Below are 60948 nucleotides of genomic sequence, written 5' to 3' on the forward strand. Positions count from 1 at the left end.
TTGGGGCATAATACCCTGCATCTTAGAGTACTTAAGTGACCCTAGAAATAGCATATGCATTGGTGATCATTTTCCAGCATTCTATAGACTCTGGAAGACTTCCAAATGATGGAAGGTAGCTAATGTAACCTCACATTTTAAAAAGTAGGGGAGAGACAAAAGTGAGAATTATAGGCCAATTAGCCTGACATCAATGCTGGGGAAAATGTTGCGAGTTAACTAACAAGGACGTAATAACAGAGTATTTGGAAAGCAGTGGCAGAGTCAGTCCAACTCAGCACGGATAACTAAAAGGAAGTCATGCTTGACAAACCTTCTGGAATTTTTTTGAGGATGGGACCTCAAAAAAAGGTAGAGTGGACAATGGTGAATCAAGACTTTCGAAAGGCTTTTGACAAGGTTCCACAAAAAAGATTGTTAAGCAAAATTAAAGTTCATGGTATCAGTGGTAATGTATTGATGTGAATAGAGAACTGGTTGACAGGCAGGAAGCAGACTGTTCGAATAAACGGGTCCTTTTCACAGTGGAAGGCAGAGACGAGTTGGGTACCACAGGGTTAAGTGCTGGAATTTCAGCTGTTCACTACATTAACAATTTGGACAAAAGAATTGAATGCAATAACTCCAAATTCACAGCTGACACTAAGCTGGGTGGCAGTGAGGATGCTAGGAGGCCGCAAGGTGACTTGGACAGGTTGGCTGAGTGGGCAAATACTTGGCAAATGCAACATAATATGGACAAATGCGAAGTTATCCACTTCGGTCACGAAAGCAGGAAGGCAAATTATCTGAAAGGTGGCAGTTTAGGAAAAGATGAGGGGCAACAAGATCTGGGGTTATGGTGGAACAGTTGCTGAAGACTGGCATGCAGTTGCAGCAGGCAGTGAGGAAAGCTAATGGTATGCTCGTCTTCGTAGTGAGAAGATCTTAATACAGGAGTAGGGGTGTTTTGCTGCAGTTATACAAGGCCTTGGTGATGCCACATCTTGAGTACTGTGTGCAGTTTTGGTTTCCTAGTCTGAGGAAGGACATTCTCGCTATTGAGTGAGTCCAGCGAAGGCTCATCAGACTAACTTTCAGAATGGTAAGACAGACATGTGCAGAAAAACTGGCCTGACTGAGCTTATTCTTGCTGGAATTTAGAATGGGGGTAGAGGGGTCAGAATCTCATAGAAATATATGAAATCCTGATGAGACTAGGCAGACTAGTTGCAGAAAGAATGTTCCCGAAGTTGGATAAGTCCAGAACTAGGGGTCACAGTCTAAGAATAAGGGGAAGCCATTCAGAACGGAGATGAGGAAAAATGCCTTGATGCAGAATTGAGAACCTGTTGAATTCTCGACCACAGAAAGCTGTTGGAGCCAGTTTATTAGATATATTTAAGAGCTGGACGTGGCCCTTGCAGCTAAAGGAATCAAGGAGTATGGAGAGAAAACGGATATGAGATACCGAAAATGCATGATTGGCCAAGATCCTATTGAATGACGATGCAAGCTTGAAGGGCCAAATGGCCTACTCCTGCACTATTTTCTATGTTTTGGTGTTAAAGCATGGACTTTTCTGCTGTAATTGTTTCAGCATTTCTGGATTGGGAGCAACATGTGATAGTAAAATTGTTAGAGAAGTCCTTTTTATATAAATGCAATCAGTTGCATTTTCTAGTAACAACTGAAACAGTTCAGGATATGTTCATTAAAACTTTTTCTGGAAAAGAACAAAGACATAGTTAAATTCTTCTCCAAGATTGCAAATTCAGTAGAAGAATCATACCTATTCAACTATGTATTAGCTCTTAGCATAACACATCGTTGGATGCTTTTGCCACAGTTCCAAACTTCGATGTGCCACAATTCCCAAGTCATTTACTTTTCAGCAAAAGGATTAACAAAATTTATGCTTCTAACTACTTAAGATTCTCATACAATGCCAAGAAACTCCTATTAGGATAGCAATAAAAATTGAATTTGGGCCGAAGAAGTTGAAAATCTAAAGGATTAAAAGCTAAGATGTTGTCATCCCACAGACATAATTGAAAGCTGTTTGGATGCACATAGAATTATGGAATTAATCCTTAAAATTTCATTTTTTAGAAATTGAGAAAAATGTTATAACTGCAATAGCATTTCAATAAACATCCTTAAATTTAAGATAAGCAGTCAATCACCCAAAATCTTTGATCTTGCGACCAAATACTACTACGGGTATTATGCAGCGATTCAAGGAGGTAACTCAGTACCTCCTCTTCAAGGTAAATCAAAGATGGACAATAAATACTAGCTTGGCCCAATTACATGACATCCAGAAATCTCAGTACAAGTCAGCAACTTTAAGTTCTGATGCATGTGCAGCCATACAAAAGCTAATTCAAAGATGTCACATGCATAAAGAAATGCATGTATTTCCAAAAATAAACAGAAGGGACTTGCTAGTGATGCTCATTTCCCAATTGAATTAAAAGATGAATCAGAAAAATAACTCTTCACTCATAATTCTTACCTTCTTTTAGTTTTTTTCATCCACATGCTTCTGCTCTCAGCGGTTGGAGAGAAAACATACAAGGTATTACCATCGTATATAAGCTGAAAAGGATACTTGTGGTTGTGTATCATTAGCTATTTCTTCTGAAGTAGATTACATTTGCACAAACCAAAATTCATTAAATTGACCTTAGGCACATCCTCCACCTTGCTGTCCATACCATCAAGTAAATTTGTAGAATTTGTGTATTCTTATTCAGATTTGATAATTGTTCAGAGTATCCGAGCTAGCCATTTTGGTACCAGGTTTATAGCAGATGTCAAAATTGTATACCTGTATTTTCACAACAAGTTGCTGTAATCTAAATGGTTCATTCATCAGCAAGTACATCAAATGATTCCAAGGTTTATGATTGGTTTCCATGGTGAATTGCTTATCACGTGTATGGAGTCTTATGATATTGAATACCAGAGCAGCTGGTTATGTTATATTGGAATAATTGGATTGCACTTAGAATCAATTTTTCAGTCCAAATGCAATTAGTTGTATATCTGTCATGATGGATATTTTCACCGCCGCACCCCACCTCCCACCCAACCTTTCTCAGATGCATGTACTTTGTGGACTGTCCTCTTCCTTCAATTGTAGGCTGTGGGGTATGGGTTTCTGCTGATATTGCTTATAGGAGTGATTCAAACACATGTTGATGGTCCACCTGGCATACATTTAACTAGGTTTCCTTAAAAGCTCCTTTAATGACCACACTTTGTCTGAAAAGTTTGGTATGTACGATGCTAGGAAATTAATAACTAAAGACATCGCTTCTTTGAATTGGAGAGTAGACACATGTCACACATCATTAATCTTGCCTTGGTCTGGATAGATCCTATAGTCGGAATAAACAGCACTGAAAAGTTGATTTATCTATATTCACCTGATAATTATTGTGATTGAAGACCGGTCCTTCATGATGAGCAGCCATCATCACTTAACATAAATTTTAGTTATGCTCTTCTTGGGTTTTGGCCATCACTACAAGATCATCAGCAAAACATACATTCAGGAATACTTGCTGGCATTTTGTCCATGTGCTGTTGGAACAGATCCTGATGCATAGGTAGACTGAAAGCTAGTTTCTGGAAGCAACATTTTCCAAATGGTGTTCTGAAAGTAGTGATTTATTGAGATTCATTTACCAAATGAACCAACCTCTAACCATGTTTGGCACCTATGTGGATAGGAATTTATCTGCTGCAAATTTTATTTAATTCCTGAATGTTGGATTTTGTATGGTCATCTCTTTACAGAAAGATCAAAATGCTTTGGGTCTGAACAAACTGATTATGCCATCTTTCTTCAGTAGGCACATAATAAAACTGCACCAGTCTGCTGGTGCATACACCAAATTACACCCTTATGTTCCATATCATCCCACTTGTTCTTAAATTCTCTTGTATGCAAATTTTGTACTTTCTGGGAAGATTGATTAATAGAATCGCATCTTTTCTGAGGTATCACATTAGTACCTTTGAAGTTTCCTATGGCATCAAGTTATTTTTTAAATTCATTCACAGAATGTGGGCACTACTGGTTGAGCCAACAATCATTACAAGTCCCTGGCTGCCCCTCAAAAGGAGGTGGTGAGCTGTTTTATTGAACCATTACAATCTACATGCTGTAGGTACACTGTTTTTATGGCTGAAAATGTGTTGCTGGTTAAAGCGCAGGTCAGGCAGCATCCAAGGAACAGGAAATTCGACGTTTCGGGCAGAAGCCCTTCAACACTGTTTTTAGGGAGCAAGTTCCAGGATTTTGATCTAATGACCATGAAGGAGTTCCAAGTAAAGGTGGTGTGTGGCTTGAACAGGAACTTGCAGTCATGGTGTTCCCATACATCTGTCGTCTTTTGACCTCCATCAACCATAACCACATTCCTTTGTGCTCAGTATGACTCCAACAAGTGCAGTATTTTCACCCTCATTCTCATCGACTCATTTTTCTCAGGCTCCTTGTGCCATGCTCTGTCAAATGCAGCCATAATTTCAAGTACAGACACCTTCACTTCCCCTCAAGTTCAGCTCTTTTGTCAATGTTCAGACCAAAGCTGTAATGAGGTCAGGAACAGAGTGGGCCTAGCAGAACCCAATCCTGAGTAGGTTAAGTAATTATTTTACCACACAAATGCCAGGCAATAACTATTTCCAAAAAGAGAAAATCTAACCACCACCTCTTGATACTCAGAGTCTTCGGATATAACAGCATGGCAACAGGCCCTTCGACCCAACTCATCTACCCTGACCTGGTTTCCTAAACTGAACTAGTTCCATTTGCCTACATCCCTCTATGCCTTTCCTATCCATGTAACTGTATAAATGTCTTTTAAATGTTATAATTGTACCCGCATCTAACAATTCCTCTGGCATCACCCTTGGTGTGAAAATGTTGTCCCTCGGGTTTTTAAATCTTTCCCCTCTCATCTTAGACCAGCCTCTATTTTTGAAATCCACTACCCTGAGAAGGATCTGGGCTATTCACCTTATTTTGTGCCTAGCATGATTTTGTAAGCTTTTATAAGGTCACCCTTCAGCATCTGATGCTCAAGACAAAAAAGTATTGCTATCCAGCCACTCCTTATAACTCAAATCTTCCAGTCTTAATAACATTCTTGTAAACCTTTTTTGCACCCATTCCAGTTCCTTACTATAGCAGGGCAACAAGAATTCCACCCAGTACTCCTAATGTGCCCTTACCAAGGTCTTCTACTGTTGTAACATGATATCCCAACTGCTGTATTCTATGTTCTAGCCAATGAAGGCAAGCATGCCAAATGCCTTCTTCACCACCCTGTGACACCAGTTTTAAGGATCTATGTACCTGCACCCCTAGGTCTCTGTTTGACAACATTCCCAAGGGCCTTATCATCAACTGCGTATATCCTGACTTCATTTGTCTTACCGATGTGCAAAACCTTGCCTTTATTTACATTAAACTGAACTGCCATTCCTTGGCCCACTGGTCCAATTGATCAAGACCACATTAGACTCTTCGATCATCCTAAACAATTTTGGTATTACCATCATTGGTATTACTGTCACGGAATCTTTGACTATCAATAATGATCAGAAACTGAACTGGACTAGCCATATAAATACAGTGGCAAGAGCAGCAGATCAGAGATTAGGATTAGTGCAGCAACTAACTCACCTCTTAACTCCCCAAAGCGTGTCCACCATCTACAAGGCACAAGTCAGGAAAGTGATGGAATACTCCTGTGGAGTAGTGCCTGGATGAATGCAGCTCCAACAACACTTAAGCAGCTTGATATTATCAAGGACCAAGTAGCCTTCCTGACACCACATGCAAATATATTCACTTCCCACAGTAGCAGCAGTGTGTACCATCTACAAGGTAAACTGCAGAAATTCACCAAAGATACTCAAGAAAGCACTTTTCTAGCCTACGACACCACCATCTCAAAGGACAGAGGCATCAGATATATGGGAACACTATCACCTGCAAGTTCCCCTCCAGGTCGCTCACCATTATGAATTGGAAATATACCACTCTTCCTTCCATGCCTTTGAGCTAAAAGCCTGGGGGAGTTCCTCCCAAATAGCATTGTGGGCCTATTAATATATCAGTTGACCACTATCTTCTCAAAGGTGACTAGGGATGGATAATAAATGCTGGCCCAGCCAACCATGCCTATGTCCCATGAGTGAATGAAAAAACATTAATCTTTTATATAAGGTGGGGTAGAGGCAGAAATCTGTAGAATGTGCTGCACACAGGACTAATGAGCATAGTTAAATGATTTTTAAACACTAAGCTGGATACTTATTTTTCTTGTTGGATGAGGACCAGAATGGGAATGGGAATTCCATGGGACCATGAGATTTTCATGAACGTGCACCTGAGTTTAACTGAGATGAATGCAATGTTCAGTACGGACAGGTTTGTGATTGTGAGCAATGCTGTTTTATAAGCAGTGAAGAATAACTTTTAAGAGTATTTCAAATAAAGATCACCAAAAGCTCTGCTGATACACATTCTGAAAGAAATTCAAGGATAATATTGTTTAACCAAGTTTTGAAGGTCAATTAGCGCATAGGCTTTTGGAAACAAACAACTTTAATTTCTGATGCTATTAATGGGATTATTGCAGTTTTGTAAACATGTTCAACACACCCAAGTTCTGGAAAAAACATCCATTCTATTTGGATGGACAATTGCCTGGAAACACCAGGTACTGTTGAGAATACTAGCAGCTATTGGGAATAAACCATCAGATCCTTTGTGTCCAGAGATTACTATCAGTTTGAAGTGTTCATGCTGTCAATCTATCAATCACTGCTGGTTTGTTGTTAACTTTTGTATTGTGCCCTGCAAGTGAGGGATTTCACTGTGAGGTACAAGAGTATCTGGGATGATTAGAAATAAATCCATGATGGAATTAATATGAACAACGTTGGAACATATTCCTGGGCTAAAACTTCAATTCATTATGAATGAGGCTAGTTACATCTCCAGCCACATCCAACTTTAAAATCATCCAATACATACTTTCATATTTGAATGTCATGTGCTTACCTGTCAAGTAACTATCAATTTCTAAGCACATGATTGGAAAACGTTGACTTAAACTTGTGAATTAAACAGTAATATGAAATAATTTATGTAATTTTATTAATACTCGGTAGTATCTCAGTTATGTACACGTTATTAAAAATAAGGAAACCAATGGCTTGGTAAAGAGTGCCATCTGTACTGAATGAGTCAGGAATGTGAGATACTCGAGAGAGAGAGAGAGGGAGGGAGAGGAGGACAGAGAGAGAGAGAAAGAGGAGAACAGAGGGGGTGGGGGAGAAGAGAGAGAGATAAAGAGAAATACTGCAAACAAGTGGATGAACAAAAGGACACTTTTTCCAGATGATTACATTTCAGCATGTCACTGATATTTGATTATCTTTAGTTGGCTGAAGTTGTTGAATCACATTTGAGAAGGCAGCTGGTGGGATGCAGCTGATAGGCTCCTAACCTTTCAGCCCACAATTCATTCAAGATCAATAGGTTGTTGCAGCAACTATGATTTCACTCTGCCCTGCCTCTTCATTTAGAGCTTGATCCAAATTAGGAGGAATTGAACTATGGCATAGTGGCATATGGCATTGAATTATGGCATAATGTTCTGCTAACCGCCTACATTCGTCATGAACAAACTGAGCATACCCTGGAGTTCAGCTGCATTCTCAGGTGTGATGTGGGAGCAGTGCAATGTCGATACTCATGGACACTGTAATAAAGAGAACAAATCAAATACCCCTAACCCTTTCCAACATATATTAAATAATCTGCAAAACATAAAAATATTAATATCTCAGCTTTGCAGCAACTCACAACATACTCCAAACAGCATGAAGCACGTAAAGACATTCAATCAGGTTTTCTTTAGAGTGCTGTGCTTTACGTAAGCAAGTTATTTGAAACAAAGTGCAAAAATGAATTATTTAGTTAATTTTCTTAAAGGCAATTAGTTAAAATATCAAATTGTTTGACAATACCAGCACACACCCATTATCTTTGTGACCTTGCTCCTCTGACTAGCTGCCGGTTTCCACTGATAGCCTGTTCCAGGTTAACAGCAGTAAAGCAAGGTAACAAAAAGTTCATACACTGAGGTTAAATGAGTCCCACCCTCAAACCATGTACAAGTGCAATGTACTGGTGTTAGTGCTGCTGTGTTTCAAGCTCATTTAGTATAATTTACAAAATATAAGCCCCTTTCTCAGTTACTGACTCAGCACCATCGTCCCCCATTCACAACACAGTCTTGTTTCTTGCTCACCACCACAAAGCCCAGCAGCTCTCCATCTCTTCTCTGTGCCTCTTTAATTTCAATATTTGAAATTATGGCTCCACAGTTTGGCTGGGAGCGGTGTTTGGTCTGGGGCTTGCCAGGGAGAGCTGGCTGACCTGAGGCTCAGCTGGAATGGCTTTTTGCTGGGGGAGCCGCTGTGCTAAGTCCGCATTGCTATTCTGAATTTTAGTGCAGTCTGCAAGTTTGAAATGCTGTCATCAGTTAGACAGTTTTTGTATTGTACAGGGTCTCTGAACATACAGCAATGATTTTCTTTTGATTACGTTTGGAAATATAACACAAACTGAGTCACTTAATTACAACCTGATGTAAAATAGCCCCTGATAACAGCTAGAAAAATAAAGTTCATCTTTGGTTTTGAGTCAAGTATTGAATGAATAAGCTGCCCCTAACTTCTTAATCAGAGCCTGTTTCTCCAAGTGCTGTAGTTTTGTATTCTCTCAAGCTGCAGGACCTGATGGCATTATATATAAAACAGGTAACTACATCTGGACCCAGTACTTCGCAAACACTAGATCCCAGACAGAGATACTGTCATCAGTGTCGCCCAGGCAGTGGAGCCACGACACACAGCAGTGCTAATATCTATTGTGCTTTTGCGAATGAAATTTTTAAAAATCTTAATATCAACAAAATTTCAGATGTCTCACTGTAATTGGTTTTTCCTCTGTGTACCTCACTGTAGCTCAGTACTAATACTATTCTGTGAGACATCAGACCCCAACAGCAAGAATCAAGGGGAAAGTGGTCTTATCCCCAGAAACACACTTCGAGAAACAGGTTGTGGACAGAGTTCGGGGCCATGAATGATGTTGGCAGAAGCTGAAAATTTGCAGCTTCCTCTATCTCATGTGACTTTATGATTGGAAATGGTCATTAGGCTTGTTATCTGGTCCAGGGTCACTCACAAAGCGTTGCATACGCTGATTGGGTGAACCATTTTCATCATTAGGAGGATTTTTTGCAGAGAATACAATTCCTTTGTCCTCTCCAGGTACTGCACCCTTGTTCTGAATCTCAACAGATTCACTGGAGAATGGAGAAGCCAGGTCAATGGTGATGGAAGGCAGGTCACTTGTAGGATCCCTGGGCTCGAAGTATGTGGCATCTGAATGAAAGGAGAGGGATGGTTAGTACCGAGATGTCACATTTCAATGTATTTTTGCATTCAGCTCTAGGAACTTCAGACAATGTAAATGTAATTTATAATTTCTTTTTAAACTGCAATGACGTAGGGCCAACACCCCTATCTATCAACATCCTGGAGTTAACATTGACCGGAAAATGAACCAGTGTAAATTCTGTCACTTCAAGAGCACGTCAGAAGCTAGGGGTCCTACAGTGAGTAACTCAGCTCCTTACTCACCAAAGCCTGTCTACCACCAACAAGGCACAAATCTGGAAAGTGATAGAATACTCACCACTTGCCTGGATGAGTGCAACTCCGACACTCAAGGAGCTTGACACCATCCAGAACAAAGCAGCCTTCCTGATGGACACATCTAAAAATATTCATTCCCAACACCACTGACACTCAATTGCAGCAGGGTGTACCATCCACAAGATGCACTTCAGAAATTCACCAGGGTTCCTTTGGCAGCACTTTCCAAACTCATAACCACTACCATCTTGAAGGACAAAGGCAAAAGATACACAGATCACAACCACCTGCATGCTCTCTTCACCATATGGACTTGGAAATACAGCAGGCTCTCCGTATCCGCGGGGGCTCTGTTTCAAGACCTACCCCGGATAGCAGCAAGCCCATTCATTTAAATGAGAAATTTACCTCCCCGGCAGCTCCCTGGTTCTGGAATGCTCTGTGTAATATTGTCGGGCCGTGGCAAACTGTAGATAACAAACTGCGGAAGCCAATTCTGCAGATACAGTGGTAGTCCTGTATATTGTTTCTTCAGTGTCACTGGGTCAAAACCCTTGAACCTCCTCTCCCCCTAGCATTAGGGGTCTCTCTGCACCAAATGCACAACTATGTAGTTCAAGAAGGGAGCCCACTATCACTTTGTCAAGGGCAACTAGAAATGAGCAATAAAGGCTGGCCCAGATGGCAACACCCATATACCATAAATAAATTAAAAATACAAGTCTATAATGCAGTTTAGGAGCAACCAGTTTCCACAGAAGGCAGGTCTAGATGAGATGTCTCCCACAGTAATCTGGGATACAAGGGAAGTCCAGACCCAAATGTTTAAATCATCTCTGGCCTTTGAGAAGATGCCAGAGGATTGCAGGATAGTTAAAGCAGTTTCACTTTACAAGAAGGATGGGAGATAGACCAGGGAACTATAAGCCAGTGAGTAGGGAAACTATCGGAGAAAATAGTGAACAGAAAATTAATCTCGATTTAGAGAGGCAAGGTCAGGGCTAGTCAGCATGACTTTGTGAGAGGGAAGGCATGTCTAACAAATCTGGTGGAACTTTTTAAAGCAGGTGATCAAGTGTTAGGATGAGGGGAGGGCAGTTGATATATTCAAATGGATTTCAGCAAGGCCATGGACAACGGTCTACATAGGGAACTGACAAAGAAAGAAAAAGCTCATGGGATCCATTGTAACTTGGCAAGTTAGATCCACAATTGGCTTAGTGACAGGAGACAGAGAGTGCTAGTACAAGTCTGTTTGTGTGACTGGAGACAAATGTGCAGTGCATGGGCAGCAGTGCTGGGTCCCTTATTGTTTCTGCTATTTATAGAATTAGGTAGATGAGAATGTTGGGAGTTAGGGGGTGAGGAGTGGAGAGATATTAAGTGATTTTACTGATGACACAAAAATTGGGTGGCTGGTTGACACTAAGGGAGAAGGTGTTAGGTTACAGGAGGATGTCAAGGGGTGGTCAGATGGGCAGGTTCATGGCAAATGGAATCTAACTGCGATAAATGTGAGGTCGTGCACTGTGGAAGAAGGAACAAGACAAAGGAGTACTCAATGAATGGTAGCACAATAGGAAGCTTAGAGGAACGGAAGGATCTTGGGGTGTTTGTCACAACTCCCTGACAATGGCAGGACAGTTTAATAGGGCAGTTAAGATGACATACTGGATATGTGCCTTTATCAGTTGTGGATTAGATTATAAGAGCAGAAATGTCATGCTGGAGCTGTACAGAACTTTGGTAAGGCCACAGCTGAAGTACTGTGTGGAGTTCTGGTCACCATAAAGGAAGGACATGATTGCATTGGAGGTGGTGTAGATTCAGGATGTTGGCTGGGATGGAACATTTCATCTGATGAGAGGCTGGATAAGCTCAGGTTCTTTTATTTGAAGCTTGTATTTTTGGTGGTACAGACTCCATCAGTCAAAGGGCCTCTTCTGTACTGTATGATTCTGAGGCCAGTTGGTCACTATCTATGTAACTTCTGGGGAAAATTTAAGTTGCTTAGATTCTAGCCTTGATTCTGTGGATAGAGACAAATGTGAGTTCATACATCACTCAAGCCCATACCACAAAATCCAGGCCGATATTTCAAAACAGTAATAGGAGTGCTAGGTTTCCACACGGAGGGATTGCTGTGCTGGTGGAAGGGCCCTCTGTTGGATGAGGCATTAAACTAATGCACTGTGTGCCCACTCAGGTGGATGCCAAATATTCCACAGCTCCATGGGAAAAGCAGAGGAAATTGCTCTGGTGTTTTGTTCTATATTTATTCTTTAAACAATATCACTAAACCAGTTTGCAGGAACAAATTACTGCTGTGCTGGTATCTACTGAAAACAACAAACTCAGAGCACAGCAGGTCAAACAGCATCCATGGATAGAGAGCAAGCTTTACAGCTAAAGTGAAGTCTAGAGGGTGACAGTTTTTATGCTATAATTTGGGGGGAGTGCAGTGGATGTCAGGTGCTGATGCAGAAAAGATGTTGATAGTTCAGATTAAGTGATCAGAACTTGAGAATGGCAGAACAATGGAGTCTCTCCTGCCAGATTGAAAGGACAGACAGTCCCCAATGGGATGGGAGGAGAGGAAAATCTCCAGACCGTGTACAAGCAAGACCCCAACCTTCCTGCAGCTGATCATTTTAACACAGCGCCCTGACCACATCTGTCCTCGGCATGCTAGTGTTCCAGTGAATCACCGCATAAACTAGAGGAACAACATTCCATCTTCAGTCTAGGCACTTTACAGCCTTTTGGACTTAATATTGAGTTCAACACTTCTTTTCACTTGTTATCATATCCTCTCTCCCCTCCCCCCAATCCCAGTGAGTAATGTCTGTCCCTTTCAAGCCTGGCAGGAGACACACCATTGTACTGCCATTTTCACATTCTGATCTCTTAATCTGAACTATCAACATCTTTTCTCCATCAGCACCCTCCACCACTGACACCCCATGCCACCAACTATATCATAAATACTGTCGCCTCCACACTTCACTTCAGCTTTGATGAAGAGTCATCTGAACTGGAAATGTTAGCTTGCTCTGTCTCCATGGATGTTGCCTGACCCGCTGTGATCTCCAGCATTTGTTGTTTTCGCTAAGCCAGTTTATTGAGTCACTTAAGTCATTCCTGTTGAAGAATTTTGCTGTGTATTAATGGCAACTTCATTTGCCTAGTAAACCTATTTTAAAAACATTTAATTGACTGTAAAATGACATGTTGAGGACTTGCGAGGCATTATATAAACCTATCCTCTTTCTGAGGTCTCACTGGTGTTCCCTGCTCAATTAGGAAAGCCAGCTACATATGTCAGAACATGCAGCGTACACAGCATGGAAAGACACAAGTTTAAGTAGATCCAGGAAATGCAAACTATGGCTTGGACATTACTCAAAGTTTCCAATCCAACAATGAAGCTGTAGCTTAACAAACCACAGGTCAGAGGAATTTGTTTTGGTATTTGGTGTTGAAATAAAAGTGTGCTGGGAAAAGGGACTGGAACTTGTACATTTTGTGATTTATTTCTTTAACCTGTTTTATTCTTGAACAGAAAGGAATTAAATATCATCAATTAATCTTGAGATCAAGGAGTCAGTAATCCTCATGACTAGATAAAGTGGAGGTCAGTGATCTGCACTGAGGTCAGGAGGTCAGTGAACTAAATTCAACAATGAAATTAACAAGATAATATGGCACGAAGCAGGTTGAACCTTTCATTACCTGACTCAGCTGGTTTTTGCTCAGGTGGGGAGCCACGGCCACCAGTTGGAACAGTCAGGTAAGTAGAACCCTGTAAATTATCCAGAAAGTAATCAATGTGAACATATGGGTATAGGTCACTGTCAAACCATAATAACAAAACCTACTATATATGGTAGACACTACAAACCATCACACGCTTCGCCCAGATAAGTCACGTTTTAGATAGACCGATCATCAACTGCTCTCTGCAGTGAAAGTGGCTCACAAGTTTCACAGATTGGTATAATTTGCTCTTGCTAGGTAAATACTGTCAACATGGCAGCAGTGTCCCCAAAAAGCACAAATTTGCTATGCAAATCCTGGTGTTCAAGATCTCCAACATTAAACAAAGGCAACAAACTAGGTTGGAATTACCAGCTGACTATCCATTGGAGTGTATGATATTCAACCTAGATCCCCAATTGGCATCACCTACCCTTCAAACTGCCTGATATGACCCACTTTCCATCTAGCTCAGTATCATCCATTTTCTACCTGGTTTCCCCAACTTTTACCTAGCTTCAGCCCCATCAACATTCCTCTCAGCTCTGACCATGCCCATATCACCTAGCTCCAGTCATAGCTTTGCCCACCTTCCACAATGTATAACATTGTTATTCCATACTTTTAAGTAAAGCAGGAGGTCGTAATGTGTAACATGAGAGAATGCTCCTCATATCATTTATGAATCTGCTTGAGTCACCCAAAGTATAGGTAAAGAGTTTGTAGATTGTGACTAAGGAAAATTCTGAAAGAGCAAAGCTTAAGCTATGCAAGGAGCTACAATGGTTGATTGACTTTTTTAATCCAGACATTTTTATGTTCTGTTCAGTCACTGATAAAATCCCCTTATGGAGAGATAGGGAATCATGAAATCTTCAAACCCTAAGAGATAGATATGGAGGCTTGTTATTCTGTTCAGCTCTAACCCAACAATATTGGTCTGAGACGGCTATTTGCAGCAGTGGGAAATGACTTGAGTATTGTAGATATATAAAAAAGCTCACAGAAACAAAAGCAAGATTAGTTTCAGTGGCAAGACCACACCTACCCGTGGATCCAAACTGCGCAACCTTTGCCGTTTTAGTAATATTTGATTCCACTGGTCCTCATATGGATCGGCAATCAGTGTATGTCTATTGTAGGATCGAAGCTGGAAGAAAAAGCAGAGATTATTCATTACGACATGCAGCATTAAGAGACACAATTTGCAGACAAGAGTCTGACTCAGCTAGTTAGAGACCAATGCAGAACAGGAAGGCTGGTTATACAGTAAATAACAATTACCTGGCTGATCAATGTAACTAGGTGCAGTGAGTGAGTAAGCTTTAGCAAATGGGAGTTAGGAGTAGAAATGGGCCATTCAGCCACTCTGTCATTCAACATGGTCACGGTTGATCTTCTGTTTTAATGCTGCACGTCTACGTTCTCCCCATATTCCTCAACATCCCTAGCCTTTAGAAATCTATTTCTTTCTTAAACATATTCCATGAATACTGAACAATAACTGCAACTGGGTGGCAGTTAGTAACATTTACTCTGAAAAATTATTACAATTAGTGAGAAACAATGTAGTTAGCAAACTTTATCCCAAACAGCAACTCTACAGTAAAGTGAGTAATATCTACCCTGAGCGGATTTCATACCCGTTGTCTTGTTTTCTGGAGATTCTCACGAAGTATTTTTCGGACTTCCTCTTCTCTCTCTTTTGTAAGCGTAGGCAGTAGGCGTTCCGTAAGTGTATCCTTCCTCTGGACATGCCTATTAAACATTTTTTGAACCACACACTATTCATTTGAGCAACAATGTTCCAAGAACCCAAATGGGCCCTTTCTATTTGCATAATCTACAAAAGCAGTTTTTCGATGCAACACAGAACTCGTGACTGGTCAGAATTATAGACTGGAGGTAAAAGAACATTGCCTGAACCTACTTCTCTGATTCAATAAAACAGCACTTGAATTTCAAACTTTTAGTTCTTTGTATTATGTAACTACTTCTCAACAGCATTACTAAATTAAGTCTTTCATAAAGATTCAGCTTTTCCCTTCTTGCTGACATGTCTCCCCTTCCTTTTGCCAGGGATCCAATTTCTCTCCCTGCTAGGCCCCCACTTCTTCCATTGCCTTCTCTTCACTTCCTGTCTCACCAGCGAGCTCCCCAGTTGCGATCCCGAAATATCCTCTAGTATCCTCACATTTAAGCCCCTCACCTCCCACATACCCTCTGAATTTCTTCTCCATTACAGTCACTTACTGTATAGACACTGATGATGGAAGCTTGGGTAGGCCACCGCTTACAACCATCTCGATCGCATTTTTCATTTCCATTTTGTGGTAAAATGCAATGAGCTGAGGCTCTTTCGATCTTTCCCCACTAATTAAACATTTCTTAATGTATTTTTTATTAAACCGGTTCAGCCTGAAAGAAAATTAATAATTATTTCAAAATTATTGTACACTGTGTGGTGTGTCCATATTTCTGTCCAGCTACCATTTAAATACTATTTTTCAGAGCCTGGAATATCTAAGGATTAAGGATGTAACATAGCATCATTTAAATTACAACAGCTTGTCACCCTGCTCCTTATGGCATGTGCAGCATGAGATTTATAGGAATCTCTGGGCGTGTCAAGCAATCCTCTATGCCCCCAGTTATACAAATGGAACCAAGAAATGGGTAGTCCATTCAGCCTTTGTGCTTAAAAAGGAGGTATGGAGACAGCAATATTATATGTAAATATTACATGACACAGAACTTTACAGCGCAGTACAGGCCCTTCAGCCCTCGATGTTGTGCCGACCTGTGAAACTGATCTCAAGTCCATCTAACCTACACTATTCCATTTTTATCCATATGTTTATCCAATGACCATTTAAGTGCATCTAAAGTTGACAAGTCTACTACTGTTGCAGGCAGGGAATTCTATGCGCTTACTACTTTGAGTGAAGAACCTACCTCTGACATCTGTTGTATATCTATCACCCCTCAATTTAAAGCTAAGTCCTCTCTTGCTAGGAAAAAGGCTCTCACTGTCCACCCTATGTAATCCTCTGATCATCTTGTATGTCTCTATTCAGTCACCTCTTCAACCTTCTACTCTCTAACGAAAATAGCCTTAAGTCCCTCAGCCTTTCCTCATAAGACCTTCCCTCCATACCAGGCAACATATTGGTAAATCTGTCCTGCGGCGTTTCCAAAGCTTCCACATTCTTCCTCTAATGCAGTGACCAGAACTGTACGCAATACTCCAAGTGCGGCCGCACCAGAGTTTTGTACAGCTGCAACATGATGTCGTGGCTCCGAAACTCAATCCCTCTACCAATAAAAGCTAACACACAGTATGCCTTCTTAAAACCTGGATGACAACTTTCAAGCATCTATGCACACGAACACCAAGATCTCTCTGCTCATCCACACCACCAAGAATCTTACCATTAGCCCAATATTCTACATTCCTGTTACTCCTTCCAAAGTGAATCACTTCACACTTTTCCGCATTAAGCTCCATTTGCCACCTCTCAGCCCAGCTCTGCAGCTTATCCCTCTTCCTCTGTAACCTGCAACATCCTTCTGCACTATCCGCAATTTCACCGACGTTAGGATCACCCGCAAATTTACTAACCCATCCTTCTACGCCCTCATCCAGGCCATTTGTAAAAATAACAAACAAAAGTGGACCCAAAACAGATCCTTATGGTACACCACAAGTAACTGAACTCCAGGATGAAAATTTCCCATTAATCACCATCTTCGTCTTCTTACAGCTAGCCAATTTCTAATCCAACCACTAAATCACCCTCAATCCCATGCCTCTGTATTTTCTGCAATAGCCTACCATGGGGAACCTTATCAAATGCTTTACTGAAATCCATAGGCATCACTTCAACTGCTTTATCCTCATCCACCTGTTTGGTCACCTTCTCAAAGAACTTAAGATTTGTGAGGCATTACCTACTCTTCACAAAACCGTGTTGACTATCCCTAATCAAATTATTCTTCTGCAGATGATTATAAATCCTATCTCTTATAATCCTTTCTAACACTTTACCCACAACCGAAGTAAGGCTCACTGGTCTATCATTACCAGGGTTGTCTCTACTGCCCTTATTGAACAAGGGGACAACATTTGCTATCCTCCAGTCTTCTGGCACTATTCCTGTAGACAATGACGACAAAGATCAAAGCTAAAGGCTCTGCAATCTCCTCCCTAACTTCCCAGAGAATCCTAGGATAAATCCCATCCGGCCCAGGGGACTTTTCTACTTTCACACTTTCCAGAATTGCTAACACCTCCTCCTTAGGAATCTCAATCCTGACTAGTCCAATAGTCTGCATCTCTGTATTCTCCTTGACAACATTGTCTTTTTCCTGTATTAATATCGACAAAAAAATACTCATTTAGCACCTCTCATAGCTCTTCAGACTCCATGCACAACTTCCCACTATTGTCATGATGGGCCCTAATCTTACTCTCGTCATTCTTTTACTCCTGACATACCTATAGAAAGCCTCAGGGTTTTCCTTGATCCTACCTGCCAAAGACTTCTCATGTCCCCTCCTGGCTCTTCTTAGCTCTCTCTTTACGTTTTTCCTGGCTAACATGTATCTCTCAAGTGTCCTAGCTGGGCCTTCATGCCTCATCTTTACAATAGCCTCCTTCTTCATCTTGACAAGAGATTCAACTTCTTTAGTAAACCATGGTTCCCTCACTCGAACACTTCCTGCCTGCCAGGACACACATTAGCTGTTCCTTAAACAAGCTCCACATTTCAGTTGTGCCCAACCCCTGCAGTTTCCTTCCCTATCCTATGCATCCTAAATCTTGCCTAATCACCTCATAATTGTCTTTCCTCCAGCTATAACTCTTGCCCTGCAGTATATCCCTTTCTATCACTGAAGTAAATGTAACCAAATTGTGGTCACTATCACCAAAGTACTCACCTACCTCCAAATCTAACACCTGGCCAGGTTCATTACTCAGTACCAAATCCAATGTGGCTTTGCCTCTAGTTGGCCTATCTACATACTGTGTCAGGAAACCCTCCTATCCACATTGGACAAAAGCTGACGCATCCAAACTACTCAAACTATGCATTTCCAGTCAATATTTGGAAAGTTAAAGTCCCCCATAACAATTATCCTGTTACTTTCGCTCCTATTCAGAATCAACTTTGCAATCCTTTCCTTTAATCTCTGGAACTTTTCGGAGGCCATTGTAAGGTTTCCTTTGGCCCAGCTTAGATCCCAGTATAATTTTCCTGAGTGATGAGTGTTTTATTATTAAAGAAAGTATACACAGTGCTTTCTGAGATATCTTAAAATCAGGGCCTGATCAGTCACTAAATTAACTGAACTAGAATAAATCTCTTACAAACCCGCTGGGAACCTCAATGTTAAATGTATTTAAATGGTGTAGCAATGGTCCTATGTCTTGATTACTGATAAATAACTGACTCACTTGTCTTTCCAGTGATGATGTCCATAGTGTCCACATACATCTTCGATACCAGTCAGTAAATGATCCAGGAACTAAGAAAAGAAACATCTTTAATGGTTGGGTACAAACTGTGCTAAGTCAAAAAACTGCTGTGTTTACATTAGATTTATTGAATAGCGTTTCATAGCACAGCACAAGAGGTGCATCATCCCAGTGTCGCCTCAAGCACCTCTCCACTTATTCCTATGTTTTACAATTAGCTGTCCTTTTAAACTGGTTCTGAAAATGCACAATAAAAATGACCCTAATGTTTTAAGCATTTAACAGGAACTGATAATTATGACTTTGATGTTTTTCCTTCTCACTGTCATTGGTAAGACTTCATGCTATCTCAGTAACTATAGACACAGATACAAAAACCAAATACCACAGATGCTGGGAAACTGGAGTAAAAACAAGAAATGCTGTAAACAGTTGGTGGTATTTCCTTCACTATTTCTGCCAGACCCAGCTTGATGTCAACAAACACATCTTCCCCTTCCCTCCCTTTCACAATTCCAAAAGGACCATTCACTCTATGACACCAACCCACAGATTTAAGAACGGATCTTTCCCCACTGTTCTCAGAATTATGAATGGACCTCCTGAATTAGAGTTGATCTTTCTCTGTAACTTCTGTGTAGCAGTAAAACCACATCCTCCGTTCTGTTTTATTACTGATGTACTTACGTAAGATATGATTTGTCTGGTTATCATAATCTATTTAATGATTTAGATTTAGGAATAAATTAATTCAAGACCAAAATGCGCATATGATACTAACTGGGAAACAGATAGTTAACATGCAGCAGAATACAAAAGGGCATCTTAGAAAACTGCAATAAGTCAGAGTCATAGAGATGTATAGTGCGGAACAGACCCTTCAGTCAACCCCATGCTGACCAGATATTCTATTCTATTTTAGTCCCATTTGCCAGCATTTGGCCCATATCCCTATAAACTTCCTATTTATATACCCATCCAGATGCCGCTTAAATGTTGCAATTGTACCAGCCTCCACCACTTCCTCTGGCAGCTCATTCCATGCACATACAACCCGCTGCGTGAAAAAGTTGCCCCTTATGTCCCTTTTATATCTTTCCTCTATCACCCTAAGTCTACACCCCTAGACTTGCCCACCCCAGGGAAAAGACCTTGTCTATCTATCCATTCTCCTAATGATTTCAGAAACCTCTAATAAGGTCACCCCTCAACCTCTAACATTCCAGGAAAAACAGCCTCAGCATATTCCGCCTCTCCCTATAGCTCAAGTCCTCCAACTCTGGCAAAATTCTTGTAAATCTTTTCTAAACACTTTCAAGTTTCACAACATCCTTCCGATAGGTAGGAGACCAGAACTGCAAGCAATATTCCAAAAGTGGGCTAATTAATGTCCTGTACAGCTGCAACATGACTTCCCAACTCCTATACTCAACGCTCTGACCAATAAAGGATAGCTTACCAAACACCTCCTTCACTATCCTATCTACTTGTGATTCTACTTTCAAGGAACTATGAACCTGCACGCCAAGATCTTTATTCAGCAACACTCCCCAGGACCTTACCATTAAGTGTATAAGTCCTGCTCTGATGTGCTCTTCCAAAATGCAGCACCTCTCATTTATCTAAATTAAACACCAACTGCCACTCCTCAGTCCTATTACCCATCTGGTCAAAATCCCGTTGTACTCTATGAGGTAACCTTTTTCGGTGTTCACAATACCTCCAATTTCGGCGTCACCTGCAAACTTACTAAGTATACCTCCTACGTTCACATCCAAATCATTTACATAACTGATTTAAGTGTTAAGGGGCAATTAAATTTAACGTGGAACAATTTGAATTGATACACTTTGCTATTAAAGAAAGAAACAATAACTATGCTGATACTACAGAAAAAAAAACCCGAACAGCAAATAGGAACAAAGGGAACGAAGGATACAGGTGAAAAAAACTCAGATCAGTAAATCAATCAGAGATGGTAATAAAGCACTGGCATTTACTTCTAGATTTACATAAATCAAAAATAGGAAAGTTACATTAAACTTGTATAGAACTCTGTTCAAACCACATATGAAGAAACGTGAACTTGATAAATAGGACATGGAAGCATCTGACAAAATGCAAAAAAAAAGGTTCACAAGGAGAGAATCAGAACTGAAAGATTAAAGCTATTGAGAAACATCGATGAAGTTACAAACTTATTTCTTCCAGAAAAGTTTAAAGGTGTTGCAATGGATCTCTCTAAACTATGAATGGGTTGGTGGTGAATGTAGAAAAAAAATTCTGCTTGAGGGAGAATCCAAGACTAGGTTCAATAAATATAAGACAGGAACTAATAATAGCCAACAGAGAAGGAGAAATGCCTTGGTTGATTAGGGATAGTCAATATGGCTCGGTGAGTGGGAAGTGGCATCGCACGAACTTGATTGAGTTCCTCATTTCCCCTCCCCCCCATCTTGTCTCAGTCAAATCCCTTGAATTCAGCTCTGCCTTCCTAACCTGCAATCTTCTTCCTGACCTCTCCGCCCCCACCCCCACCCCACTCCGGCCTATCACCCTCACCTTGACCTCCTTCCACCTATCGCATTTCCAACGCCCCTCCCCCAACTCCCTCCTCCCTACCTTTTATCTTAGCCTGCTGGACACACTTTCCTCACTCCTGAAGAAGGGCTCATGCCCGAAACGTCGACTCTCCTGCTCCTTGGATGCTGCCTGACCTGCTGCGCTTTTCCAGCAACACATTTTCAGCTCTGATCTCCAGCATCTGCAGTTCTCACTTTCTCCTTTTCTGAATAAGTGACAAGGAAGAGTGACGAAGGCAGAGTGGCAGACAAGGTCTATAGGGACTTTACAATTTCCACATGATAGATCGGTTAACAAGGTTAGAGCACATAGAATCCAGGGGGAAGTAACCATTTGGATGCAAAATTGGAAAAAAGTAGGAGACAGAGGGTGGTGGTAGGGTGTTTTTTTCCATACTGGAAACCTGTGACCAGTGGTGTGCCGCAAGAATCAGTGCTTGATCTACTGATTTTCATAACCTTCTAAATGATTTAGATGTGAATATAGGAGGTATGGTTACCAAGTTTGCAGATGGTACCAAAATAGATGGTGTAGTGGATAGTGAAGAAGATTATCACAGAGCAAAAGGGGACCTTGATCAGGGAGCTGAGGAGTGGCAGATGGAACTTAATTTAGATAAATGTGAGGTGTTGCGCTTTGGTAAGGCAACCCAGGGAATGACTTACACAATTATGGTAGGTCCCTGTGGAGTGTTGCTGTACAAAGAGACCTAGGGGCGCAGGTCCATAGTTCCAAGTTTAGTTGCAGGGTGGTGAAGACAGGGTAGTGAAGGCGGCGTTTGGCACACTTGCATTTATTGGTCAGTGTACTGAGTATAGGGCGACTGCCGTGTCCATGGAGTTGGTTTCCGCAGTTTCAGTTACCCATGATTTACTGTGGCCCGAACATGTTGCAGGGAAGGTTCCAGAACCAGGGACCAGGGGCTGACAGAAGGTAAGTTTCCCATTTAAATGGATGAGTTCGCACCTATCTGTGGTTTTGGAATGTATACCCCGTGGGTATGCGGAGGTGGGGGGGGGCACTACTGTCAAACAGTTGGGATGTCATGTTGCGGCTTGATGTTGATCAATGAAGTGTCTATGCAAAACATTGGCAAGTACAGTTCAATTTAGGCAAATGAAGGGTCGTCAATTTTGGACTACAAAATATGACTAAAATATCCTCTAAATTTTAAGCAAGTTCAGAAGTGTGGGGCAGCAAACATATTTAGGGCTATAAGTGCTGATATCACAAAACAAATCACCAGAAATTACTAACATTCTTAGTACAAGCACTATTTTTTACAACATGGGGGTACAGTGCTGAAGAATGACTGTAAAGTCAAGAAAGAAGGGCCTGAAGGCATTCAGGACCGAGATGAGAAATTTCTTCACACAGAAGGCCGCAAATCTTCTGAATTCTCCACTTTAGAGCAATGTGGATGCTCAGTCATTGAGTATGATCAAGGCTAAGAATGATAGTTTTTCGGATTCTATAAAAATCAAGAGATGAGATGAACTGGCACCAAAGTGGAACATAGGCTGACAGATCAGCATATTTTTAAATATCAAAGGAACAGAGGGACATAGGGGCAGCATGGAAAGGTGCAGTCGAGGTTAAAAAGATTAACTTACACACATACAAGTTCAAAATAAGTAATTTGACCCTTTAAGCCTTCTCCGCCAATCAATAAGATTATGGCTGATCTGTTTATGCTTCAATTCTCCATTCCCATCCTGAAAACTATTCCATGGCCATGCCTTTACTGCCTTCTGAGATGCAAAGTTCCAAATCCTCAGAAGAAAATTCTCCATGCCTCTGTCTAAAACAGTGATTGCCTTATTCTGGCCTCACCCCATAAGAAGAAACTTCTTTTTAACATTCACCTTTTTAAGACCATTCAGCACTTTATACTCTTCAGTCAAGTCACCTCCACTCTTCTAAACTTCAGTGAAACCAAGCCTCGTCTGTCCAACGTTTCCTTGAGGAAAACCTGCTTATTCCAGTTATCAATTTAGTGAATTTTCTCCGAAGACACTATAATTTCACACAGTATCCAATGTGTGATCTCACAATATCCTAATGTGGAGATGCCGGTATTGGACTGGATTGGACAAGGTCAGAAATCACTATAATGTGGTGTTGTGTGATTTTTCACTATATCTTGTATAAGCATAACATCCTTATTTTTATTCAATCTATCTTGTTATAAAGGATAGTATTTTATTCCCTTTAAATACAAAATACAATGACTCAAAGAACTGCACAGGCTGGAAATCAAGAGGGCAAAAATAGAACATGAGATAACTTTGGCAAATAGAATTAAGGAGAATCCAAAGGGTTTTTACAAATACATTAAAGGACAAAAAGGTAACTAGGGAGAAAATAGGGCCCCTCAAAGATCAGCAAGGCGGCCTTTGTGTGGAGCCGCATCAGATGAGGGAGATACTAAACGAGTATCTTGCATCAGTATTTCCTGTGGAAAGGACATGGAAGATATAGAATGTAGGGAAATAGATGGTGACATCTTAAAAAATGTCCATATTACAGAGGAGGAAGTGCTGGATGTCTAGAAATGCATAAGGGTGGATAAATCCTCAGGACATGTTCAGGTCTACCCTAGAACTCTGTGGGAAGCTGGGAAGTAATTGCTGGGCCCCTTGCTGAGAAATGTGTATCATTGATAGTACAGGTGAGGTGCCAGAAGACTGGAGGCTGGCTAGTGTGGTGCCAACTATTTAAGAAAGGTGGTAAGGACAAGCCAGGGAACTACACACCAGTGAGACTGACGTTGTTGGAGGTAATCCTGAGGGAGAGGATGTACATGTATTTGGAAAGGCAAGGACTGATTAGGGACAGTCAACATGGCTTTGTGCGTGGGAAATAATGATTGAGTTTTTTTGAAGAAGTAACAAAGAGGATTGATGAAGGCAGAGTGGTAGATGTAATCGATATGGACTTCAGTAAGATGTTCAGCAAGGTTCCCCATGGGAGACTGGTTAGCAAAGTTGGATCTCATTTGAATACAGGGAGAACTTGCCGTTTGGATACAGAACTAGAAGACAGAGGGTGGTGGTGGAGGGTTGTTTTTTAGATTGGAGGCCTGTGACCAGTGGAGTGCCACAAGGATTGGTGCTGGGTTTACGACTTTTCATCATTTGGATGTGAACACGGGGGTATAGTTAGTAGGTTTGCAGATGACACCAAAATTGGAGGTGTAGTGGCTAGTGAAGAAGGTTACCTCATTTTACAACAGGAACTTGATCAGATGGGCCAATGGACTGAGAAGTGGCAGATAGAGATTAATTTAGATAAGTGAGAGATGCTGAATTTTGGGAAAGTAAATCTTAGCAGGACTTGTACACTTAATGGTAAGGTCCTAGGGACTGTTGCTGAACAAAGAGACCTTGGAGTGCAGGTTTATAGCTCCTTGAAAGTGGAGTTGCAGGTAGATAGGATAGTGAAGAAGGCGTTTAGTATGCTTTCCTTTATTGGTTAGAGTATTGAGTACAGGAGTTGGGAGGTCATGTTACGGCTGTACAGGACATTGGCTAGGCCATTGTTGGAATATTGCATGCAATTCTGGTCTCCTTCCTATCGGAAAGATGTTGCGAAACTTGAAAGGGTTCAGAAAAGATTTACAAGGATGTTGCCAGGGTTGGAGGATGAGAACTATAGGGAGAGGTTAAATAAGCTGGGGCTGTTTTCCTGGAGTGTCGAAGGCCGATGAGTGATCTTATAGATGCTTATAAAATCATGAGGGACTTGGATAGGATAAATAGACAAAGTCTTTCACTGTGGTGGGGGAATCCAGAACTAAAGGGAATAGGTTAGGGTGAGAAGGGAAAGATATAAAAGAGACCGAAGGGGCAACTTTTTCACGCAGAGGGTGGTATGCGCATGGAATGAGTTGCCAGAGGAAGTGGTGGAGGCTGCTACAATTGCAACATTTAAAAGGCATCTGGATGAATAGGAAGGATTTGGAGGGATATGGCCGGGTGCTGGCAGGTGGGGCTAGAGTGGGTTGGAATATCTGGGTGTCGGCCTGACCTGCTGTGCTTTTCCAGTGCCACACTTTCCAACTGATCTCCAGCATCTGCAGTCCTCACTTTCTCCTGATCCAATTTCTAGCCTAATATTCCAGTTCACTTCAGTTACATCAGCTTTCAGGCTCACATAAATGCCCTTATTCAATTTTAAAATCTTATGATAAGTCCTCATCCAGGCTACCATTGCTAATCCAATTTATCCAGTTTATATGAGATTATAGTAACCAGTCGATTCACAAGCAACTGAAGCTCCTTCTTGCACACTTTGCCTTACATTATGTTATTATTAAGGGCATTGCAGACCATTCCCATTGGTTATGTTATTATTAAGGGCATTGCAGACCATTCCCATTGGTTATCTATTTCTTCTTTAAAACTTGGTTTGGCCCCAAACGGAGAACTAAGTTCAGTTCTGGACTCTAGGATGGAGACATTGGCTTCGGAGGAAATGCATCACAGATTCACCACAATAATACAAGGCTAAAGAGAATCTAACCATTAACGGACTGGTTACACTGGTTGGGCTTTGCTTTCCTTGACCACAGAAGATTTAGGGGTGAGCCGATGCAGGGATTTATGATGATGAAATGAATTGATAAGGTAGATTTAGAGAGTCTGTTGGTGACAAAACACAGAATAAGCAGACCTAACCTTAAGATTAAAGCTGGATTGCACAGGCTTAATGGAAGAAAGCTCATCTTAATCAAGAGTGCTGGAAATCTGGAATGCTCTTTTCTCAAGAACTTAGAAATAATTGAAAAGCTGAAAAATGGAGATTGAATACCTTGTTAAGAAATTGAGCAATGTGGACTCATGCAAATCAATAGAATTAAGACATCCAGCATCCATAATCAAATCGAAAGGCTGAACAGTCTTAGAAATAGAAGAATGCTATTTGGCTTATGCTCACAGTGAGTCTGAATGTAAATAATAGAAATGCAGTGCCAAGAATTAAACAGTTTCTCTGTATATGTGAACAGACTTAGTCAATATGGAGGCTTTGAACCACACTGAACTAAGAGGCTTTGAAGTCTTGTCTCGTGATGGTCTGTGGAATTTGTTTTGCCAAATGAAATCATCCATCTCACAACTCAAATAGGATGGTCTACAAATAAAAATCATAAATTCACTGTCTTGGAATGGATGTATGTCTTCTCCCTCCCACAAGAGACAAATTCCTGCATTTGCATAACATTTTCATCTCCTCAACAGGTTTCAACATGTTGTACAGAGAATAAAACATTTTTGAACCGTAGTCACTGTTGTAGTGTAAGAAACCAATTTGCCATTTTGTACATGACAAGTTACCACAAACAGCAGTGAGACAAATGGCTGGACTTTCTATTCCACTTGTACTCGTTGTGGAGTTTGTGACAGCTGATGACCTTGCAGTATTATTGCTAGAGTTTTAATCCAGAGACCTGGGTAATATTTGGATACCTGGGCTTGAATCTTGCAATGGAATTTGAAATCAAACAAAATTTGGAATTAAGAATTTAATAATGATGATGAAACCATTGTTAACTGCCAAGGGGGAAAACCCCAATCTGGTTAACGAATGTCCTTAAGGGAAGGAAACTGTCATTCTTATCTGGGCTGGACTACATTTGACTCAACTGCCTTCTGGGCAATTAGGGATGTTTGATCAGTGGCACCCCACATCCCCTGAATAAAACAAACACTGACCAGGACATTAAGCAAATGCTCCATTGGCCTTCATAATGGTGTCAAAGCATGTATTACGTTCATCTGACAGGGAGCAGGGGATTTGGTTTATAAGGTCTCATGCAAGCTTCAGCAAGTGTGACACTGCAACACTCCCTGAGCAGCAATACTTCAAAGTGGCAAGCTATATATTTTTTCCTAAGTATCTGGGGATGTTGTGACTGGACAGGACATTGGCTAGGCCACTTTGGAATTGTGTGTGCAATTCTGGTCTCCCACCTATCGGAAGAATGTTGTGAAACTTGAAGGAGCTCAAAACAGATTTACACAGATATTGCCAGGGTTGGAGGGTTTGAGTTATAGGGAGAGGTTGAATAGGCCGGGACTGTTTTCCCTGGAGCGTCGGAGGCTGAGGGGGCGACCTTATAGAGGTTTATAAAATCATGAGGGGCATGGATAGGATAAATAAACAAAGTCTTTTCCCCGGTGTAGGGGAGTCCAGAACTAGAGGGCATAGGTTTAAGATGAGAGGGGAATGATTTAAAAGGGACCTAAGGGACAACATTTTCACACAAAGGGTGGTGCATGTATGGAATGAGCTGCCAGAGGAAGTGGTGGAGGTGGGGACAATTACAACATTTAAGAGGCATTTGGATGGGTATGTGAATAGAAAGGGTTTGGGGGATATGGGCCAAATGGGACTCGATTAATTTAGGATATCTGATCAGCGTGGACTGAGATGAACTGAAGAGTCTCATTCCATGCTCTATGACAAGTTGAATTTGAACTTTGAGACTCAGGTTGAATGTGCCACTGAGCTGCTCCTCATATTCAAAAAGTTGTGCACAGATAACATTAAGTACTTTTGCTCCACAAAGTGCTGTTTCAATGTAAGCTGAACATTGTACACAACCAATCAAGTTTGATGACTCCAGTGTTGGAGAATTGCATGTTGGGTTCAAGACTCACATGCAAGAGATGAGAGGGCAGATAGTGCCATCTGCTGGCTGTCATTTTCCTCAATGAAGCACTCCCTGGTCAAATGTGAACTCACACATGCATCTTACAATTACATGTATTGTTAATTGCTGCTTCAAACCTCACCCTCATGCCTAGAATCCTGTCATGTCATGGAGGGACCCCACATACACCCAGAAACAAGAGGGCGCCATTCAACCCCTGTATCCTGCTATTCAATTAGATCATGGTTGATTTAACATACACTTCCTACCACGTAGTACTTAGAACTGAATGTAATGGTTGAAATGAACTTTAGCCAGAATTTCATACAAAACATTTATTACCATTCACCCTTTGTATTCCATGCCCTTTGGTATAAGGGCAAGCTTCCACTAATCTTTTTCATATTTTTGTAATAGCTTTTAAGAATGCAAGAACATTGGAACTAAGAATAGGTGCGATCATTCTGTCCTAGTAGCTTGCTCAGCTCTTCAATAACATTGACTCACTATTCTCATAACTCTTGATTCCCTTAGAATCCAAAAATCGGTCAAAGCCCTCTGTAAGAAGATTCAAAAGATTGTGATCAAAGAAATTTCTAATCTCGATTATCTATGGCTCAGTGGTTAGCACCAGGGACCCAGGGTCGCTTTCAGCCTCGGGCGACTCTTTGTGTGGAGTTTGCACATTCTCCCATGCCTGCCTGGATTTCTTCCGGGTGATCCGGTTTTCTTCCGCAATCCAAAGACGTGTGGGTTAGGTGAATTAGTCAGGGGTAAATATAGGGTAGGGGACTGGGTCTGGGTGGGTTACTCTTCGGAGGGTTGGTGTGGGCTTGTTGGGCTGAAGGACCTATTTCCATACTGTAGGGATTCTAATTCTAATTCTAACTCATGTTCTAATATTATGGTCCCTATTGTCAACCAGGGGGAAGCATCTACCTGTCAAGCCTCCTGAAAATATTAAAAACTACAAATGTTTACCTTTTATTTTTCTAAGTTTGAAGGAAAAATAGGCTTTGTCTATTCAGTATCTACTCATTGTACAAATGTGTCCTTCTAGGAATTCAACTATTGACCTTAGTTATCATCCTTCTATTGAAAAATATATATCTTTAGATAAAGAAACTAAAACTACACACAAACATATTCATTCAAAAAAAGGCAAAACCAATTAGCAATAAGGCTATTCTGTGGAATTAAACTACGCCCTCTTAATTCAAAAAGTACCCAATTACACAACAAAAATAACATTTTGCTGAGATTTTGTTTGGTGTAGGTTTTGTTTTAGAAAAGGCAAATAGGGAAAAAAAACCCTCAGAGATAAAGGACGCAAACTCAAAGGATGACAAATGTGAAGACTTAAGATCCAGGCAATTTTCTGCTGTCAGCAACACAATGAATTGATGAATCTTCCAATCAAACTTCAGGTCAGATGGAAAGTCATTTTAGAGTTTTTATGTGAGTTAACTGTTCAGTTATCAGAGTTTAACAGAAAGTTAAAGATCTGATTTCTGGAACTTTCTCAGGTTCTCAAGAAGATACTTCAAGAGATCTGTCTAACTTTCCTGCTGCAAGGTTTCTGACCCAGTTCTGAGGAAGGGTTACTCAACCTGAAACATTAACTCTGATTTCTCCTCATATATGCTGCCAGACCTGCTGAGCTTTTTCAGCAATTTCTGTTTTTGCTTCTGATTTGTAGCATCCATAGTTTCTTTGTTTTTTTTGCTGCCAGCACCTTGGAGGTTTCTTTTTTTTTACTGAGACAGACTTAGAGGTTAACTGAAACAGTAGATTTAGTTCCAAGCTGTTGCTAGGCAAGCTTCAGCACTGGACCCAATCTTTTGAAGTCAAGTCTGTTCATCAATGAAAGCCATAAAATCCATCTCTTCTCTATCTTAAACCTTTGCATTATTTCTACAAAATCAGTAGTCTCTTTGTAAACACAAGGTGGACCACAACAAAGCAATTTTTGACTGTTCAGTTTCAAACAATCACACGGTAAACCCTCAGCCACCTTGAAGATGTGCAAATTAATCCATCCCTTCCAGCTTCCTTCACCTGGTTACTTTTAAGGACTCCTAACATAACTCCACCCTTGAGAAAAGTTACACAATTTCTAAATCTGCTTCATTATGGTGAAACATATATACCATAAACACACAAAAACTCATTGATTCATCCTTATTCATCAATTGCATAAGATTTACACAATTTATTTCCTTTTTTGTAACCTTCAAACTATTCTAGCATGATTACATTCTTGATAACACTTCTAGCAATATAAACAAGTCTTATAAAGTTGAAATCATAAATTTTACATAAACATGTCTAGCTTTTTGAATTTTAAATTTCTCTATTAAAATCTAAGGGATTATAGTTACATATTTTCATTCACCAAAAGATCCTCGGACAGTACCTTCCAAACCCATGACCATTACTATCTGGAAGGTCAGATACATCCAGAACCTCAACCTCAGCTACAAATCTTCTCAAAATTTGCTAACACCCATGAATATTATGTTCCTAGTCTGGTCACCTTGCAATCATATCTATGAAATAGTTATTGAGACTTACATGTTTACGTTTATTTTTGTCATCTGTTTTGCTTTGCATGTCACGTGGACTCAAATAGAGAGCATGCAATTCTATTTTTTTTTACGAATGTTGATTTTATCTGTGTGCAATAGTGCATAAGCTCTGTCATTTCTGCTACATTCTGGTTATTCATTTCCATGTTGCTATCCTGCTCAACACTTGCACTTTCTCTGTATTCCAGTACATATTCCTTCATGGCCTCAATATTTAGTTTTGAATCCTCTCCACTGCCCTGGCTATTCAAATGCCAGGGAAATGGTTCCAGGTGAAGACACAGCTCCTTCTTTCCGAGGACTAGCGCCTCATGAATCAAACTCTATTTCTTCCACACCAGTTTGAGCCATACATTCGATACTTTCATCTTAACTATCCTATCTTAATTTACTTGTGGCTCAAGTAGCAATCCTGAAACCATTATCTTAGTAATGTCTGTACTTGGGCACACAAATCTTTCTGCATCTCCACTATTCCTAGTGTTCCACCATTTAGAAAATATGTTTAAGCTCCATATGGATGTAACCTCACACATGGACACAGGTACATCCAACCATTTTAGTTTTGCAAACTGGCAATCTATCAATGTCCCTTTGCATCACTGTATATGTACTGCCATACGCACATCTATATCATGGGATCACCCACTATATATTCCATCTCTATACGGTGACACAGGACAGGGTGGAGGCACAGAAGAGCAGACATTCAAAATGACCCAACACTGAATCTAGAGTGCTGCAATGATAGCACTCTATACCTGTGTGTGGATTTCCTCGTTGATGGAACGTTTGGAATCTTGCTTCTTCTTCACAGCGAGCAATTCCACCAATGGTCGAATAGTCATTCCCTACCAGACAGACAGATTTAATCAGCATTGTGCAGAAATAACTTCTATCTACCATCAACCAAAGCTCCACAGGTACCAAGAGTTTACAATCATTCATTTTTGCTAATTTTCTGTTGGCATTTTAAACTACAACTGGTGCTTTCATTTGCAACAAATGAAAACTACCATTCAATGAATACCTTTAATGCCGAAAAATCCCAAAATATTTTACACTTCAGTGGTCCAGAACATTCAGCCTCGGACCTTCAGGTGACCATCCTCCAAGGTGGACTTCAGGACAGGCAGCAGAGAAAAGTGGCCGAGCAGAGGCTGACAGATAAATTCGGTACTCATAGGGAGGGCCTCAACCGGGACCTTGGGTTCATGTCACATTACAGGTGATCACCATTGCACTACACACACACACACTCACACGGACACAGGTACACACAGACACACAACACAGACACCCACACACACCCTTATGGACACACACACTCCCACATGCACCCCCTCACAGACTCTGCACTCACTACACACACACACTTTCTCACACTCACAACCCCCACCCCAGACAGACAGACAGACTGACACACAGACAGACAAAGACCCATATGCACACATATATTTTGTGGGGTGAATTTGTACTTGCAGAGTTACATTGTACTTTGCTCAAAGACCGCATGCATTCATGTGGAACTCTGAGCTCAAAAACTGCATGAATTTATGTAAAACTCTGTTATCTCACTTTTTAAATTAGAATCAATCTAAACATCATGGCATAGACAGAGAACACAGGGGGCCAACACCTTCAACATGTTGTCTAGCTATCACCACTGTTAGCAGCTAACCTGAGAATGCAACTTATTTTAAAAAAAGGTTTTGTGATTTACACATGAAAGAAGTGAAACTATCACTGTATTCTAACAGATGAAAGGCTTAACAGACAACCAATTTTTCAATGTATAATTTCAGTAACATCACACTGTGAATTTTTGCTGTAAATTCTGTGTTATGATTGAGTCCTCCACTATCACCGGATGAAGGAGCGTTGCTCCAAAAGCTAGTGTGCTTCCAATTAAACCTGTTGGACTATAACCTGGTGTTGTGTGATTTTTAACTTTGTACACCCCAGTCCAACACCGGCATCTCCAAATCATTCATTTTTGCTAATTTTCTGTTGGCATTTTAAACTACAACTGGTGCTTTCATTTGCAACTACTACCATTTAATGAAGACCTTTAATACCGAAAAATCCCAAAATATTTTACACTTGCAATTTACTTAACTATCAACTCAAACATCAGTGCAAGAGGAAGATTTTCAGGAGCATCTTAAAAAAAAAAGAGGTATACAAAGTAAGAGAGATTTTAGGAGGAAATTCCAGAGCTTTAGACCGAGGCAGCTGAAGGTACATTCTGGATCAGTGGTGCTGGAAGAGCACAGCAGTTCAGGCAGCATCCAAAGCGCAGCGAAATCGACGTTTCGGGCAAAAGCCCTTCATCAGGAATAAAGCCAGTGAGCCTGAAGCGTGGAGAGATAAGCTAGAGGGGGGTGAGGGTGGGCGTGGGGAGAGAGTAGCATGGAGTAGCATGAAAGTAGCTGAAGATACAGCTGACAATGATCCAAGCATTAAAACTGGGGATGTGCAATGTCAAATTCAACTCCCAAGGCTCCAAAATTGGATGACTAGCTGATCTCCAATTTACAGATTACAGGACATTAAGATTATTATGTATATGCATAAAGCTTGCATTATAAAAAAAAACTTGTATGTTGCAAGGCTAAGGTATAACAGTATCTGCCAGTCCATGGAACAATGTCACAACAATCTCACTTCTTGTATTCAATTTCTCAGATCAGATAAAAAAGGGAACTTCTCCAAAACTGTACCAGAACGAATCATCACAGATATTCATGCTGGCTGGCCCATTGCCAGACCTTTCCTCTTGCCCATCACTAACCCTCTCCATTGCTCCATCTCTGGCCTTCTTCGTGACATGCATACACAGCCTAGAGTAGATTTCAGCTCTCCTAAAATACTGCAGCATTATAAGCTCTCTCAAATCTCCTTCATCCATCACTCATACTTGCAATTGTGTTTTGACAACATATCAGTTTTAAAATTCTCACCCAGATTCAAATTCCTCCAAGTGTTGGCTGTATCTCATCTCTTTACCCTCCTTTTGTCATTTATATAAGGAATTTTTAGATGAGAGTTTAGAAGGTATAATCAATAAGATTTCGGACAACACCAAAATTGGTGGTGCAATGGACAGTGCTAGAAGCTTATTCAAGATTACAAAGATCTTGATCAATTAGGTCAATGGGCTGAGAAGTGGCAGATAGAGTTTAAATTTGGATAAATGAGAGATATTACATTTTGTAAAACAATCAAGGGCAGGGCTCATAAAATTAAAATTCGGCCCATGCTCCTTGGATGCTGCCTGACCTGCTGCGCTTTTCCAGCAACACATTTTTCAGCTGATCTCCAGCATCTGCAGTCCTCACTTTCTCCATGGGTACTGTTGTACAACAGAGAGACCTAGGGGTTCAGGTACATAATTCTTTGAAGTTTGCATCACAGGTAATCAGGATGGTTAAGAAGGAAGTTAGTAGGCTGGCCTTCATTGCTCAGACCTTTGAGTATAGGACTTGGAATGTCATGTTGAGGTTACAGAAGACATTGGTGAGGCCTTTTCTGAAATATTGTTGCCCCGCTAAAGGAGATTATTATTAAGCTGGTGAGGATTCAGAAAAGATTTACCAGGATGTTGCCAAGAATAGTGGGTTTGAGTTATAAGGAGAGGCTGGTTAGCCTCCTTCACTGGAGCATAGGAGATTGAGGGGTGAGGTTCATAAAATCATTAAGGGTATAGATAAAGTGAATGACAGGTCTCTTTCCCTGTGGTGGGGAATTTCAATACTAAGGGGCATAATCTTAAAGTGAGAGGAAAAATATTTTAAAAAGACATGAGGGGCTTTTTTATTTAACAAAGAGTGATTCATGTGTGGGATGAACTTCCAGAGGAAGCGGTGGATGTAGGTCTATGTACCATGTTCAAAAAACATTTGGATAAGTACATGTGAGGGATAATGGGTCAAGTGCAGGTAGTATGGACTAGTTTAGTTTGGGATTATGGTCGGCGTGGACTTTTACTTCACTTAGACCGAAGAGCCTGTTTCCGTGTTATATGACTCTATAAATCCTCCTGCACTACAACTCTTCAAGGTCTATGCAGTTTCATTCTGCCTTCCTGCATGCTCCTGATTTGCATTTCACTACCAATGCCCTTGTTTTCCCCAGTCCCCAGCTTTGAAAAGTCTTCCTTAAAGCTCTCTAAATTGTTGTGCCTATTTGTTTACGGTGTGCTCAAACTATTCAGCCAAACGTTTGGCCAGCTGTACTTGTGGCTCAATAACTGCTCCAGCAATGTGCCTTAAGGTGTTTTACTACACAAATTGTTGTTGATCAGCTGAAGTCTCCAGAACAGAGAAAGAGCAACAAATACTGAATTGCTCTTGGTCCACCAATCCACAGCATGCATACAATGAAACATACATGTCCCAGTGTGCGCAAATGTGCAAGTCCCAGCCTTTAAACACAAAATGTCTAAACCTCAGAAGGTGCACACTTCAACATGCACAGAAATGGCAACATGCTCCACCATGTGCACAGATGCCACATACACATTCTAGCACGCAGCAAGAGAACATACCGGTCATAGTGTAAACATGTAAACGCATAAGCTACACACAAATTCGCAAATAAACAAACCTGAACAAAGACAGTGAAGAATATAACTGTGATAATGGCAGTGAGGAACAAAGTTCGAGGGAAAGAGTCACGCAGCAGATATCCAAGTGAGAAGGCGATTGCTCCTCGCAGTCCCCCATAAGAAATTATAAACTGGTCCTTGGGGGTGAGTTTCACAATGCGAAATCTGTTAAGTATTAAAGTGAGACCCAGGACACCTGAAAGAAAACAACAGGTTTACAGGCACAGAATCTTAGTTCAAAATTCCACCATTGTCTGCCATCTTTGGGATTGCTTTTAAAGCCAATGTTGCCAGTTGGTTTAGTTGTGGCACTTTTACCTCAACCAACACTTTGTGGATTTGAAGCTAAGATACGTATTTTCATTATCTAGAGAGGAGGCATGCACATGAGAGGGTGGTGGGTGGTAGGGGGAATGTGTTGGCAGCAGATGATGCGGTGGCTTAGGTACCTTTGTAAAAGACAACAAAAATATTTTATTGCTGAATTACTTCTTCTCTAATTTAGTGATTATAATGCCCAACAGTAAAGAGACTGGGCTCATTATCAACAATTGCTGCAAGGCCAAGGTATAACAGAATCTGCCAGTCCTTGGAACAATGTTACAACAATCTCACTTCCTGAACTCAATTTCTCAGATCAGATACAATTGTCACGTTTTTTTTTGCAAATGAATGCTCGTTTCTTGAATTGATTGCTTCTTTTCAAGAATTCCACTTCTTTGTGCTCATAGCATCAGGGTTCAAATATGGAAACATCAATTCTCCCTTTACAATCCCTTCAATGCTTCCCCCCACCCCACCTCCATGTCAGATTCAGCACCTCAGGTAAACTCTGTGGTGACCAATAACAAATTAACCCTAATAGCTCATGCTTCTGATTTAAATGTGAATTCTTCTATTACGACAGTCAGTTATTATGATCAATGTGTGTTTGATTGGGTTGTCATGGAAAGCAAGCAAGCCAAAGACCTCAATAAGAAGCACCAGGGTGTGGGGGAGAGAAAGCAATGGAGTCAATCAGAGGTGAGGCTGCATCAACTGTATCACTAGATAGCCATGCACTGTCACCTAAATGTGCAGTACCTTTTAGGTCTTACCTAGGACTCGACCAATCAAGCAGAACATCACTGTGCAGCTTATGAAGATCCAATCCCACTGATGCTGACCAGCAAGCGTTGAAACACCCAAGAAGATAAAGATGAGTGTTTCACTCACGCTGCTCCACATCTTTAGGAAATACTTAATAGTGGTATGAGACTTATGAGAGATGTTTGCCTCCACATAAGGACGCATGATCACTCCACAGGAAATGAGCCTGAAAAAACATAAACCAACATACAAATTAATTACAAAAACTGATTGTGTACATGCTGCCCTCCTCAAACAGTGCTCCCAACCATGTGACAGGAAACAGCAAGAAACATAATGTCATCAGCAAAAAAAATGTATCTTGTGTATCTGGAGGAACATTCTATCTTTCTAATCTTCCAGAACCAACCAACATCAGAACTGCCAGTCTCTCAACCCTCTAAAAGTTCTACCCACCTGCCTTCAAACACACACATTAGTGTGCATTAGTTCCATCTGTCCTTCTCTCTCAACAGCGACACCCCCCCCCACCCCCCCCACCCCAACAAACGTTAACATCCAGCCCCCTGGAACAGTGTGCCCTCTGCCAATTTCACTTGGAACAGTCAGTGCTCCCCCAACACATACAAGTCCACTTTTCAGATGGTTGGCCCATTTGCAATCTGAAACTCCCCCACACAGAGCAGTATGCAATTCCCCCAAATCAAACATTATTCAAAACATTAGCCTGTTCACATCCATCCAAATACACCATCTCTCAACTCCAGATGCGGTTGACCCTTGATGTCTAAAATGTCCTAGTAAGCCATAAAGTTTTATCACATTGGTACAAAAAAAACCCACTATTGATGCAGAGGGGACTCAGCACAATCCTTTCAAGGACAATCAAAAAAGCAATAAATACTTTCATCTCAAGAATAAATGAAAGACAGCAGCCTGCATTGCCTTCAACAGGAATTGTGTGCTTACTGATCCCTGCACTGCTGCAACAATCTGACTACCAGCAGTAAGTGCACATTCCCATCAAAAGCCATTAAGTACTTTAGACAAAGGAATCACACACACAAATCAATGCACAAAATTCAAACAGCTTGTATCTCACACAGGAAAGCATCACTGACCGCTTAATAAGTTTGAGGACACTTACGCCATGATTCCTGACAGATGGAAGATCTCCGAACATAAATACGCCATGTAGCTGTAGAGGAAAACGAAGAGAGGCTCGATAACACGTATACGTGATGTAAAACGAGAGGTGAAGGCAGCGATAAGCCCATAGAAAATTCCAACAAAGATGCCTCCGAGAGCCACCACGAAGAAGGACAGGATTCCTAGGATAATCTCCTTGGCGCCAATTTCTGGATCACTGGCATATTCCTCAAGGAGGTGATAGAGCACCTGCAAAATTAACATTTGGACGTGCAGTCACATGATAAGAAACAAAAATCCATCCTGAGGCAGGAATTGCTTAGGCAGCTTCTGGGGCTCGGGGTTACAGGACAAGTGGTGCTGATACAATAGGGTATGCTTGGGATGCCATGAGGATGGAGGGATGCTTTGAGCACCATGAAGAATGTTGGGTTGGGCAGTGGTTGGGGCACAAGAAAAGAGGACATCTGGAGTGAGAGAAGGTTATGAGGCAATTTGTTGAAATTAAGTTCCAGACATAACTTACTATACTCACCACAGTAACTGCATCATTGAGCAGAGACTCTCCGAATACCAGGATGTGCAACAATTCATTGATGTGAATCTCTTCAAATACAGCTAGCACAGCCACAGGATCCACAGCAGAGATGATGCTGCCAAACAGTAGATTAGGCAGTAAGGTGATGTGTTGCAGTCCAGAGCCCTGGATCTGGCACACCGCGAACAGTAGTAACCCAACAAAGGCAGCATTCCATAGAGTCCCAAGCACGGCAAAGCTTAGGATAGTTCCCAGGTTCTCACTGAAAGGTCGGGTGGGTAAGAAATAGCCGGCATCCAGAATGATGGGTGGAAGGAGATAAAAAAAGAATACATCCGCTTTCAAAATGGGTGGGGTTTCTCCAACGGCCTTCAGGAGACCACCCACTATCAGACCCACACACACCAGCACGCAGCTCTCTGGTACTATCGATGAAACCTTTGGGAGGAAGTGAAAACCTAAAAATACAAAACACTCATCAGGGCACTGGCAAGATATTCCAGATAATAATACATTGACAACACCAGAGAGGACACAATAAATACAGGATGCAACAGAGAAAGAGTGAACGTGCAACAGACCGTGAACAGAAATTTATCAAAATGTTAAACCTACCTTTAACTCAGCAAGCTGCATTTATATAGTGTAACATACAACTCCATGGAGATGTAAAGACAAGCAGAGTGGGACTGGAAGGAACAGAAAGTTTAATGGCATTAGCGAGTAAGGTCCACAGAAACAGTAATGGGGCAAAAGGATTGTTATCTGAATGTGCAAAATACTTGTGATAAGATAGATGAGCTAGTGGTACAGATAAAGGTGAATGGTTCAGATTTAATGACTCTTACAGAAACATTACTACAAGATGACAATATCATAAAATAAATGGTCAATGGAAATGTGATAACATTTCAAAAGATAAGGCAAATGGTAAAAGAGACAAAGTCATCCAGACAGTAAAGGATGTCAAAAGAACTATAGGAAGAAAGAACCTTGAATCAAAAGATCAGACAGTAGAAATGTTAGAATTTACTCAGAAATATTCTGAAAAGTGTCATTCTCCAGGCCTACGGTTTTCATGATATTGACCTACACTTTTGAATATGTGCCAAAGTAACTCAAATATATTTCTGAAGGGTTGGCTAATGTGGTGCCATTATTTAAGAAAGGTAGTGAGGAAAAGCTAGTGAACTAATAGACTGGTGAGTCTGACATCAATGGTGGGCACATTGTTGGAAGGGATTCTGAGGGACAGGATTTACATGTATTTGGCAAGGAAAAGACTGATTAGGGATAGTGAACATGGCTTTATGTATGGGAAATGATGGCTCCCTAATTTGATAGAGTCTTTTGAAGTGGCAAAGATGATTGATGAAGGCAGCATAGTAGACATTGGCTGTACGGATTTCAGTAAGGTATTTGACAAGGTTCCCCATGGTAGACTGGTTAGCAGGATTAGATCACATGGAATACAGGGAAAACTAACTATTCGCATACAAAATTGGCCTGAAGGTAGGAAATAGATGTGGTGTGGAGGAATACTTTTTGGACTGGAAGCCTGTGACAGATGGTATGCCACAAAGATTGGTGCTGGGTCCATTGATTTGTCATTCATATAAATGATTTGGATGTGAATATAGAAGGTATCATTAGTAAACTTTCAGATGACACCAAAATTGATGGTGTAGTGGACAACAAAGGAGGCTACCTCAGAGTACTTTGGGATCTTGGTCAGGTAGACTGAGGAGTGGCAGATGCAGTTTAGATAAATGTGAGGTGCTACATTTCAGTAGGGTAAATCAGGGCTGGACTTAACCATATAATCAAGCGGGTTAAAAGGGGTCATGAAATAGTTTTAGTGAGCAGAATTAAGGAGAATCCCAAAGCATTTTATTCTTATATAAGAAGCTGGTAACTAGAGAAAGGATTAGCCCACTAAAGGATAATGAAGAAAAGGTTGCGTGTTGAACCTGAGAGAATGGGTGAGATTCTGAATGATTATTTTGCATCAGTGTTCACTGAGGAGAAGAACATGATGAATGTTGAGATTAGAGATAGAAGTTTGATTAGTCTGAATCACGTTGGCATAAGTAGGAAAGATGTGTTGGGTATGCTAGAGGTTATTAAAGTGGACAAATCCCCAGGACCGGATGGGATCTATCCCAGGTTACTGAGGGAGGCGAGAGAGGAAATAGTTTGGGGCCTGACAGATATCTTCGTGGCATCCTTAAATACAGGTGAGGTGCCGGAGGACTGGAGGATTGCTCACGTTGTCCCCCTATACAAGAAGGGTAGTAGCGATATTCTGGGTAATTACAGACCAGTGAGCCTGGTGTCGGTGGTGGGAAAGTTGCGTGAGAAGATACCGAGGGATAGGATCTATTTAGAAAAGAATGGGCTTATCAGTGATAGGCAACACGGTTTTGTGTGGGGGAAATCGTGCCTTACCAACTTAATAGAGTTCTTCAAGGAAGTGACCAAGTTGATGGATGAAGGAAGGGCTGTTGATGTCATATACATGGACTTTAGTAAGGCGTTTGATAAGGTAGACTAATGAAGAGAGTAAAGTTATATGGTGTGCAAGGTGTTCTAGTTAGGTGGATAAAGAACTGGTTGAGCAGCAGGAGACACAGAATAGTAGTTGAAGGGAATTTCTCAAAATGGAGAAAGGTGACCAGTGGTGTTCCACAGGGGTCAGTGCTGGGGCCACTGTTGTTTGTAATATACATAAATGATCTGGAAGAGGGCACTGTTGGTATGATCAGCAAGTTTGCAGATGACGAAGATTGGTGGAGTAGCAGAAAGCATAAGGGACATTCAGAGAATACAGGAGGATATAGATAGACTGGAGAGTTGCACGGAAAAGTGGCAGATGGATTTCAATCCAGACAAACGTGAGGTGATGCATTTAGGCAAGACTAATTCTTGAGCGAATTATACAATGAATGGAAAAGCCTTGGGAAAAGTTGATGGACAGAGAGATCTGGGAGTTGTTGGGACAAGACTTCTGTCTCCGTGTTCGTTTGGAGGAGAGAGACACCAGGTCTGATTAAAAGTATAAGCAGTTTTAATGAGAGAGAATCGTACACAGTACAGTGAGGTGTCTAGCTCACTGGAGAAGGCGCGTTCTGATTCTATTGTTCTGTTCTGCCTAACTTCTTAGCCCCCTCGCACCTCAGTGCTACATCCTTATTTGGTAATATGCAGTATGCTAGTATGTCATTGGTTCTTACCTGATAACATTCTATTACCTCAGTTTGAGCTACGTGCATTTTGACACGGCTCCAATGTCCTGTTATCTCTCACCCTCCCTGGGGCCTCTTCAGGCTATGCCATCAGCTTTTCAGTCTGCTCTTAGTATAACATAATGGCTTACTGCTGCCTAGTGAAGCTAACAAGTTCCAGACTTGCTAATACTACCTTACGTGAGCACTACCTAACAATAAAGTTTCTTACACTACCTAACCTTAATAATGCTTCCCAACAGAGTGCAGGTCCATTGCACCCTGAAGGCTCTGCACAGATAGAGTGGTCAAGAAGGCATATAGTATGCCTGCCTTCATTGGACAGGGTATTGAGTATAAGAACTGGCAAGTCATGTTAACACTGTACAAGACATTGGTTCGGCCGCATTTAGAATACTGTGTACAGTTCTGGTCTGCACATTACCAAAAGGATGTGGATGCTTTGGAGAGGGTGCAGAGAAGGTTTACGAGGATGTTGCCTGGTATGGAAGATGCTAGGTATGAAGAGAGGTTGAGTAGATTAGGTTTATTTTCATGAGAAAAAAGGAGATGGGGGGGGGGACCTGATGGAGGTTTATAAAATCATGAAGGGTATAGACAAGGTGGATAGAGACAAGCTTTTTCCCAGGGTGAAGGATTCAATAACGAGAGGTCACGCTTTCAAGGTGACGGGTGGAAAGTTTAAGGGGGATACACAGGGCAAGTACTTCACACAGAGGGTAGTGGGCGCTTGGAACAAGTTGCCAGCAGAGGTGGAAGAGGCAGGCACGGTAGATTCATTTAAGATGTGTCTGGATAAATGCATGAGTAGGTGGGGAGTAGAGGGATACAGATGCTTAGGAATTGACCGACAGGTTTAGACAGTAAACTTGGATCGGCTCAGGCTTGGAGGGCTAAAGGGCCTGTTGCTGGGCTGTAAATTTTCTTTGTTCTTTGTTCTATAATGGTAAGGCCCTAGGGAGTGTTCACAGTTCCTTGAAAGTGGAGTCGCACGTAGACAGAGTAGTGCAGAAAGCTTTAGGTAGACTTGCCTTTATTGATCAGTACATTGGGTATAGGAGTTGGGAGGTCATGTTGCGACTATACAACACAATGCTTAGGCCACATTTGGAACAGTGCTTTCAATTCAGATCATGCTGCGATAGGAAAGATGCTGCTAAACTTGAAAGAGTTCAGTGAAGATTTACAAGGATGATGCCAGGGTTGGAGGGATTCAGCTATAGGGAGAGGCTGAATTGACTGGGGCTATTTTCTCTGGGCTGAGGGGTGACTTACAGAGGTTTATAAAATCATAAGGGACGTTTTAGATTCATCTTAGTGATAATTTTCTGATGCAAGAGTCTCTTTCAGACTCATGATCACTACTTTTGACCTGACTTTCACCTAATTCGGCCAGCCCACCAAACCTCATTTCTTGGCTACACTTTCCACTCTTCCAACCAATAGATTCCTTTGAACGAGTCACCCAAGTATCCACTCTGAGTAAATCTTCTGTGGATATGATTAATCTCATGCACATGACCATCCTTCAGACAACTATCACACAGAGTTTGATTTACTACATTTAGTTCCTCAGGACCCTCACCATAAAACACAAATATTTGAAGGCACAAATTTTATGATCTGTGCAAAGTCCAAGATTTTTAGGTATTTCCATTTAACACAACTGAATCTTAACAGGTTGATTGCCATGTGTAATTATTACCTATTGTAAACTATGTTATTAGCTGGGCTTTTCCATTCCTCAGAATTCTCTCTTCTACAGCAAATTAAATCTCCTGAAGTGAATTCTTAGATGATCTGACAACATACTGCATTTTTTTTGAGACTTTACTCTTTTGTGAAGCATTTAAATATACAGAAAAAAATAAAACTAACTACAGTATCTTCTCCAGTATAAGACCAGCTTATAGATTAGAAGATAATGTAGGATTTCATATACACCAAACTGCATCCTCCAAGATCTGTGCATGAACCACTTCAAGTCACTATGTCAGTTTGTGGTTAACAAGTCAATGCTTATGCACTATTTCATCAAACATAGAATGATCTTTTTTTACTACTAAGAGAATTTTCAACTGCACGACTGTGCAACTCATGTTTTCACATGCAGCATTGTACTCACCATTAGCAAACGTATCGCAACTTGCAGTCAGATACTTGGCTGGTTACCCAGATCATGTCCTTACCCACTTTTTCAAAATCTTGTTCATAGTAATCTTCTAAGCTATGTTTGTAGAAATACTTAAATCAGACAGCCAGATCAATAAATTGCAGGATGAAAGTATTTCTTGGTTCTATTTTTTCAGATCAATGACAACCATCTTGTGGTAATGGAAGTTTATAATGGAAAAACACAGTCTACTTGAGTACTTTTACCGAGAACACTTATCTTTGTCAGCCTGTATTAGTTAATAAGAAATGTGAGCAAATTGCTTTTAACTTTAAGACAATGCTGTTTTCGTATCCTGAGCATCAAACTCCAACAATACCTGACTAACACCAATGAGAAGCACCAGGTTTTGCATCCACAAACAAATGCAAAATACTGCAGATGCTCAAAATTGAAAATAAAAACTGACAACACTAGAAAAACTCCAGAAAAGACATCAACCCAAAAGGTTAATTCAGCTTCTTTCTCTACAGACACTCCCAGATCGACTGAGTCCTTCCAAATTTTATGTTTTCATTAAAAACAGGGCCCTCCTGAATAAATGAAAGATCAGTGGTTTTTCCAAAAATTGCTTAATTAAGCTCCAAATGAAGTTTAAGCCTTTTTTTCATAGAATGTTTAATAAACAGCCGGAACATGTGGACACTTTACAACCTGTGCAGCCAACTCTCTTAAAAGGCCACCAAATGCTGGATCAGCAGCATCAACTCAGACTTCTCAAAACTTTGGGGGTCAGTATTTGACAATAAAGACCTTCACAAGTCAACAAACATCCCAGTGTGGAGAACAATTGCTGTCATGTCCCTCCTATATGGTACTGCAGTGAGATCTGGACTGTGCATCAGCAACAAATAAGAGTGCTAGAGAACTTCCATAGGCAATGCCTCTGCCACACCTTCCATAATCAATGGGAGGACAACACCAGAACTCTCTACGTGAAAAGGTACTGCAGACAGATTCCTTGAATCTTTTTTAAGGCAGAGGTAGATGGATTCTTGATAAGAATAGGGGTGAAATGTTTTGGGGCATAGGTGGGAATATGGAATATTCAGATTAGCCATGATCTTACTGAATAGTGGAGCAGGTTTGAGGAGATTTGTGGTCTATTCAGTCTTAATTTCAGTTTTTCAAAGTCACCTTCACAAATATTCAAGGAAAAATTTTAGACAAACTAGACATAAAATCTTGATAGTTGAAAACCATCTGTCCCACTTGGTCATGCTTTCTCAAATGGCCAACGTACCAGGTAGGACAAAAAAAAATGCTGGAAGGTCTCTTTGAAACTCTCCATGAAATACAGCAGTATTGATATTTATGACTGGGTGGAGCTTACTGCCAATCGTTCAAAATTATAACAACTTGTCTATAAAGCTGTATTATGCTGAATCACAAAACCTTATTAACCAGAGAGAGAAGAAAACGAAAGGAAGCAAATGCTGCAGTATGGATTCTCCACCTTTTAGGATATCCTGTCCATGCCTAAAGACCAGAGAATTGAGAATCAGTTGTTCAGTCACATGAAGACCACGGCAGAAACCCAGAGCCTTGTGTAAGACATCAACCTTGAATTGAGACATCATGACAATGAATCAGCAGCTTAGGTATCTTACTCAAGACTACAACAGCAATTATAAAATGGCTTACTCCAGTTATGTGATATGGAATTACAACTTTCTTTGGTGACATCAAGGTGTTGACATCACCAAATCTAAAGCAACTTGTGCTTTTAAATTCCTTAATCTTGTGACAATCCTCATTTCTTAGGGAATCAAGGTAACATTTAAACCATCTGTCCCACATATTATTGAAATATAAGCACTTTATCTAATACAACTCAATTAAGGGTCTGCAACCAACACATTCATTATAGGACTAAAATGCCTTGAGATGAGTATAGTTTGTTCAGATTTATCATTAGCTTCAAGCTCTCCCTCAAAATTCTCTTTGTCATGAGTTATTTCAAAAACCCTGCCTCTTCAACTTTGGGCACTTTATGGCATTATGGTATTGAATCACACATGAATGACCTATGAACTGCTCAATGGGATTTTCCAGTACACATTTCTCAGCAGTATTGTTCAAATGGTAACTTCTGCTGTAATAGCCTGACTGAGTGAAGTGCTTTCCTCCACATTCAGACTGTTATTAAGCTTCTGTTGATCAAAACACTATTGTCTAGTATCTGGACTAATTTGAATTCTGGTAGTGAGGCTTCTATTCCTTATGTCATAGTTGAATGTCTCTTTCCCAATGAAGGCTGAAGGAAATAACTTCACCCAGATCGTTCTTCAAAGAAACAGATATCTGACCAAAGTTTCTTTCTCCAAGAAATTGCACACTTTGAATCAGAGAAGGCTAGCTGATGCAGTGGAGGAGGATATGGAGATCAGATTCACAAGGCCAAACCCCTATCCTCAAAGGAGAAATGGGCCTAAAATAAGACTAGGCTTTACAAAACATCATTTAATTTGATTTATTACAGTATTATGTTCCAAGGTACATAAAAAGTGTCTTAAGTGCTTTACAGGCAGATTGCACCATACAAGTGCAACAGGGTAACAGAACAGATTGCAAGATACAATGTTAGAGCTGCCAAGATGGTGCACAGAGAGATCAACATTAACATTTAAAAGGTCCATTCAAAGGTCTGATAACAGCAGGGAAGAAGCTGTTCTTGAACCTTTTCATGTGTATTCAAACCTGCATATCTTTTGCCCAATGGAAGAAGGTGAAAGGGAGTATATCTGGGTGGGAGGGGTCTGTGATTATGCTGGTTGCTTTCCCAGTGCAGTGTAAGTATAGATGGAGTCAATTGATGGGAGACTAGTTTGAGTGATGGACTGGGCCGTGTTCACAACTCTCTAACTTCTTGCGAACTTAAAACCTTTCTGAGACCACAGTTCCAGGTCTGTGCAATCTTGGTATTTACACAAGAGAAAAGATATTGAGGCAATAGAGTTCAGCCTAAATTCAATCTGATTTTGCAATGTATGAGAAAATACATTGACAGATTTGAATTGGGAATCATTTCATTGGAATGAGAGAATGATTTGAAAAGTTATTAAAATTCTGAAAGCATGGAACAAGGTAGTTTCAACCAGACTGTGAAAGATATTGTGAAACTTGAAAGAGTTAAAAAAAAGGATGTTGCCAAGGTTGAGGATTTGAGCTGAAGGGAGAGGCTGAATAGGCTGGGACTGTTTTCCCTGGAGCATCAGAAGTGGAGGGTTGATCTCCGTGGTGTATAAAATCAAGAGGGACATGGATAGGGTAAATAGACAAAGGTCTTTCCCGTGTGTGTGTGTTTGTTTGTTTGGGGGGGGGGGGGGGGGGGGGGGGGGGGGGTTTAGTCCAGAACAAGTAGGCATAGGATTAGAGTCAGAAGGGAAAGATTTAAAAGTGACCTAAGTGGTAGAGCTTTTTCAGAGGTTGGTGCATCAATGGAATGAACTGCCAGAAGAAGTGGAGGAAGTAGGTACAATTACAACATTTAAAAGATATCTGGATGGGTATATGAATAGGAAAGATTCAGAGGGGTGTGGCAAAATGCTAGCAAATGGCACAAGGTTAATTTAGGATATCTGGTCAGCATGGACGATTTGAACTGAAATGCTTGTTTCCATGTTGTACAGCTCTGTGACTCTATGAATGGCCCATTGGTAACTAATGTTATTGGACTAAGCTTGAAGTTTCAACAGTCAGCTGTCTGAATAACTTGTGATTGTTTTTAAAAACTGAATGTTGAGGTTTATCCACATTTTTGTATTTCACCATCACCACTGAGTCAGCTCCCACAAGACTTGTCTGGTTGTGAAAAGAATATCTGAATTTTGCAAAACTGGACATTGTTTGTTACATTCCTAATCACTCAAGCAAAGAATACTCAAGTGCCAGAGCTGCTGACTGTCTTGGTGCCCCAACTGCACACAGCTTATAATAGGCTGTAAGAAATGACTCCTACTTGACTGAGTGCAGCACCCTTATTTATTCTTTTGTGGACATTGCTGGGAAAGCTACCCATCCCTAATTGCCCTTCCACTGAGTGGTCTAGTAAGCCATGACAGAGAGCTGTTAAAAGTCAATACTGTGTATCTGGAGTCACATGTAGACCAGATAAGAGAAAGACATGAGAGAAACAAAATACACAACTGCTGGAAGTCTGAAGCAAAAACAGAAGTTGCTGGAGAAACTCAACTGGTCTGGCAGCATCTATGGAGAGAAAGCAGAGTAATGTTTTGGTTCTCATGCCACTCCTAGAATTGAACATTGCGAACTAGATGAGTTTTTCATGACACCTGAATATTGCTGCCAAAATTCTCTTTCAATTACAGGTTTACTAATTTAATTTAAAATTCACCAGCTGCTTTGGTGAGATTTGAACTTGTGCCGACACAGTTTTAGTCTGGACTTCCAGATTACCAGTCTAGTGACAACGTCATTACATGACTGACAAGACACAAGTCACGAGTGTGATGGAATCCTAATGACACTTGGTTGGGTGCAGCTGCAACAGCACTCAAGAGTTCAGTAGCACCACAGGACAAACCAGTGAACTCATACCAGATTCACATCCATAGATGCACTGTGGCTGCAGTGCTCTGATCCAAATAAGTTGCCATAGCTCGTCAAGGCATTCTTGACAACATCGCCCAAACTCCTGAAATCCAACATGCAGAATGAAAATGGCAGGTGGTGTATGGGATCACCATCAACACCATTCACATAGAGCCCAATTCAGATATACACAAACTGTTGCTTCATTGTTATAACTCTCACCTTAAAAATATAATAGCAGCACCTCTGCAAAGATTGTAGCAGTTCAAGAATTTTTTATTCTTATTGCAGCACTGGCTGACAAAGTGTTCCAGCTTAATCTCACTTTCAACTCTTGCTTCTCACCCAAGATAGCTAATGCAGTTCAAGGACATATCCAAATATATTTCAAGTGTTTTATTTCTGCCTTTATCACTCTTTTAATCAGCAAATTGCAGACGCCCACCGTCAACTTCTCAAAAGAAAACAGAGATAAGCAATAAATCTAGCCTTCCCAACAATAACTGCATCTCAAGAATGCCTTTTTAAAAATGTTCAAGACAATAGAAAATACCTTTGAAAAGAATCGGCTCCTGTGAAAACAGATATCGTTCAAATCACACACAAGATAAACATGTGAAGAATGCGGAATGATATGACTGAATTGTTTACTTCTGAAGATTTGTCACAGCCGGTATGTTATAGTTAATTAAGACTTGGGGAAGAAAAATCCAATTTCTGAATTATCATACTCATTGTCATTAATGAGCATAACTTCATAAACAAGATGGCAGTGGTGGAGTAGGCAGCGTTTGGTCTCCTCAGCCTGTCTGTTTCTTTTCCTCCCTTTTTCTTTGATTCTCTTCATTTTTTAAGATTTTAAAGTGCTTTTTCCTTTGATAAAAACTTCCCTTGTAGCAGCTGCGAGCTGGGGCAGTGCAGAGTAGCTGACAGTCAGAGTGGAGTGGGCTGGAGGCCTGGAGCAATGCACAATTGCTAAGAGCCGGAGAGGAGTGGACTAGAGGCCTGGAGGGGAGCTGAGTGAAATGGGCTGGGGGTGGAGAGTGGTATGGAGTGGCTGAGAACCGGAGAGAGTGGGCTCGAGGCCCAGAATAGCGCAGAGAGGCTGAGAGCCGGGGCGACGTGGGCTGAAGGCCTGGAACAGTGAGGAATGGCTAACAGTGGCTGAGATCTAGAGCAGAGTGGGTTAGAGGCTTGGAATGGAGCAGCGCAGGCTGGAGGCACGAGTGGCGTGGAATGGCGGAGTGTTGGAGTGGAGCGGACTTATGGCCTGGAGTGGTGCGGAGCAGCTGAACCAGAACAGAGCATGCTGGAGGCCTGGAGAGAAGTGGGCATCGTTATTGGAATGGGGTCTGGAGTAGGTCTGAAAAATGTGTTGCTGGAAAAGCGCAGCAGGTCAGGCAGCATCAAAGGAGCAGGAGAATCGACGTTTCGGGCATAAGCCCTTTTTCTGGAGTAGGCTGTCAGCAGCCTGTGAGGCTGGTCAGACATGTGGAACAAATAAGCACGAAGCTCCTGATACTGCAATGTAATGTTTATCTGACTGTAATGTTTATCCCTTTAGCGGTGTCTTATTTCCAACTTGAACTATGAATCACTCTAAGGTAATGCAACTTATTTTTTTTCTTTATTCCTCTTTTTGCATTTAAGATTTGGACCTAGTCACTTTGTACCTAAGATAGGGCTATGTGAAACAATACTGTAAACCTTTCACTGTGCCATTGTACTTCTTGAGTACGTGACAACAAAGGATATCCTCCTCAATATTCTATTCTATCTTAGAGCAGCAGAGGCTGTATTAAACAAAGCCGAGCAGGTACAAAGCTGGAGACAGCCCCTGTATATAGTATTGAGGCCAATGCACAATCCAAAGTGCTTCTACTGACCCTGCAAGTGAAAGTTCCAGCTTTGGACCCCTTTCATCCTAATGTAATAAACTTTTCATCTCAATCCTTGAACTAAAATTGTTGCCTTCCACAGATCTTAAATCCCTGAATATGTCAGGAACTACCCTATTTCAGACTTCTTATGGAAGCTGTTCAGTATCAGATGCATACACTTCAACAGAATGCTTTAGTACCCTCTGAACAGGAGGAAGGTTAGAGATGTAGGGTTTCGGACAACTGCTTACACATTTGTCCAGGCTGGATGCTCAAACAGACAGCAGAACTCGAAGTTCTCTTTGATGCCTTAGCAAAACCTGATACATCAATTAACATCTAAAGCAGAAGCTCTCATTGTGTTTTTAGGAACTTGCTGCAATTGATTTTTGCAATTCCTTACATTACAACATTTTAAAAGCAATACATTTGAAAGAATTACAATGTCAAGAGGTTGTGAAACACTCCAAAAATATAAACTTTTCTTTACTTTCCCAATCATACCCTTACCACCAGCACTGATACCAAAAATTACTTGAGATGAGACAGCAGTGCAAGACTTGAACTGTCTTCAGGACTGTCGAGTCCATGTTAACAGGCACAGAATCAGTCAGACAACTTCAATGTTTTATTTATTTCTGTAGCAACCTATTCATTTTGCCCAAAATAATATTTTAATTCTCTGCTCTCTACCCCTGGTTTCAGTTTCACTGCACTCTTTAGGGTGGCACGGTGGCTCAGTAATTAGCACTGCTGCCTCAGAGTGGCAGGAACCTGGGTTCAAATCCCTGTCTCGGGCCACTGTGTGTGGAGTTTGCACATTCTCTCCATTCTCCCCATGTTTCCTCTGGGTGCTCCAGTTTCCCCCACAGTCCAAAGAAGTGCAGATCAGGTGAATTGGCCTGCTAAATTGCCCATAGTGATAGGTGCATTAGTCAGGGTAAATATAGGGTAGGGGAATGGGTCTGGGTAGCTTACTCTTCGGAGGGTTGGCGTGGACGTGTTGGACCAAGTGGCCTGTTTTCACACTATAGGGAAACTAATCTTCTCATTCTTTTCAGCAAAACCCCTCATATTAAATCTCAAAACACAAAAATATTCCCACTTTAAACAAACCAGTTGGTAAAATCCCCCACCAAATGAAGGTGCTAATAATCAAAAAGTAAAGTTCTTTGCATCCACAGCTGTGTGTTTGTCAATGGACAGATTGAGGGTATGCCACTCACAGCAGTGTGTCAATGCACAATCTGCTGCAAAAGCCATCAGCGATCCTGTTCAACACCCTTTTGCTCATTAGCATATATGCCAAAAGATGGGGATTAAAGACCAGGGAGTTTAACCTTTGAAGAGGGGAAAATGCTCGAGTCTATTATCAAGGAAGAAATAGCAGGGCATCTTGAAAGAAATCGTCCCATTTTACAGATGCAGCATGGGCTCATGAAAGGCAGGTCATGCTTCAAAAATCTTTTAGAATTCTATGAAGACATTTCAAGCTAGGTGGACAACGTGGACCCAGTGGATGTGGTGTACCTAGATTTCCAAAAGGCCTTTGACAAGGTGCCAGACATAAAATAAGAATGCAAGGTGTTTGGGGTAAAGTATTAGCATGGATAGAGAATTGGTTGACTGACAGGAAACAAAGAAAGGGATAAATAAGTGCTATTCTGGCTGGCAATCAGTGACTAGTGGTGTCGGGACCACAATTACTTATAATTTATATGGATGATTTGGAACTGGGGACCACACGTACAGTGACAAAATTTGCAGATGACACTCAGATGAGTGGCAAAGCAAAATGTGCAGAGGAACACAAATACATTGAGTGAGTGGGCAAAGGTCTGGCAAATGGAATACAATGCTAGCAAATGTACAGTCATACATTTTGGTAGGAGTAACAGCAAAATAGATTACTACCTGAATGGTAAAAAGTTGCAGCATGCTGCTATGCAGAGGGACTTGCGTGTCCCTGTGCATGAATCGCAGAAGGTTGGTCTGCAGGTGCAACAAGTAATTAGGAACGGAAATTAAATTTTGTCCTTTATTGCTGAAGGGGTTGAGTTTAAAAGCAGAGAGGTAATGTTACAGCTGTACAAGGTGCTGGTGAGGCCATACCCTGGAGTACTGAGTGCAGATTTGGTCTCCTTACTTTGGATAGGATATACTGGCATTAGAGAAGGTGCAGAGAAGGTTCACTAGGTCGATTCCAGAGTTGAGGAGGTTGGCTTATGAGGAGCTGAGTAGATTTGGATTATATTCACTGGAATTCAGAGGAATGGTGATGGTGGGGGGGGCGGGGGCGGTGGATATCTTATAGAAACATATAAAATTACGAAGGGAATTAATAAAATAGAAATAGGTAGGATGTTTCCATTGATAGGTGAAACTAGGACAAGAGGGCATGGCCTCAAGATTAGAAGCAAGTATGGAACTGAACTGAGAAGGAACTTCTACATCGAGAGGTTGTTAATCTATGGAATTCTTTGCCCGGGAAGTAGTTGATGTTACTTCAGTAACCGCTTTTAAAGCTAAGGTAGATACTCTTTTGAAAAATAAAGGAATTAAGGGATATAGTGAAAACGCGCATAAGTGAAATTGAGTCCACGAAATGTTTGAATGGCGGATCAGGTTCGCAGGGCTAGACAGCCTACTCCTGCTCCTAGTTCTTATGTCAGTGTATGGGTTTGTTAACAATTGGGTACAGCCCAAGTTCACTGAAAATCTTATAAACACTGCTTATTAATATACAAGATCAGCAAACGCTGCCATCAGAGAATGTTTTCATTCCTCACATTAAAATAAGATGTACTTAAGGCTGCTTCAAATACTGCAAACATGTGGTGTGGAAAATTTACTGGTTTGCTGCAGTCCCACCCTACAACCAACTGTGCCTCTCAGAAAACACACAATCTTACATCTGTCTTTAACTCCAAGCTAATAATTATATTAAAGCTTAGAATTAGACAAAATGCAACCAGCTCTTTCACACGCACTCCATTTAGAATCTCACAAAAAAGGGTCCTTCATTAAATGTATGATAAAAATTTAGGCAGAAAAATGTTTAATACTCAAGGAATGAAGTCAATGAAAAAGTCATGTGTTGAACTGAGACCAGTGAGACCACCTGGTGTATCAGTGCACTCTAGACTGGGAAAGAGAAAGAATGAGAGACGTACAAACAGATTACCCCATCAGTGACTTTTAAAATGATTTCACTCCTATAAACCTAACCTCACTAAGAACAAATGGGAGTTGTGAGAATAACAGTAAGACTGGGGACTGTGTAATATTACAACATTATAAGATATGGAGCAGAATTAGGCCATTTGCCAGTCAAGTCTGTTTTGCCATTCTATCAGGTTCAGATTAGAAACAATGTGAAATTTCTGATCATTGTGAGTAAAATAAAATATAAACTGGCTCCAACAAATCATCTCAAGCTGAAACTTGAATCTTTCTTCACTTGCTTGGATCCATGTATTTTCTCCATTTTCTGGCATTTAAAAGTAAATTAGTTCCTTGTCGGTTGCTATGGCGTGAAAACTCTTTCCTCTGTTGTCTGTGCAATAGAAATAGTCACACAATTCCCTCAGGAATTAAAAGGGAGGGTAGGTACCACACCTTTTTATGCTGCTGATAAGGAGCAAATACAGCTCTTGCAGCATTTTAGACCAAAAAACCCCAGAAAACAAACAGTCTGACTAATGCTGCAAAATGTCAGAGCTCCATCAAAACACAAATTAGTCCCTGTACATCTGCAAACGAAATGTGTTTGCCTGTACCTGATCAAATCTGCAAACTCTGGCCCAACAGATTCAGGAATGCTCTCAGAGCGTTGCTACGCACCACAGATTACAAAGGTACATGAATCTGCAGCGCAATCTTGATAATCCAAACATTCAACATACAGTCATCGTTTAAGAAGTTCTCTCAGCATTGCTCTATGCAGCATGAACTGCCCTATAAACCACTGCTGCACAGCAATGTTCACTCAAACCGCTGCCAGATGATCTTTTGGTCAAAAATATGTTACAGCGCAAACTGTTCCTTGAAGAACTTGTGGCATAGCACATTCAAATTGAATGGAAGAATCTGTGGCAATATTGCCAGATCCATCCTTCACAACAGTGGGACAGACAGAATTTCAGTAACATTTGGTCTTTGTTTTCTGAGGGCCTACAACCAGATAAATGCATCAACACACAAAGGTGACCATCAGGATGAAGTGACAATGAGTAAGTTGCTTCCTTCTTGTGAGATTTGCATAAAATGCTCATGTGAACACTGCACATTCTCAGTCCCCAGATACGCAAGATGGTAGATCTGACTACGTTGCCACAGAATGCTCCATTCAGCTGGACCATGCGATATGCCACCTTTCCATCATGAAAACGTTTATGCAATATATTATCTTTGGTCATTGATCCACGCAGCATTGGTATACACTCAACACCCTTGAAGAACAGATTGAAAATACTGTATGATATGGAGGTGCCTGGTGTCGGACTGGGATGGACAAGGTCAGAAGTCACACAACACCAGGTGATAGTCCAACAGATTTACTTGAAATCACAAGCTCTCAAAGGGTTGCCTCTTTGTCAGATGAAGAGACCCATCACCTGACAAAGATTCGCCTGGCATAAAATGTCAATTCCAACTACAGTTTGGTTTCTTAGTTACACTACAGAAGAATGTGAACGGTATACCCTTCATGTAATGATAAATTTGAACTACAGCATGACAAAATTTGCAAACTTTGTAAATTTCTTTTGTGTAAAAGCAAAATAAAACTTTTTAAAAACAGATCTAAGGAGCAATATCTAATTCTGCACAGTTTAATCAGATTGAACATAGAACAGTACAGGCTCTTCGGCTCTCAATGCTGTGCCAGCCTTTTATCCTCCTCTCAGATCAGACTAACGTACATACCCTTCATTTTACTGTCTTCCATGTGCCTATCCAACAGTCAATTAAATGTCCCTTATGTAGCTGACTCTACTATGACTGCCAGCAATGCATTCCATGCACCCGCCATTGTCTGTGTAAAGAGCATACCTCTGACGTCTTCCCTAAACCTTCCTCCAATTACCTTTAAATTACGTCCCCTCGTGATAGACATTTCTGCCATGGGAAAAAGTATCTGGCGATTCACGCTACCTATGCCTCTCAACATCTTGTACACCTACAACAAGTCACCTCTCATCCTTCTTTGCTCCAATGAGAAAAGTCCAAGCACCCCCAACCTTTCTTCATAAGATATGCCCTCCAACCCAGGCAGTATCTTAGTAAGTTTCCTTTGTACCCTCATGAAGGGTTCCACATCCTCCCTATAATGAGGCAACTAGAACTGAGCACAATATTCCAAGTGTGGTCTAACCGGGGTCTATGGAGCTGCAGTATAACCTCACGACTCTTACACTCAATACCCCTACTAATGAAAGCCAACACACCATATGCCTTCTTAACAACCCGATCAACTTGGGTGGTAACTTTGAGGGATTTATGGACATGGACCTCAAGATCCCTCTGTTCCTCCACGCTGCCCAGAATCCTGCCTTTAACCCTGTATGCTGCATTCAAATTCGACCTCCCAAAGGTGAATGACTTCACACTTTTCTCGGTTGAACTCCATCTGCCACACATCTGCCCAGTTCTGCATCCTGTCAATGTCCTGTTGCAATGTACAACAGTCCTTCACACTATCTTCGTGTCATCGGCAAACTTACTAACCCATCCTTCCACTTCCTCATCCAAGCCATTTATAAAAAAAATCACAAAGAGCAGAGATCCCAGAACTGATCCCTGTGGATCGGCACTGGTCACCGAGATCCAGGCTGAATACTTTCCTTCTACTACCACCCTTTGTCTTCTATGGTCCACCCAATTCTGTATCTCAGCCAGATTCCCTGTATCCCATACCTCCTTACTTTCTGAATGAGCCTACCATGGAGAACCTAATCAAACACCTTGCTAAAATCCATGTACACCACACCCACTGCTCCACCTTCATCAATGTGTATTGTCACATCATCAAAGAATTCAATAAGGTTTGTGAGGCATGACCTGCCCCGCACAAAGCCATGGTGACTATCTCTAATAACACAAGTAATCATAAATCCTGTCTCTCAGAAGCTTCTCCAATACCTTGCCTACCACAGACATAAGACTGAATGGTCTGTAATTCCTAGGGTTTTCCTATTCCCTTTCTTGAACAATCATTGGCATTACTCCAGTGGGCAGTGAGGACACAAAGAACATCGCCAAACGGCAGCAAACTCTTCCCTTGCTTCCTGTAGTAACCTAAGGTATATCCCATCTGGCCCAGGGATTAATCTATCCTTAGGTTTTTCGAACTTTTCAGCACACCCTCCTTCCTAACATCAACCTGTTCTAGCATATCAGTCTGTGCTGTCCTTAGAAAATGTCAAGGTCCCTCTCAGTTGTGAAAACTGAAGCAACGTATTCATAAAGGACCTCCCCTACTTCCTTAGACTTCAGGCCCTACCCTCCCTCTGGCACCCTCTTGTTCCTCACATAAGTGTAGAACACCTTAGGGTTTTCCTTAATCCTACCCATAAAGCTTTTTCATGCCCCCTTCTAGCTCTCCTAAGTCCATTCTTCAGTTCCTTCCTAACTACCTTATAACACTCGAAAGCCCTATCTGATCGTTGCCTCCTCAACCTTAAGTAAGCTTCCTTTCTCCTCTTGATTAGATCTTCCAGATCCCTTATTACCCAAGGTTCTTTCAACCTACCATCCTCTCCTTGCCTCAGTGGGACAAACCTGCCCAGTACAATCAGCAAGTGCTTCCTAAACAACCTCCACATTTCTGTCATGCAGAACTGTTAGAACAAGATTGTTAGAACAGGGTGCAGCCAACACAAAACACAGCATCTCCTCCCTAAGCCAGTCTCCACCCATTAATCCTGCTAACTGAAGATAAAAGTCACGTCCACGTATGCAGCAACACATCATATATCGAGGGAAAGCACCCAAAGAAGTTCTGCCAATGCAAATCCTGCCAGCATTTATGGCCTGCAATTCTGTTTGGTCATTCCTCTAATTCAATCTCGCACCCCAAAGACATTACTGCCCAGAAGTGCCTCTGTGATGCACTTCACCAAATGACTGGGAGTTTTCTTGGTGGGCCAACCTCCTGAGTCTGCCATCATACTATCCACCATTTCTTTGAGGATATTAATGCACATACCAATGCTGGATGGATCTGTGACCAGATATTTTATGGCACCATATATTGACTCACACTAGCCACACTCCAAAAAAGCTTAATATTCACATTCTAAATGATGGCCAGGGTGATGTTTTGGAATTTAACACTGTGTCCAGAAATAACACATCAGTGCACTGGTAATTTGGGTGAAGTTCAATGAAACAGAGTCATGTAACTTTCCAAACAGACTGGGACTGCCACTGTGTTTAGAGTTTAGAAGGAGATGAATGTGCTCAGAGCGTACAAGAAAATTTTCTGATTTTGTGGATGTACCTACTAGAGAAGGTGCAAAACTTGACCTACTCTTGGGGAAATAAGACAGGGCAGGTGACTGAGGCATCAGTGGGGGAGCACTTTGGGGCCAACGACCATAATTCGATTAGATTTAAAATAGTGATGGAGAAAGATAGACTGTACCTAAAAGTTGAAGTTCTAAATTAGAGGAAGGCCCATTTTGATGGTATTAGGCAAAAACTTTTGAAAACTGATTGGTGGCAGATGTTCGCAGGTAAAGGAATGACTGGAAAATGGGAAGCCTTCAAAAATGAGATAACGAGAGTCCAGAGTCAGTATATTTATCTAAGGGTGAAAGGAAAGGCTGGTAGGTGTAGGGAATGCTGGATGACTAAAGAAATTGAGGGTTTGGTTAAGAAAACGAAGGAAGATATATCAGGTATAGACAGGATAGATCGAGTGAATCCTTAGAAGAGTATAAAGTCAGTATGAGTATACTTAAGACAGAAATCAGGAGGGCAGAAAGGGGACATGAGATAGCTTTTGGAAAATAGGGTTAAGGAGAATGCAAAGGGCTTTATAAATGCATTAAGGACAAAAGGATAACTAACAGGAGAATAGGTTTCCTCAAAGATTAGCAAGGCAGCCCATGTATGGAGACGCAGGAGATGGGAAAGATACCAAATGAGTATTTTGCATCAGTGTTTACTGTGGAGAAGGACATGAAATATATAGAATGTGGGAAAATAGATGGTGACATTTTGAAAATTAGAGGTGGTGGTGCTGGATGTCTTGAAATGCATAAAAGTGGATAAATCCCCAGGACCTGATCAGATGTGCCCTAGAACTCTGTGGGAAGCTGGGGAAGTGATTGCTGGGGCACTTGTTGAGATATTTGTATCAAAGATAGTCACAGATGAGGCACTGGAAGACTGGAGGTTGGCTAACATGGTGCCATAATTTAAGAAAAGTAGTAAAGAACAGCTAGGGAACTATAGGCCAGTGAACCTGACACCAGTGGTGGATAAGTTGAAGGGAATCCTGAGGGACAGGATTTACATGTATTTGGAAAGGCAAGGACTGATTAAGGATAGTCAGCATGGCTTTGTGTGTGTCTCACTAACTTGATTGAGTTTTTTGAAGAAGTCACAAAGAGGATTGATGAGGGCAGAGCAGTAGACGTGATCTATCTGGATTTCACTAAGGCATTCGACAAAGTTCCTCATGGGAGACTGTTTAGTAAGGCTAGATCTCAATGTATACAGGGAGAACTAGCCATCTGGATACAGAGCTGGCTAGAAGGCAGAAGACAGTGGGTGGTGTTGTTGGAGTTGCTTTTCAGATTGGAGGCCTGTGACCAGTGGTGTGTCACAAGGATTGGTGCTGGGTGCACTACTTTTCGTCTTTTATATATAATGATTTGGATGTGAACAGAGGAGGGTTAGTTAGTCTGTTTGTAGATAACACTATAATTGGAGGTGTAGTGGACAGATGCCAAAGGAAGTGTAGGAGGCTGGTACAATGACAGCATTTAAAAGGCATCCAAATGAGTATGTATATGATTAGGAAAGGTATATGAATTTGAATATGGGCCAACTATTGGCAAATAGGATGAGATTAGGTTAGGATATTGGTCGGCCACGAGTTAGACCAAAGGGTCTGTTTCCATATTGTACATCTCTATGACTATATTTCTATGTACAAATCTGTTCTTATTTTCTTCTTACCAAATGACTTCCATTTCAGGCAAATACACCAAATGAGAAAGACAACTAACTGTGAGTGTATGAGTTACCCCATCCACATAGCCAAGCAAAATTGGCAGTAATTGTAAAATCTATTCAGATTCTCTCAACCTGAACATGCTCTAACATTGAGACCAAATAAAAGCATCCTCCACATAATCCAAAGGACAGAACAGACAGCCAGCAGCAACAAGCAGAATGATTATAGGGAAAACAATAACAAACCTTTGTCAAGAACAAAATTAATTTGCAGCTGGAGAAACATAGACAGAGAGACAGCTAACATGGATTTAAAGTCACACCAGGGCTGTCTAACTTAACTAAGTTTGAGGTAATATTTTAGAAGATTAATGCAGACAGTGCAGTCCGTTTATAGAGTTGCCAAAAGGAAACTAGAAATGAGAAACCATTTTCAAGTGGATGTTTATGATCTAAAATGCACTATTTGAAAGTTACTAGTAGAACCACATTCCATATCTGTTAAAGAAGCAAATAGACATTCTGAAAGGGAATAGCTTGCAGAATAACCCAAGAATACAAAAATAGGAGTAGACCATATGGCACGATGACCCTTTTCCACAATTCAGTATAATGCTTGCTAATCTTGGGTTTCAACTCCACTTTTTCACCTGTTCCCCATATATCTTGATTACCTCAAAACCAAAAACTTTGTTTATATTAGATGCAAATGTATTCAAGATGAAGGATCGTCAACCTACTGGGGCATAGAGTTCCAAAGATTAACCCTGATTTTTGAATGAAGTGATTTATCTCACCCTTTAAATGATCAGCGCCTGATCCTGAGATTGTATCCCTGAAGGGAAAGGGGGAGAAAATACAGAAACAAGGAATGGGCCAGGGCCAGGGCCAGGGCCAGGGCCAGAGCCAGAGCCAGCACTCAGATGACGGGCAGAATGGACACATGCAGTGTGTGATTCTGAGTTTCTGGGAGGGGTGGACGGCGGGGAAAGAGGGGTCGTGGTGGTCGAAGACAGATAGCGGGGTAGGATTAGCCTGCGTCCTGCACGGTGCTGCAGTACACCAGGACATACCTGTCCCATTCACCCACCTAGTTTGAGGACGGAGGCCAACAGGATCCAGAGCGCCACAACGAACGGGGACCTGACATGAGCGAAGTCGACAGTCACCACTGGGAAGGCCTTGACGCTCTTGTTGCGGGAAACACTTCTCGAGCTCTCGGACTTATTCGCCTCACTTTCCGAACCCGAAGCAGGTGCTCCTGAACACAGGCTCAACAGAGCCCAGGAGCCGAGCAGCAGACACACGAGGGAAATCCGGGAACACATCCGCACCTGAGCGACAGCCGCCATCGGCAGCATCCCAACGGCGACTGACCCGAGGGAGCAGAGCCGGCAACTGAACCAAGCGGCAGTCCGCGAACAGCCAGCCACAGCGCCACCTGCAGCCCTGGAGGACCGAATCACAACATCAGCGATCAACCACAATGATCAGCAAGCACTTCCTCGCAGGGCTGGAGCAATGCTTTCCAAATGCTGTCTTTTACCCTATGCTGCTACTATGTTTGGGGCTTGAAAACTGTTGCGATCCTTCAGTGAAAACAATGGCTGTTCTAACTCATTCCGAATCCATGAAGCCATTAATATCCTCAGATCTTGTGACCCAGCATGAGCTAATTTTCCAAAATTCAGACCGTAGTTACACCCGAGGTGCACATCCATGAAAC

The 60948-nt window shown here is 41.3% G+C and overlaps 1 protein-coding gene across 1 annotated transcript; it reads right to left on the reverse strand.

Annotated features, from left to right (window-relative positions):
- Window positions 1-7162: 7162 nt before the first annotated feature.
- On the reverse strand, window positions 7163-60615 carry slc9a1a (solute carrier family 9 member A1a). The gene is made up of 12 exons (XM_060847654.1): window positions 60313-60615; window positions 38182-38642; window positions 37645-37895; window positions 36506-36723; window positions 35408-35604; window positions 31561-31650; window positions 18953-19023; window positions 15748-15912; window positions 15138-15252; window positions 14543-14644; window positions 13471-13540; window positions 7163-9465 (listed from the first exon to the last, which is right to left on the reverse strand). The coding sequence occupies exons 1-12, from the start codon at window positions 60581-60583 to the stop codon at window positions 9215-9217; spliced, it is 2262 nt and encodes a 753-aa protein (XP_060703637.1). The 5' UTR covers window positions 60584-60615; the 3' UTR covers window positions 7163-9214.
- Between the last annotated feature and the right edge of the window lie 333 nt (window positions 60616-60948).

This window comes from Hemiscyllium ocellatum, chromosome 30, assembly GCF_020745735.1.
Source record: "Hemiscyllium ocellatum isolate sHemOce1 chromosome 30, sHemOce1.pat.X.cur, whole genome shotgun sequence".
NCBI classification, from domain to species: domain Eukaryota; kingdom Metazoa; phylum Chordata; class Chondrichthyes; order Orectolobiformes; family Hemiscylliidae; genus Hemiscyllium; species Hemiscyllium ocellatum.

Excerpts from the sequence above, each read along its gene's own strand:
- slc9a1a (XM_060847654.1), bottom strand. The coding sequence starts at position 60,583 with ATGCTGCCGATGGCGGCTGTCGCTCAGGTGCGGATGTGTTCCCGGATT. Across the intron at positions 36,724-37,644 it reads CATCTGTCAGGAATCATGGC|GCTCATTTCCTGTGGAGTGA; the intron begins GTAAGTGTCCTC and ends ATGTTTTTTCAG. Across the intron at positions 15,913-18,952 it reads CATCATCACTGGAAAGACAA|GCTGAACCGGTTTAATAAAA; the intron begins GTGAGTCAGTTA and ends ATTTTCTTTCAG.